This window comes from Egretta garzetta, unplaced genomic scaffold, assembly GCF_000687185.1.
Source record: "Egretta garzetta isolate BGI_Z169 unplaced genomic scaffold, ASM68718v1 scaffold197, whole genome shotgun sequence".
Taxonomy (NCBI): Eukaryota; Metazoa; Chordata; class Aves; order Pelecaniformes; family Ardeidae; genus Egretta; species Egretta garzetta.
In genome coordinates this window covers 3123132-3195220 of record NW_009260274.1, presented here as the reverse complement: position 1 = coordinate 3195220, position 72089 = coordinate 3123132, and positions in this window count along the sequence as shown.

Here is a 72089-nt window from a genome sequence, read left to right as displayed (position 1 = left end):
AGCCTTGAATTACAAACCAAGAGCAGCTACAGAGGTCTGACACCTAAAGAAAACCTTGAAAATCTATAATTCTAATGGAGATGCATCTGCTTGTCTCACTCCAGCAGTGCTGCAGTACAGCATGCTACGTTCACCTCCACTGCCATCATTATGCAGATATACTCTCTATGGTAAAAATTAAGAAGTGTTAACGATATTTAAAATCCATTTCCAAATCAGCCCTTTCTGCTTCGCTCTCCCCATCTGTATCTGTTTACTTGGCTGAAAAATCTGTCTGCAGTACTCTGATATTTTTCTGTAGGAAAGTCATGTAGACATTTATTCAAGGACCAGAAATCTTCAGTAGGTTTCCAAGCTACTTTTTTATTTGTCAATTCCAAAGTGTTTTCTTGCTTCCCATTATAAAAAAATAATCATAATAAAGCATACTTTGGAAAACAGGAGAATAAAAGTCAGGTAACAACTACTTACTGTCCCCATCCACCTGCCCAGGAGGCAGGCAGGAACTCTCACTAGTAGCTTTCCATAGACTCCAAGCTGTTCCTATAAGCACTTTGTGATGGCCTTTCTCTCCTCCAAAACCACATATCCTTCATCAAGGCCATGTTTTGATCCTCCTCAAATAGACCTTTCAAGTCCTTCCACCTGCTAAAGTACAAGCATGGGCATTCAATGGGATTGGCAATCTGTCCTTCACAGGTAATGTGGGAAGAAGCACATTGAAGCTACCGTATACAGAGGGAGCATATGAATAAATTTGAGATCATGTGTGAGAGATTAATTTATCAAAAACAGCTCCCCATTTGTCTTTAAGAATGTAATGAACTCATTCCTGCCACTGCCGCCTCCTGCACAATTTCATTGCATAGACCAGAAGAAGCATAGATTGGAGCAAACTCAATTAATTGCAATTTGTCTTACTTAAGGAAAAATCATTTCCTGGACTAGGTCTAGAGAAACTCCAGTTCTTTTCCACCTGTGTTACCCACTGACTGACCTGCTCATGTTATTTTGTCTCTGTACCTTTTTTCTTTACTTTAAGAGGAGAGCAATAACTTTCAACTTGAGCACTTCCAGGTCAATTTGCCTTAAAAACAGCTGTATATGCATGGTCATGCAAGAATTTCCAAAATGCTAAAGACAACCTGGTACCAATCTCTTATTGCCCATCAGCAAGTCTAACCACTGTACCGCTGGAAATCTTCCCTTCTCCCCTAAACTGGACTAAAAACTAACCCCTAAGAAATTCCTAGCACACAGTAATTGCGTTATTTTTAACACTTCCCTGTCATTTACAGATAGCTTCTGAAATTAACCCATTGCCCAAAGCATGTCCACTTACAGGTAGAAGATAATTTAAAACACACCAGACTGTGATGGTCCTCGTGCAGAGAGATTTTCATCAAATGGACCCAGGGAGCCCTTTGTTGTACAGCTGCCATAAGGATGGCTGAAGGCTGCTTCTGCCCTTTTAAAATATAGATTCTTTAGGTTCATCTGAGACATCTGGACAGGGGCTGCCCAGAAAGCCTTTGCTTGTTTTCTGCCATACACAAATCAACCCCTCAGCCCATGCTCACTGCCACTGAGGAGTGTCCGACCTACTGCTTTGCCCGCTTTAAAATTGATTTTTTACACCTTGACAAATTTAAAAGCCCCAACAGGACAGGATTTATTATACCTCTACACCACAGAGGCATTGGACACACTGCACAGGACTCACCACACATCTCAGCACAGAGAAGGAGACTCCACAATCTCCCTGAGCAGCCTCTTCCAGTGCTCTGTCACCCTCAGAGTAAAGAAGTTTTTCCTCATATTCAACTGAAACCTCTTATGTTTCAGTTTGTGCCCATTGCTCCTTGTCCTGTCACTGGACACCACTGCAAAGAGTCTGGCTCTGTCCTCATGACATCCACCCTTAAAATATTTGTATGTGTTGATGAGGTCCCCTCTCAGCCTTCTCTTCTTCAGGCTGAACAAGCCCAACTCTCTCAGCCTTTCCTCACAGGGGAGATGCTCCAGTCCCCCCATCATCCTAGTTGCTCTCCTCTGAACTCTCTCCAGGAGTTCCTCATCTTTCTTGAACTGGGGAGCCCAGAACTGGACACAGTACTCCAGGTGGGGTCTCACCAGGGCAGAGTAGAGGGGGAGAAGCCCTGCTGGCCACGCTCCTCTTAATGCACTCAAAGAAGTGCAACAGCTTCTCCTCGCTACAAACACATCCTGAGTACACTCCTCTCGGCAACACCGACCTGCCTGAATTTCTGCAGCCCCTACTATCCTGATGAGTCTGCCTTGTTCTTGCCACCAATGGATGCAGCAGCCGCAGTGCTGGATCATGGCAGTTTTGGATTTCATCCTAAATTAGCCCACTGTACTCAACTGCTAAAGGAAGAAGTGTTATCACAGGTGACTAGACACAGCAAGTTGAATACAGACAGGTGTTCTTTTCCACAGAAAAAAAAGTCTTACAAAAAAAAATGCCACGCCTAAGGTTTCGAGCTTTCTCATCAGAATTCAACACACCAACACCTCTAGGTAAAACAAACATCGCACAGGAAAGCAAACCTTGGTGAAGAAACAAGTGAGGCAAGGTGTTTTAAACACTGTGCTTCATTCACTCTCCCTTTTTGCTCAGATGTAGTCGCCTTTCACCACTGCCCCCCACTCACTCCCGAGGAGCCCCTGCCCTACGGCTCCTCCAGAGCAGGTTAAGCCATGCCTGCCTACAGCCGTGCAGGTCACAGCACAAAAGTCCCATGTTGTGTTTGCTGGCTCACAGCGTCACAATAAATAGCTTTTTTAGGGGACAGTGGAAGAGGGCGAATGGTGCCAAAGCCTCAGGGAATCATTAACAGTGATTGCAAAGGAGAAACGAAGAGTTTACCAAAACAAATCCTAGTAGTGACAGCAGACTGCAAACTAGCTTGCTTGCAACCCTGCTTGGGTTGATGAGCCAGAGAGGTCTGTACATAACATTAGGAGAGAGCGGGACTCTGCTTTCTAGCCAGCTCTCTCCTGCAATGGAGGAGTTCAACTTTGTGATTATTCCTGGTCATTTAAGGATGAACTTTGTTCTATAATATTAATCCATGGCAACGGGCTAAGCAGGTGATCCTTCTAATGGAAAATTGATTACACAGCAAAGTTTGGTGCAGAAGTGAAATAGCATGGATATTAAATGACTCTTAAGGAAAAATGATTAGTCATTGAAAGTTCTAACTAAGTTCTGATTTGAAATAAAAGGTCAATTTTTTTTTTTTTAAACATAATTTTAGCTTCATTGAGATTGTTTTGACAAATACCTTTGCAGGGCTGGGTTTTTTTTTTTTTTAGAGGTTTAAAAACAATGGGAAAATGAGAAGTCAAAAGCTTTTTCAAACACATTTTAATCAAAGCACTGAAAAATATAGCTTTCCTACCTTTTGTTAAAATTTACTTCGTGAGAATTATGAAACAACTATATTCAAACATGCAGGCTGTCAAGTCTGCACTTTGTCAAGGATTCCATGGAGGAACCTCCGTACTCCTGGTTTTAGTCACTTTATTGGCTTTTACAGTATTTGAAAGGCTTTTTTTTTTAAAAAAAAAAATAAAAATTGAGCCCTACTGACCCACAGCATTCAAGGCTGATGCTGAGGTATATGTGTCTGTACTCATACAGGTCACATCCCTGCCCTGTTATATCAGATAATTCCACTTCTCCAGGCTCACTTAGACACTCCTCTCTGTTATGCCTCAAGTAGTTACCTTAACTAAACCTGCTACTGCTGCCTGCCAGACTCCCCTGACAACAGCAATTAGCCTGGTTCAGTGAAACCCTGCACCGAGTATATGGAGTTTCCCTCCTGATCAGAGGGGCACAAGAAAACTTTGGGTTGTATCAGGTGTGAAACCCACTCCCCCTTAGTGGCTGAACAAAAGGAGCTCAGTTTTCATCCATCTTATGTCTCACCTCGCCACGTCCACCAGTGAAATGCAAAAAAAGCTGCCACCTAAGAGAAACAGGCTAGGTTCATAGGTACTACGGACTTGTTTTGACCACATCTAATCATCCAGCAGAGCCAGCTTTGCACACTCAATGTCACTTAATTCATAAGGCTCTTCAGTGAGGCTCAAAGGCAAAGTAGACTAACAGGGAAGGTGGGGAGAAAATGAAAGATGGGGAAGAAAGAGTAAGAATAATTTTTTCTGGATATGATCTGGAAAAAGGGCATGACTGAAAAAGGATTTCTCAGATACTCATTCAATAAACATAAATATAGGTACCCCAAAATGCAAACAACACATAAGGCTGTAGAAAATATTTATGTCTTAATATTATTTAAGAGAGTTTCATACTGTCCAATGCAGAGGGAACAGTCAAGCTCATGATGAACAGACTTCAATGCTTTTGCTCAAAGAGACCATAAAGTAAGAAAACAACATGTCCAAGCACATTCACTCTAGAAGACAGGAGAAGATGAACAACATGGTAAGGCAACTTCCTGACCTAAGAGCCAGAAGTTCAATGTCTTTCACTTTTACAGGTAGCAGAGACAAGCGATGTCATCCAAAATACAGCCTCACTTCTGATAGTGGTTTGCACACTAAAGGTATTTAATATTTATCATTAAATTCATTATCTTGGTGGGAGCCAGCTAGGCAATTGGTAATTGTTGAGAACGACTGCATGCCACAGAATAAGTGTATTTTTCATTAGGGAACACAAAAAAAAACCAGGGAACCAAAAAAATTCTACAACCTATCAGCAGCTAAAAAGAAAACAGCTTCCAAAACTCTCTTCATTTAGAAGGACAGAAGAAAAGCAGGAGTGTGATACACCCACTGGTCATCACAGGAAAGCGAGCAAAACAGGTTCACTTGTGTACAGGCACTGAAGAATGAGCGACAGCATCCTTCAAAGGAGATAAACAGAGCTCCCATTTTGTTTGAGAAGGTCTCATATGGCCACAGTTCTAACAGGTTAAATGGCTGGATCTAAGGATGCTTTCCACCAGAATAAATGTACTCTCAAAGAAGTATCATTGTGGTTTAGTCTCAGTCAGCAACCAAGTACCACACAGCTGCTTTTTCACCCTCCCCGCCAGGTGGGATGAGGGAGAGAATTGGAAGAAGTAAGAAAATTCATGGGTTGAGATAAGAACAGTTAAATAATTGAAATAATAATAATAAATTGTAATGAAAAGGAAAACAACAAGAGAGAGAAACAAAACCCAGGAAAACGAAGTGATGCAACCACTCACCACCCACTGACTGATGCCCATCCCATTCCCAAGCAGTGAGCACTGCCCCCTGGCAAACGCCCCCCCAGTTTCTATACAGAGCATGACACCATATGGTCTGGAATAGCCCTTGGGCCAGTTGGGCTCAGCTGTCCTGGCTGTGCCACCTCCCATCTCCTTGTGCCCCTGGCAGAGCAGGGAAAGCTGAAAAGTCCTTGACTGGTGCAAGCCCTGCTCAGCAACAAGGAAACCATCAGGGTGTTGTCAACATTCTTCTCATCCTAAATCCAAACACAGCACTATGCCAGCCACTAGGAAGAAAATTAACTCTATCCCAGCCCAAACCAGGACAAGTGTCAACATCTTGCAGAAGATCAACAAGTTCAAGTGGTACTAAAATGCATCTCAAATGAATTGAGTGTGAAGAACTTGGCTAATGGTTTGGCAAGCATCTGAAATTGTGCTCATTTGTTGTTATTGTTAAGCTTGGATGCAAGAAGAGCAATCAACCTGCTTTATCTGCAGGAATTTGGAGGCAAGTGGCACTAAGGCACTTAATGAATGCTGGTAAAACACCTTTCCCAAACATCTCTGAAAATCCACATGCATGCAAGAAGTCCATTTGAGGGTTTTTTGCTTTGAAAAGGGAGTCTAGGAGTTAAGGCATCATGAACTCTACTGTTTGTATTGAAAAAACCCTGAAGGAGAGTCTAGGTGAATGAGAACATGTCAACCGCAACACAGCTTCCAGACTTGATGCTTAGGGCTTCAGAGAAGCTGGGACCACACACCTATTTATAGACAAATAGGGCTGCCGAGATTACTTGTTTCTGCAGCTTGAGATACCCCTGCCTAATAGCTGTCAGTGTAGGTGAAAATGCCTCCTGGGGATGAGAAATCACTTCTGGGGGAGTGCTTTTCCTCCTATTGCTGCCACCCCCATGTAAGACATGCACCCCCCCAAATGCTGGCTTCAGGAAACACAACCTGAAGTGAACTTTCCACATTCACTGTTTCACCTGGGCTCACTAAATTGTGACTAATGACTCCAATGCAACACTGCAGATCTTAAGCCACAAGCAAAATGAGAAGACCCTCACTTCACTTGCCTAGCCAATATATTTGAGCTCCTGCATAACCAGTGCTACACCTGGCTGTCCACAGCCACCAGTTAAAATGGGAAGTTTCAATCTGAGAAATAACTGGTGTGGGTTTTATGGATCTTTTTTTAAAAAGCTTATTTACCTCCTACCATTAAACAGATAATATTCTTGTAAAAAATAGACTCAAATTATGGCAAATAGCGTTCTTAAGATTTCAGAAACCTTGCAAAAGTCAAGAAGAAACACTTAGTAAAAGGAAAAAAGGTAAGAAGTCACTTTTCCTTTCTCACTTACATATGGGCAGAAAATATTATATACCTTAATCACTGGCACACACGCCTATGTTCTTGGTTACATTTCTTACAGATCTCAAAGCCACATTGGAGGAGGGAGAATCATCCACTTTTTCTGAAAGACAGATTCTCCTATATAGCTTGGAAGGAGAAATTTTCATATTCTATTGTATGGTTAGTACCATACAGCAAACATTATCCACTAGTCCTTTATCAACATAATACCTGCCAGATTTTGTAATTAACCTTCCGCTGAAGCCTCAATACTAAGCTGTCAAAAAATTGAGGGGTTTTTTTTTGTACCACACAAGTTAAAGGGTCATCTCCCACCAAACAAAAAATTGCTTAAAGAAAGAAAACATGAATTTTGCACTCTAACATGAATATTTTACCTAGCAATAAATACAAATCTTAAAGTTAGCCTACTATTCCCTATGACTCCCTGAAAGTAATTTGAGACAGATGTATGCTGTAATTCAATCACATATGGAGCTTGGGCACCTCACATTAGAAGTTCTTCAACAGCATTTCTTCAGATCTTGCTTTTTGATGCACAACGTGAACACAGCTCTCGACATGAAAAAACTTTCAGCCTCTCATGCCATTTCACACATGTAGATTACCGTGGCATGTTACAGTTTGTGTATTCCCTCATTTGGAGGTTACAGGATGTGAATATTCCCTGTGGCTAAGCGCTTGTAATTAAATACAGTGCTGACGAATCTAATTAAAAAATGTTTTGATGATAGCTGCATAATACTTAATAACCTTCATAGCAGAACAGCTGCGCAGAAAATACTAGATTTGTTAACATTTTTAGGAGCATTACATTAATACCATGTTTACATGACCACAGGCACTAAGGACCAGGGGAGACAAGCATTAGCTTGGGTGGCTTTTGGGCTAATCACAGGGGTAGGTGTCACCTAACCTGCTCCCCAGACCTGGGCACAGGGCAACACCGCTCTGCACCACTGCCTTCTGTAAGTGCAGGTACAGCTGCTGAGACATCATTTTAGATGCACACAAACCCTTATGGGAAACTCAGACTTGGACATCTCGGGTGCAAGAGTTACAGAAAAGCAGATATCCAGGCAAAAGTCTGCTTACCATCTGCTGGTGAGGAGCTTCCCTTCCATGGACAGGAGTGTTTTGGGGCTACCCTTTTGCTCTACAGGCGACCTCAATGCAAAGTTTGGGATTTCTGGATTCCGCTCTGGGGCCAGGAACTAAGAGGTAGAGGATACAGCAAATATAGCGACCATTTTCTTACTCAAACTACCTCGCATACCCCAGATTTATCTACTCTCTTTTGTACCAAATCATTACCCCCCAACAGTTGCTGGGGCTCCGCAGCTCAAAGTCCCGAATGGTCTCATAATAAAAATCACTCTTTGGCACGCACCAGTGTGATAAGTTTTCACCAACCACAGAAGTAACAAACAGATCACTGTAAGGGACATTGCAAACAAATATTTCAACTTCATATGCACATGGAAAAAAGGGGACAAAGCAAAATCAATAGCAATATGCTTGCTAATATGTGTCTTAGCCACAGGCTGCAGCATGGGATGCAATATACATAAGGTAAACATTTTCAATGCAATACAGTTCAATAAAATGATAGATATTCTAAAAATAAAGTGTCCCCAAAGAAACAGAAAACATAATATCTGCCCTAGAAAAAGAAAACCCTTGTAAGTCTCAGCTATCAGTATACAATGATATATGCCTTCAAGGCTAACTTTGTAACAAAAAGGCCTTTTTGAAAACAAAGTTTCTCTGATATTGCAGTCCTGCAGATAGGCCAGGCACCCCAGAGCCACTCACTAGAAGGTGGCAATCAGAAATGCTTGCATGGAGGTGTACTTCTGGAGGGGGGCTGCGTTCAGGGCTGTCTTAGCCAGAAAGCTCAGTGACCTCCCGTGGCCATAAGCCACAGGCAGGAGAGGGTAGATCTGAACAGAGTCCTATGAGCTCCGGCATTGCGGCAATGAGCTTTCAAAGCAGAGTAACGTCTTCCTCATAGCACAATATCTTCGAAGAGTAAACAGTGGGAGTGCAAAGTCAAAATTAACACTTTAAAAAGTGGAATTTCCATTTCCAAGAACTTTAAAAGGTCCTTGTTTCTCCTCCACGTCTCACCCCTCCTCTCCTGTCGCCGTGGGACTAATTTCTTACAACATTGCAAAGGTTTCATCCGATTGCTGTATGGAAAGAAAACTCAAATCAATCCTCCCTGTCTGTTTGGCAATCATTTGTTTTTTAAAGCAATCCCCTAGTGCATGCGATTTGTAGCTGAGAATCTGAATTTGACATCCATGTCCCACAATATTGCACATACATTTAAAATATATCATGGACTTCTCAAACTCTTCAAAACACTTAGCTGGGCTTGTTACATCAGAACAGACCAACCCCTTATCAAGTTTCTTCCTATCCAAAAACTTATCTTCATCATTTTTCCAGCCAATTAGCAAGAGTCAGAAATTGAGAGGATGACAGAGAAGCACAGCCTTTTTGGTTTTTTAATTTTTATTATTTATACTGAGGAGCCTCAAAACATTGAATTGTAGTTCAGTTAAATGCAGATGCTAAAGATTTGGTCTAATTGGTCCTTTTTTCATCTTGCCAGATTATTTGCTTTAATCCTACCACCAGAGTGACTTCCACAACCCAATTATACCTTGCAGATCCAAGTAAAAAACTGAAACAGAACACGGCCAAGATTTCTTGAACACTATCTTAAGTCATTAATAAAAATGAAAAATCATTTAGGAAGGAAAACAGTAGTTCTCCAACACAAACAGAGAAAGCTCATTCTTCATACAACTGTTTTGCAAGAATAAGTACTTTTGGGGCTGCAAGATTTTTGTTGCAAAAGAATGCATTTTGGGATGGCAAAAGTTTCTTGGACCTTGAATGACTGAGTAGAATTTTTCATTATGTTAATTTAAGTGGTAGAAGGGTTTCCTGACTGACACTAACTGATGGTCCCTCCTGGGGCTTAATTAACATGAGTTTGTCTCTATAAACCTGCGCTGTTCATCAGCTCCTTACCCACTTTGAAAAATGTTTGCAGCTGAAGTGTCAATGGGGGTTACAGACCAAACCCATTGATTCCAAGTGGGGCTACTTTTGAGCACTCTAGTTGTGGTGTTTCATTAAATTGATATTTTCCTAATCTCACTCTAAAGTAGAAAGACAGTGTTTGGATTCATTTACTGCTGGAATTATTTTATTGTTGTTTTGTAAACATTTCATTTAGATGTTAAGTGTTGCCTTTTATTTACTGCAAATCAGTAGGCCTAGATAACTAGATGTTAAATGCTGTTTGAAAACATAGAATTAGCCAAGATATCAAGCCATCCTATTCCTCAAGGAGTCATCCTTTTGATTGCTACACCCACAGTATTCCGGTAGTGATACCGTATTTAGGAAATACAAGCAAAAAATTGTGTTATAGTGCTTGGACAAATATTTTTTCTTCCCATACAGAACCAGCACTGAGTATTTTCTGAATGTTCTCTCAGCTATTAAACTACACCAGTACTGAATTGCCCCAACAACTCCGCCCCTTGGTCTAAGGTCTTTGTCTTTTACAAGGACTTTCTAAATCAAAATACAATGCTGACTATCCAAATTGGGCTGCAGCTATAGTCTTTTCTCCTATATTTCTAACTTCTCATTTTTAGCACATCTTTTATTTGCATCAGCCTTCTGATTTCTTAAGAAATCCTGTGTATTCACAATATAAGCCATTACCTCTTAATAATAATGGTACGGTTATTACAAACACCCAAGATAGGTGATAAATCTGAAAATCTGAAATCACAAGATATTTCGGGGATGCAGCTCTTCTTGCCTTTAGTCACTGGCCAGGCTCCCAGCTTTTGGGCCTCAGGTACAGCACCACACTCCTGCAGCCCCAGCAAGAGCAATCCTGCTCTACTGATCCACATTCAAAATGCTGATTTAAAGAGCATTTTACTAACCCATCATGCTGACTACACTGCTCCTCTCTATGCATCCCTCTCTTCACTACCCTCCCTAAAAGCATCAAACAAGTTGTTTATCTACTTTCACAGCCCTTAGCAAAATAACGTCTGCTCTAACATCCCTCATGCCATATCAAGAGCTCAGTCTTTCCCCATTCACTCCACAACATTGGCTTTCATCCCTCAGGTTTTTTAAACAATCATCTTTGTGCTATCTTTTACTCTTGGGAGGGACACTTCAGAAGCACCTGTAAAGGTACTTAATTTTTCCACTTTACAGCTCTTCGTAATTTATCTGCCAGGAAGCACTCTGGAACAGTGACTGGATTTTGGTGGGGGTTTTGCCCTGTGTTTGTACAGCGCTTGCTATAAGGTCATAGAATCTATAGACAAGTTGATAATAAGGGTAATATTTAGTAGGTTCACAAAAATGTCGAACTACCTCCAATTTTATAATAGCTACCTGAGTGGGAAATACACAGCAGTAAACATGGCTAAATCCATTTTTATAGACACATATATAAATTATCGGGATAAACTCATCAAAAGCACAGCAGGTTAACTGTTATAGCAAGTGAAAAAAAATCTGATGATGTCCTAAAAACAGCCATACAAGTGTGGCCTTTAAATTGTTAAATTCTTTGGACAGGGAAAATTATGTACATAAAGATGAATAATTCAGCATGCATCCCATGCTTATTTCAGTTCAAGTTTTTGTTTCCTAAGAAGTCAAAGCTTTGTGGGTTGCTTTGATTTGACTAGTCATAATGGGCTGACCCAATTTAAATGAGCACACTACAAGTCTCTAGAACCATTTTTCACATCATCCATTTAACATCTTTTTCTTTTTGATGGCTGCTTTGTTTAGCTGGTCATATGTCAAAAGGTACTATATACTGTCAGGATGTTTTCTTAAAGTTACGCCAAGGAAAAGAAAGACCAAAAAGATTTTAAGATGGGTTCATGAAAACTTTCAATCCTACACTGTTCCACAATACATAAATCATACAATTGTTCAGATACCGGCACTCAGTGTATGATGGTGTATATCTGTGAGGCAAGGAGCTAGCAAAGCCTTTTCACACTTCTTCTCTTCTGCTATATCTGCCTGCTTGATACTGTTCAGTGCTGTTCCTCTCTCCTCTTGCATGAAATGCAATTTATAAAATACATCGATATTGTTCACAGTTACATCAACTCAATTTTGTTGATGCTGAACAAACCACTAAGAAATAATAATTATTAACTGCTCTTAAGTACAAGAACAGTGATTATAAAGCAAATTCCAGACTTACTCCACCAAGTTATAGTCATATAGTGAAAGCTGCCACTGTAAGGTTCAAGCCCAAGTTATCTATGCTTCTTTCTTACAATTTCCCCCCACATTTTACTGCTAACAAGAATTTTTTCCCCCCAAAGCATTCTCTGGCATACTCTGCTCCTACAGCTATCTCAGAGATGCTGAATACTGAGATAACACTAGCCAACACACACTGTATTTTACAGTAATTAAATACATCAATAAGCTCCAGCATAAGCATCTCTTGAGTAGCTCAGATGACTGGTCCAGCCTTGCAGAGTTGCACCGTGGCTGTGTTACCTGAGCTGAAACAGACACTTAAAAATCATTTCATCTGAAAATTTTGTAGCAAGCAGAAATGCCTGCAGCAACCGAGAATGTGTTATAGCTGAAAACAAAGCTCTACAGTCAACCCTGACAAATTCCTCAATAAAATGCTTTTTCTAAGTAGATTACATAAATTATTTATGGCTCTAGAAGAGTGGCTGTGTGGTACGTTTGCCAGCAATTAGCTCGGGAATAGAAGGCGGCTTTCTGAAGCCCATTGGGAAGCTCAGAGCTCAAGCATTTTTCCCTATGGATGCTGTTGAGTGTAAGTGTCTATACACCAGGCACTGGGAACTGCTTCTTCCCCTCCCATGTTTGCGATACCAGCTCCTGAAGCATCCTCGCATTGAGGAGGATCTCTTACAAGTCCTACAACCACACACTGGTCTCAGATATTTTGCTCCTTAGTATCAAAATACCTGGACACTCCAAAATTTGTTTCTACCTTAACAAGGCTTGTATAAATGAAGACACACGTCTTCACAAAGTCCAAACAAAAACAAAGGCTTGGAAGGATGCAAATGGGGAATATAGCGAGTCTCATTTAGTATACTTACTCCAAGGGTAAGCATAACAGACCTTTCCTGTTCTGAATCTAACAGCCAAGCTTTAGACTCCTATTTAATCTAAGTAGGCTGATGCCTAGTTTTAATCCACACCCATATCCCCAAGACTCTTTTCACAGACACAAGTTTTGGGTTGGGGAATATCACCCTCAGGTGAATTTGCTGTTTGCTTGGGGATTCACTCATACCTCATCCGTTCTACCCTTGGACTTCCTCAGAAAGCTATTTTTCATTCAACACTTCACCTATCTGTAAATATAAATTTCAGATCAGCAGTCCGTTATGTTTTATATTTAAGTGGCTGGAAAACTGGCAACCCATTGAGATACAAAAGGCTCTTCCTCACCTGTTAACACCATGCACAAACCTAAGTGCTGAACATTTCCAGTCAGCCAGGGACACAGAACATAGTTATATGCCAGCAGACAGTCATACTTTAGAAATCTGTAAACTTTAAACCTGTTTATATAAATAATTCATGATTAATCACTTTGGGAAAAATGGCTGATGCATAACCCTTGTCTTTAGATGTTACCAAACCAAACAATTTAATTGGTGTAAGAAACCTAGCATGGGTAATAAAATTCATGGTGGTCAGATATTAAAAGTTTTGACAGAATGGTAATGTTTGCTAATGTACATGCCATAAGCCACACTAGCAAGCTCTGGGTAGACCAAAACAGGATTCCAGATTAAAACACATATACAGGTCAATCTAACAACTGTCTGTAGTAAACACTTCAGGAATAAAATTACAAAGGAGAAGAGGAACAAGGAAACCTTAAACAAACTCTGGAGTGTTATTAGCGTATTTTATACAAAACAAAACCCCCTGACTTCATGCATTTGTGTATTGATAGGAAACAGTCTAGCATGTCCCTGGATTGTGTGGAAGATGACTTCTTGACACAACTGGTGAGTGAACCAACTAGGGGAGGCATCCCGCTGGACCTGTTGTTTGCGAACAGAGAAGGCCTTGTGGGTGATGTCATCAATCATGAAATGATAAAATTCTCCATTCTTGGAGAAGTAAGGAGAGAGGGTCAGCAGAACTGCCACCTTGGACTTCTGGAAGGCAGGCTTTCGGCTGTTCAGAAGGCTGGTTGACAAAGTGCCTTGGGACGCAGTCCTAAAGGGCAAAGGAGCCCAAGAAGGCTGGATGCTCTTCAAGAAGGAAATCCTGGAGGCACAAGAGCAGGCCATCCCCATGTGCCAAAAGATAAGCTGGCAGGGAAGAAAACTGGCCCAGCTGAACAGAGAGCTTTGGCTGGATCTCAGAAAAAAAAGAGGAAGGTCTATGAGCTTTGGGAGAAGGGGCAGGCATCTCAGGAGGACTACAAAGATGTTGCGAGGTCATGCAGAGAGAAAATCAGAAGGGCTAAAGCCCAACTAGAACTTAAATTGGCTAATTTTGTGGAAGATAAAAAATGTTTCTATAAATATAGTAACAACAAAAGGAAAGCCAAGGAGAATCTCCATCCTTTACTGGATACAGGGGGAACCATAGTGGCAAAGGATGAGGATAAGGCTGAGGTACTTAATGTCTTCTTTGCCTCAGTCCTTAATAGTAAGGCCAGGTGTTCTCCTGGTACCCAACCCCCCGAGACAGAAGACAGGGAGCAGAACAAAGTTCCCATGATCCAAGAGGAAATGGTTAGTGACCTGCTCAGCCCATTAGATGTATACAAGTCCATGGGGTTGGACAGCGTCCACCCAAGGATACTGAAGGAGCTGGCAGAGGGGCTCACCAAGCCCCTTTCCATTATCTATCAGCAGTCCTGGATGACTGGGGAAGTTCAACTTGACTGGAGGTTGGCAGATGTGATGCCCATTTACAAGAAGGGCCAGAGGGAGGATCCAGGGAACTACAGGCCTGTCAGTCTGGCCTTGGTGCCAGGGAAGATCATGGAGCAGATCATCCTGAGTGCCATCACACAGTACGTACAGGAAAAACAGGAGATCAGGCCCAGACAGCACAGGTTTATGAAAGGCAGGTCCTGCTTGACCAACCTGATCTCCTTCTATGACAAGGTGACCCACCTAGTGGACAAGGGAAAGGCTGTGGATGTTGTCTACCTGAAGTTTACAAAGTCTTTGACACCATTTCCCACAGTATTCTGCTTGAGAAATGGACTGCCCATGCATACTCTTTGCTGGGTTAAAAAAAACTGTCTGGATGGCCAAGCACAAAGAGTGGTGGTGAATGGAGTTAAATCCAGTTGGAGTCCAGTCACAGGCTGTGTTCCCCAGGGCTCAGTGTTGTGGCCAGTTCTAGTTAAAATCTTCATCAATGACCGGGACAAGGTGATTGAGTGTATCCTCAACGAGTTTGCAGATGACATTAAGCTGGGTGGAAGTGTTAATCTACTTGAGGGTAGGAAGGCTCTGAAGAGGGATCTGGACAGGCTGGATCCATAGGCCAAGGCCAACTGTATGAGATTCAATAAGGCCAAGTGCCTGGTCCTGCACTTGGATCACAACAACTCCATGCAACATTACAGGCTTGGGGAAGAGTGACTGGAAAGCTGCTTGGCAGAGAGGAATCTGGGGGTGTTGGTCAACAGGAAGCTGAATATAAGCCAGCAGTGTGCCCAGGTGGCCAAGATGGCCAACAGCATCCTGGCTTGTATAAGGAATAGTGTGGCCAGCAGGAGCAGGGAAGTGATTGTCCGCCCCTGTACTTGGCAAAGGATCTGGATCACAAGTCTTGTGAGGAATGGCTGAGAGAACTGGAGTTGTTCAGCCTAGAGAAGAGGAGGCTGAGAAGACACCTTATCACTCTCTACAACTGCCTGAAAGGGGGTTGTAGCAAGGTGGGTGTCAGTCTCTTTTCCCAATAAGCAATAAGACAAGAGGCAATGGCCTCAAGTTGTGCCAGGGCAGGTTAAGATTGGGCACTAGGAAAAATTTCTTCACTGAAAGGGTTGTCAAGCATTGGAATGGGCTGCCCAGGGAAGTGGTCAAGTCCCCATCCCTGGAGGTATTTAAAAGACAGGTAGACAAGGTGCTTAGGGACATGGTTTAATGGTGGAAAGGTACAGTTGGACCCAATGACCTTAAAGGTCTTTTCCAACCAAATGATGCTATACCACGGAGGTATCATGCAGTAGTACAGGCTTCAAGCATGTACACGAGCTATCCATTCTTGATACAGGATGGATTTACATAGGAAACTGAGCTCATTTCCAAAGACTCAAATTATAAAAAACAGGAAAATAGGTGACTCAGATTTTAAGCAAGCTATTTCACCATGTAGCTCTGACATGAAATGTATGTTTTAAGTCAAGGAAAGTGTGCACATTTCCATTGGCTAATAGTTAGAGATCTACACTGCTTTTCTGGATATACGAGTTTCTGCTAGAAGAGTTAGTTTATCAACCGGCTGGTCTAATTAATTTGTGCTTTCTGCTCAGGTACTGTAGTTGTCAACTCAGTAATTAGGCATATGCAAACAGATTTAGTATAAGTCAGCATTTTCTCAATCACAAAGAGTTGGTTTGACTATCAAAGCCTTCTCAAGACAAACACTTAACACTTATATCCAAGTTACTAGCCAAACAGCAGGCTTGGTTCACTGAGCATACTAGTGGCATGTAACTCTAGCCTTGTGGGGGCGTTTCAAGCCTGCCTTGACATAATCAATACTATTCTCCATGGAGAACAAGTAGAGTATTGGAAATAAACAACTGTGTCACCATGCCAGGTCCATGCTTTCTTTTCCATTTGCTGTGCTGCATACTTTTTTTTACAAGAATTTATTGCCTCTGAAGTTACACTAACAAGAGGCAAATAAACCCTTACCAGTCAACATGCTCAGAGAGACCTTTGTTCTTCTGAAAGAGTGAGGCTTTTGTTAGTCAGAAACTAATTAAAGAATTCAAGTTCTCTGTGCAGTTTCACAGGTACTCACTCAGGTTGTCCCTGTATCTCTTCTGCAAATTTCCCCTCACTGCGTTTTCTTAGAGTCAAACAAGATAATACCATTCCTGATAAACTGTTTGACCCTTCAGAGATAGCACCCATCTTCCTGTGGATCTTTCTAGGAAACTAATATTTTGGGGCATGCCAATGATGTTGACTAGGAACACTTATTTGTTTTGGGCCCCCCTTCTCCCTCCATGGTTTTATCTGCATTTACACACAGGTAGGGGAACAGGCAACACTTCAATAGATGTTGCATAGTTTCTGGTTGAAAAGAAATACCATAAATTTAAAAACTCACAGAGAAAAAGACTGCGAGCTAACATTAAGGGCTCTGCACTAAGCTCTCCATATACAATTACTGGGAAGTGTTGTGGGACAAAGGAGCATCCTTGCTAAACACTGCTTTCAAACTGTCTCACCACATTATATCATTATATTACAGCTTTTAAAATATAAGGAATAACTCTTAACCCCATATATTTTTGCCTTTTTCTTACACTTTTGAAAGTGACAACTGCAACCGATTGTCTTTTCTGATAACACTAGGCGCTGTCCATATAAAATACTGCCAAGGAAGACACTCATCCTTCATGGGTTTCTGTTTGTGGGTTTTTTTTTGGGGGGTGGGGTTGGGATTTGGTTTTTTTTTTTTTTAAGAAATAAGCCCTTCCTTAAGTCTAAGAAATAGAAGAACTACTCCAAATGCACTAATAAGACACAAAACAGGTCAAGGAGTTGAATTCTATCTGGGAAGCGAGCCTGTTTTCAGAAAGAGTAGCTTATGAATCTTTCCAGTTTAAACCAATGCAGATAGTTAAAGTAGTTAAGTCTAGGAAAAAAAAATACATGGAAAAGTATGCATTTGTGACCATGCCATTTTATGGCTTTGCACGCTAGTCCAACTCTTCCCACCAGATACATCCAGTGCTTTTCTTTTTCTGGGTTGCTACATAGTCAGAAAGACTGACAAGATAAATCAGGCAAAAAATCCCACAAAACCCAGGTGATATTTCTTTGTATCAGTGACCTAAGCTAGCCTAGAGCAGGTACAAGAGAAGAAAATGGAAAGGGGGGGGTGGAGGGGGCAGTGAATTCTTGACCCTTTTGGTGGAGCCACCAGCTGAGGTTAACCCCAGCTCCTGAAGAAGCCAGATCCTGGTAAAAACAGGTACCATCATTTTGGACATGAATAAAGAGGCATTTTGTTGTCAGCCAGTTGAAAACCAAGACGGGAAGAATCACCTCTTGCAACCTGCAAGTTCACGTGATATTTTGAACCTGGCACTGAATAATACATATTTGGACGCTCGTCAAAATGTAGCTTACATCAGCAATCATTCCTGCCATTACAAACAAACTGAAAGAAACAGAGAAAGCACTTCACAAAACACACCAGGCTCATGGGAGCCATGGGAGACAACCTTGGATGCTCTGTTTAAGCCTAGAGTTGATTACTTCTCGCACAATAGGTGTTCACACTGGGGAAAACTACTTTGCTTTAATATCAAGTTGCTGTTGGGCATCTCTTACAATACTCTGTGTCTACAGTGCCTCCAATAAATATAATAAAAAGTAGTAATGCACTGCCATGCTACCCCCTATGACATCAGGAATGTAACAAGTGGGCGCAAAAGCACCAGCATCTTAGAAATGGGGAAAGCAATGCAAGAAGGGGGTGAGGAGGGCAGAAAAAGGCAACTCTAAGCAAAAAAGCAACTCTACGCATGTCAAGGCAATGAAAGGAAATTACAGAGAGAAAAAAAATCAATGTGGATTTAAAAAATGCAAGGAGTTACTGTTAGGGACATCTAGGCTGGATGAAGAAAGGAGGAGTTTAGCTGGTTGGTTTTAGCTCCCCTAAGGTGCTCTATATCTGGAAAGATATTGAAGAGTCAGAGGAGTTGAGATTAATCAGTTGACTGAATCACAAGCAGCCATTGCAACAACGCTATGAGAGAGACGTACAACCTGTCCCTCAAAGCTGGAGAAGTTACTCCTCATGCTGGGGAAGATTGTACGTACACTTCCCAAGTCTACCCAGCCTGTTTTCCTGCTTATTTAGCTTACACTGTATTTGCAGACTGAGATTTTCATGGCGCTAAGCCACAAACATTAGACGGAAGAGTATCTGTCTGTTCATAAACAGCATGCCATAACTAAATAGGTGTCAAGGTTGCAATTCAACTGAGTGTCAATAGCTGACACTGAATTGTGATAATAGAGGCAGAATTGCATAAAGGAAGTTCTCCTCACTCTTAAATTAGATTATTTCACTTTTGTCTTATTCAAGGTTTTCTTCCTTATAAAAAGGAAAAGAAAGTCTTGGAGTTCTGACTCATCTGACAAGTGATGAGGAAAATACGAACATGTTGGACTGAGGAAAAGACGGCTTGTAGCTATGGCTCTGTCTCAAAAATCTGTACGATCTGGAGCAGCCTCTGTTTCCCCTTGTGCTTTTAGGGAGCTGACTCCCCTTGCACATGTCCCAGACCAAGCAGCCATTCTGTGCCTATAAATAAAGCCTCCAACAAAACTTCAAACTCCAAGTCTGTAAGCGCACTGTTTGGCAATGAAAGTTATCCCACATCATTATATTTAAAATGAAAAAGTAACATCACAGGGAGAGTATGAAAAATAGTGGCACCAACCCTAAAAAGGAACCAAACCTCTCAGAATACCATCCTTGCATGTATTTTTAACTTCACAGCATAAAACTTCTGTACTTTTAACAGATTTTTTTTTTTTTAAAGTCATCATATATTGGTTCTGCCAGTAACAGCCACAGTAAAATACAACTTTCTGAAAAACAGGGAAAGATCATAATATTTTTTTTTAGAATGCCCTTGGAAAACTTCACTCAAAATATGAAACAGCACAAGCGTAATTACTATGTTGCTCAGCCTCCTTCCTCTGAGCCAGGTGTCTACATGAAGGGAACAGATCTTCAAAAGCAGTTAGTACCTCGTAGCTTCACTTGATGAAGGTACTAGCATCTCTGAAAATCTGGCCTACTAATCCGGTTTAACTATTATTGCATTTAAAAAGGAACTAATACAAATAACATATGCAAACACAAGCTACTAATACCTGCAGACGACCTGCCACTGTGACCAGGAGCATCCTGGAGATTCTCCATGAAGTGAAACTCCCCATTTCTTCTTCACCCCCGCCCCAGCTGGAGTATCACGGCTTACAAGAACCAGGCAGAGGATTTGGAAGAAATCCTGTGCCAAATACTTTAAGATGCAGCAGGTCTAAGTGAGGGACCTCTAACTAAATGGACCAGCAAGAAAGAAAACTAGAAATGTTCACATTTCAATTGGCAAGTTCTTTCCCATAGACCAAGATATAAATTTAGAACTATTTAAAGGATAAAAACTGCCGTTTTTTTTAGGGATTAATCAGGAATTTCAAAGGGCTCTTAAAGGGTTTAAGCATTCTTCCAGCATGACAGGGAAACCAATAATTAGCTTTTCTCAGCCAATATGAACTTTTCAGCACTGGAAAGTGATGAAGTATGTTCCCTATGCTATACCTCCACAGAGGAGGCAAAGTTTATCCTTATCACTGTGAACCAAGTCCAAGTTCAGCTAGTCAAGAGGCAAGTGGCTGCAGACTTCTGCTAACCTTAAGAAAGGCATAGGCATTCATTTTGGGGGAAATTTACTGTAAGATATACAAATCAACTGAGTAGTTCTTAAACTTATATACTTTGTGGAAAAATGAATCCATTCAAACTGCCCTCATTACAGTTATCTAGCTAAACCAAATTTTAGAACAAACAAGCAGTCATAAACTGTTTATCTGCTAAATAAAAGCAGAACAGAATATGTAGGTGTACATTTTGAAAGCTTTTTTTTTTTTAAAGTATCTTTAAAGGTAACCTCAGGACCAGTGGGAGGCTACACAAAGCACCAGTGTAGCAGTATCTGCAGAGGTTTGCTTGGGCAAATTCATCACTGCTTGGCAAACTAAGCACTTCCCTCAGGAAAATTTTTGTCCTTTGGAGTATTTGATTTAAAGATAGTTAGTTGATGCAGCTTCTTCATAAGTCTCTCTTTCTTAAAAGCACCTCTGGCAAAAAGTAGAGGGTAAAAGCAGAGCAGAGCCAAGTAACCAAGGATCTACGTGCTGCCGGTGCCTGTACGCAACAGCCCACTGAGCCCCGGCTGCATCCCCAAGAGCCAAGGACAGGACAGAGGTGAACACAACCTTGACTGTAATGTCCCTGAGCAGCCACAAATTGGAGGAGGCCCTGCCCGATAGCAAGGTCAAAAACCACCAAGAGAATTGTATTGACAGTTTTCCAAAGTTAAAATAAAATCTGTGCAGCTTTTCCGTGGAAGTCCCGCTATCCCCAGCCCAGCCACACGCACGTACCTGCCTCACCACCAGCCCCAGGCTTGCTCTCACCCTTCCTCCCAGAAATCTCCCCCAGGTGTGCTCCCTTGCTCTTAAATGCTCTTCCTTGCAATTAGACATGTGATTCCTCCCACCTGTTCTACAGGGCAGCCTGGCTCACCCTCACCCTCTAAAGGCCCATAACATTTAACAGTTGGACCTGATGATCTTAAAGGTCTAAACGATTCTATGATTAATATATGCTATGCTGTGAAATGATGGCATCTATCTCAGGCTGGCGCTGTTCGCACGCTGAGTACAGGCTGGAAAAAAATGAGACAGACCAAGTGAAAGCCCTAAATATTTTCAATCACAAATATCAAATAATGAATACAGTCTTGGATTGCTTCTAAGAATAAAACTCACGGGAAAAGAAACCAAATACTGGACATTTCTTAACTGTGTTACATAAGTTGTGTAAATCCACCTAGGTGAAGAAGATGAGCTTTCTAACATGGACATTTACAGAGACAGGGTACAGATGCCAGCACCTCATTAGTAGAGGAGACCTGGTTACCGGGTAGCAGTAACTGGATTTACCCCAGCGGCCACGTTGTGGTGTCCATCCAATGCACCAAGAATTCACCCAGACCACATAGTCCCTGGCTGTTTGCCATGCAACATCTGAGTCTGCGTAGGTTTGAAAACAGTGCCCGCATAGTAGGGGAAACCATGGTGCTGCAAGTGGCACATCAGAGGAACTCGGGATACTAGTGGTGAAGGTCCTCAGGGCCATCCCAGCTGCTATCTGTCATGGCAAAAACTCACGGGGATCTGGAAGAGCAACCTGTCACCTCCAAGCTCATCAGGGGCAATTTTGAAGTCAGCTGCAAGTCACCAGTACTATCTATGTTGTGAAATCCTAGGCAAGAGTCCTGAGCGACCTTGGGATGTCCAGTGTGCTCTTGGAGATGAAACAGGAGTTTGCTTTCTGCCAATGAGAGCATCTTGCAGGTCATAGTCACAGGAATTCCCATCTCCTGGCCACTGCCTCTAGTGACAGAGAGCCTCTGCAGAGGGGCTGGGCACCCCACCGACCAACTCAAGCCCATTGGGTCCATTCCTGGACACCTGGCTCTGCAGAGCAGAACTACATAGATTAGGTTGGGCGAAGAGCAGAGGCAAGAGCAGAGAGAGAAAGAGTTTATGTGGCCTAGCTGAGTGTGAATACTGGAGAGGTTGAACCTAAATATCAATATAACCTATTTCCTTCCAAGAATGTATTTCTTGGCCAGTGACTGATCAGTTAATCCTCTTTTTTATTCTCCTCCCTTCAGTAAAACTCCCAAGTTATTACAGGTGATATCCAGGGACACAATATTCATGGTTCCACTCTACTACGTTTTACTGCTCCCAATAAAATTTGCACAAAGGTTACAGACCGAACTTGAATTGTGTCCTTACTGGAAGCAGCTGGGACCCCTTGGTTCTGCATTTTCATCCCATAAGATGAAGACTATCCTCAGAACCATCTGAATAACAAATTAAGCCCTTGCATCGTTTCTCTTCCTTCTCCTTTTCATAATTTCTCTTATTTTAATTTCTCTGTGTCCTGAGCCTTGCTTTTTATATATATTTCATACTTCAGCATATGCATATATCTCAGTATGGGCCTATCTTGACTTGCTAATATCATATGCTATACATGCTTTCCGTCTTGCTGGAGTAAATGCGGTAAAAGAACAGAATGAATTTTTCTGAGATGTCATGTAACATAAGATATGCAAATTGTCTCTGATTGGGAAGAAGAGATTATTTTTCCTGTCAAATGCATATGCTTTATGTACACTGCTTGTTAGAACAATGTTCAACAAACATTCGATTTCTAAAGGCTAGAATATTCCGAAAATTAGTCTTGCATGTGAAATCTCCATCTATAAGAACTAAAATGAACGTACTACACAGTGTATTATGAGGTAATACTGTTAACAGGTAATGAGAAGGGTCTGAGGGAAAGCGAGGAATGGAGACTGCCAAGTTTCTCTATACAATGTTGGTTTTGTCCTTTTTTTTTCTTGACCTGTGCGGTGGGGTAGGTGAGGAGGGAAAATGTACAGCAGTGGTGCCAGCCCTGGTGCCAGTGCTAAGAGGAGGGAGGGACGGTTGTTGGGACGTGGTGGCTCTGTGCGAGCTCTGTGATATCCATAGGATTTAGCCAATCTGTTCCTGCAGATGTCAGTTTTATGCATGATTTACCTGGCTTGACGCGGCTCCGGCTCCTGCACCAGCGCTGCCAACTCGCAGGTTGGAAAGCCGCGGTGCCCCACAGCCACCCCGCTGCCAGGGCTGTGCAGAGCATCTCTTCAGCCCTCTGCTGCCCCAGAAAAGAGAGGATAAGGCCTTTGTGATTTTGGTCTGCTTTGTTTTAGGGTTTTTCTTGAGCTTTTCTGTATAGCTCTGATTATTTGCAACAGAATTTTTGCTTTTTTTTTTTCTTCTTTCTTTTCCCCAGATGGGCTTCTACTAAAGATTACAAGTAAACAAAGGAAAACAGACACAAAAAAATGTTTTTTGAGCCAGACACTGGGACAGCACATACACTTGTCATCCCTCCATGAAGTATTGGCTATTAAAGATGTAATATTTCCACTATATCTCAATTGCAGTATAACAAGACTGACTCTGAGTGAGTGTATGCAGCTGACCTTCTGTGAGCGTTTTCAATACACTTCAAAATACCATATTATTTACCAGTTGTGGGAAAGTGTTCTTTAGTAAGTAATACAAAGCAATCACAGTAGCTTTGGAGATTTTAAAGATTTCCTAAGGAGCCACTAGTGTCTGTAAGATGCCCTTGGGGCTTCTGTTTTGCACTCTGATTGTGCAGTGTTTTATTTCTGTCATAAAATGCATACAAAGAGAAAAGAAAAGAAGTAATCTTCTATAGCTGGAAACCAAATTACAGGACTCTCTTATAATAAGGAGAGATTTTCCCCAAAGTGACACAGTGGGACATTAAGGCTTTGAATTTGATCCTACCTAAATGAACAGGAAAAAATTCCATTGACTTTAGTGGTAGAGGATCAAACTCCAAAGGAGCTATTTAAAATGTTCTATGGGTGATTTATGAGTGTGGTTTTATATATGTTCATTAAGAGTCTTTTTATTGTGTGTGTGTCCCCCCCAAAATACTGTAGAAATATTATCAAATTCTATGATTACTGCTGTGTGGTGATATGGCAATGGTATCTCTATGAACAGCATTTCTGTTGAGGTACATAGATGGGCTTTATAATAACATGGATTCAAAATAAGGATTTGTTATCTCTACTGTTGGCAATTGCCAGTACACACTAAAGCATTTATAATGTTTGTGTAATCAGCAAATAAAATGCTACACCTCAGTGCCGACAGTGTGTTGGTACATTCAGGATCCAAGCATTATCAGTAATTTGAGTTCCAAACAGTTTCCTATCTAATGTACCTTTTAGCAGTACTTCCAAAAAAGAAAGAACAAAAATAGTGAGAAAGCAGAGTTTCTGAGAAGGACTCTCTGGCATCTTAAATTCTTGAATGTATGCACCTGTAAATTTAATGCTACTTGCACTCTCCTGTATCGGTGTGACTCACATTTAGGAAATTCTGCTTCTGTGGCCAATTTTGCAGAAGTCAGTATTTCTTCTGTTGCTGCTGCATAGATACTATGCAGAACACCTAGAACTGAGCTCAACTTGAGAGGAAATAGGAATTTTACAATGATTATTTTAAGTATGAAAATGAGTATATTTTAATAAAATGCAATGACGAAGTGGTTGTAATCCACCTAGCTACACCTTTTTTATTTGCACTAAACTGTGAAGTTGCTTGCAAGCCACCAGCCTCTGAGTTATACTTAGAAGTATATCGGAGGGAAGGAATTACGGCTTATGAGGTCCAGTATTTCAGTTTCATTCCAGGCAACCTGATGTCTGGAAAGGACTTGGATTTGGCTTGATGTTTCTTTGGTCATAGGACAGTTAATGCATTGCCAAACTAGAGTTCAGCTCCTTCGATTATTTTGGGAAGACACAACTGTTTCCTTGTAAGGCCTGATCCAGCCACTGTTTGTGTCCGTCTTCCCATTCACTACAACAGACTTTAGAAAATATTTACTAGAGAGTCAGAAAGTGATATGAGAGCAATCGTATATTTGGTTGCTAACTGTTAAAGGAAGAAATGGGCTAAAACCAAGCTAATGTCTTGCCTTGAGAGATTCTCATAGAATAAGGTCATCCTTAAATAAAAACTGTCAATAAGAGGTCTTTTAATTTTGTGACAGTCGCTCAAGTCAGCTGAGTAGCTTTGCTTTTCCCACAAAAAGAACTTTAGCTTACCAATGTAGGGCATAAAATTGCAATATGGGATAAACCAGGCAGCCTCAGGACAACAACCAATGAAGCTAACCTACCTTTGAAAGAAAAGGGGAAGAAAAAAAGCCTTTTAAAAGTAGTCTCTTGAACATCCAAAGAGGATAATGATTTCATAATTCACTTTCTTAACAAAATCCTTGCTAATACTTACATTCCTATAAGCTCAGAAGTGCTTCTTTCATACAAACAAGCAAGTCCAGACTGCCCAAACTTGAGCTGAGCCCTCCCAAACCCTAAGCATTTCAGTAAACCCCAGTAAGATCCCTCACAAAAGTAGCTGCAGCTGTGGTTTGCTTGACTCCTGGCGACTGCTTTATCGCTCGCCTTGGCTTTTGGTCGTTGCCCTTACGCTGCTGCGTGCGCATCGCTGCCAGGCTGGTGCTGGCCTCCAGGGTTTTTCTCTCTCCTATTTACCGGTATTTTAGCTCAGTGCTTTGACTCGCTGTTTATGAGATCCTGTGTTATTTTAAAAAGAAACCAAGGGCTGTGTCTGCACACAAGCTAATGCACTGCAATGCTTTGATGCTCCCAAGTGGGAGGTCTTGTCTCCTCTGCCTTTTCTGCCCCAGCAGTCCCTCATCTCTCCTGCCAGCTCCGTCTTTGCTGGGCTTGTCTGTGAGCCCAGTCATCTGTATCACCTAGCAGGAACATGTCTCTTTGCTGGGTGCATTTTCCACCAGCTTATGTCGTTGAATTAGCTCACAGAGGGATCTGATGGGCAGCAAAGCTGGTGCAAAATACACAGCTGGAGCAGGTAATAGGGAGCACGGGATGGGAAGAGTAGGGTCTCCCCTTCCCAGTGGCAATAAGCTCTTATGTCAGCTCACCGCCTTGTGGAAATGCACCCGCAGGCATCTAATTGGTGCTGTAATCTCTTTCAGTCTACTCCTCTTTAAAGCAGTGTTTTGTTAGGGTCGAAAACAGCCAGCACAAAAGAGCAAGCTAAAATTGATACGCTTAGACTAGAGCTGCCAAGAGGGAGAAGCAGCACAGCCCGAGCGCAGTCACTCAGGGCTGCGTTCAGCAAAAGCCCACTGTTTGGTATCATTAATGTCACACACTCTCCTGCAGGTACCTCAGCTGGATTCCTTGGGGATCACAGCAAAAGCTCACATTATTATTTTTGTTAAAACCACACAGACTGAGGCTAGAATGACACATCTTCCTAAAGAGAGCTGTGGCTACAGCACTTCCCCAAAATGCTGAAGACACATCCCGGTCCTGATGCCGTTCAATCATTTTAATCACCTGCACAGCAGCATATAGCCTGGCCTCCACTGGGTTGTTACAGCTCCGTGTCCTAGTTTAGTCCTGAACGTGAATCTCTGCTTCAGGGGAATGATTATGCAGTTTACACGAAACTCCACTGCATAAATATCTGGTCTTTGAGGCAAGGACCACACTCCAAGGTCCATTGCTCCTTAGCATCCAAACCACAAGTCTACAAAAGCTGCTTTCATGTTTTTTTATCCTTCTCCCAGTATCTTTTGAAGTACTTTCTACACAGTGAGGCAGCTTGAGGAAGAAATGATAGATGCCTTCAGCCTGCATAGTCTGTAGACTGGTGGCTGGTATGCGCTGCCCAAAGATGCAGGTTCAGGTCTTGTCAGGCAAAGTTGGGAATTCAGCATGTTGCCTTCACTTCAGGCAAGTGCTCTCCATGATAAGCAATGAATAAGAAGGGATATATAACCACCTACTCTGAAAGAAAACAGAGGCTGTGGTCATATTCTATGTGAAGCTCAGTTTTCCACGGAGCATTGCTGGAGATGCAAGGGCATGATGGGCACGAGGGAAGTTATAGCTCAGCTAAGACTAAAGAACGTTCTGCAGCCAGCCCTGGTGTAAAAGGAGAAAGGGAAAAGTCTGGAAAGGTTGTGCATTGCCACGTGGTATTCTGGGGTAAATATCTTGCTGAAATGGCTGCAACAATTTCTGGAAAGCTATTGCGTTCAGGTGCTTTATTAGCAACTCCAGCTTTGATTGCTTGATATGTTTTCTGTTCAGTAATTTGGAGCTATAAATCACTGCTTAAGCCCCTAAAAATGAAGTGATCGTTAAGTAATTAAGAGTATAGTACTCTCAGTGATATCTGATCCTCTGATTTACACCACATAAAATGTCTTTTTAATTATCTCTGTGGAAATTGTGGGGAAGGAGTTGACCTTTTTTTAAGCAGACCCTAGATTCAGAATTCCAGCAATGCAAACTGGGAATACTATGTTTGCAAGAAGCGTGATGGCCTAAAATCCAAATCGGTTTTACCTATTATTTTTTTTTAAGAACACAAGCAGTGTCAGTGGAAGGTTGCTGAACTGGACCACTGATTTTACCCAGAAATATTCAAAAAGCAGTCTTTTGAATACATGTGGCATAGAAGTAGGAAGAGTAATCGATCAGTCTATAAGATTGACCTGGACTAAGCAATAGGTTAACCCTTCTGAAAAAGCATTATTTCAGCTTGAGATCCGGCTTCTCATCAGAGCAGAGCAGGGTCTGTTCCCAAACAAGCCTTCTGATCTAAGTGAGATACTGTAAGACTTAATAAAAAAAAAAATTTAGCCTGAGAACAGAATTTAAAACTCAAAACAGAATCAAAACTATGAGTTTAGGTACCTGAAGCACCTAAGAGTAATCTAGAAAACGTTTGCATTTTGTGCGGCATTACTAGGAGCTAGCAATTAGGAAATGCTAAACACAGAACTGTACTGGAAGTCTCAGTCCTCTCTGGAGATTAAATGCCAAGCTGAATCAGGTTGGAAAAAAGGCACTCCCAATCCCTCCAGGCTCCACAGTCTGCAGTATATTCCTGAGGGTTTAAATCAAAAGTTTAAAAAGTTTAACTTTGCAAAAGTCTCGACTTCAGTGCTAAAGCCTAGCATAAGTACCATGACTCAATTCCCTGCTCTGGGTAAGCAGGTAAAACATGCATTTTTCACCTAGGAGAACATTACAGATAGGCAGTGCTTGCGCAGCTGTGGGGTCACTGTACAGCAAAGGCTGCAGAATTTCAGAAGTCAGAAAGAATTAGAAAGATGGGATACAAAAGTCAAGCTATAACCTGTCAAGGAACAGGAAACCTGGGTTCAAGTCCATGCTCAGACAGTAGTTTGTGCATTGTTCTTCATTATGATAACTGGATGCAGAAAGGTACTAATGTTGGGGGCTGGAGCACAGGAGTCATTGTCTCTTCTGAGCCTTTCAGCCACTGAACGTCCCTTTTGCATCACCTTGCTAACTATGGAAACCTGGATCTGGAGCAAGAAGGTGTTTTGACTCAGTTCAGCTTACAGGTTCATTTCTGGGTTGGAGTTTCAGACATAATGCGTGTCTGAGACACAAACTATGTCTTATGGAATGTCATCTACAGCTAAGGATGAGGTCATCCCCATCCCCTGGCCAGCAGTTCCCACACTGGGGCCAGAAGACAACTGGTGCTCAGCAGGTCACAGCAGGCCAACTCAAAGGGGTCTTGGTGGGTGGCTCACCTGGGGTCACAGGGTAGTACTACAGCCCCTGTCCTGATAAGCCAAATTTATTCCCTGGCCCATGCAAACCTCTTATATTGCATTTCAATGTACAAGGAAAAAAAAAAAAATGGGGGATGAGGGATATTGATCTGGGAATGACTTAAAAGTATGGTGGGGTTTTTTTCCTTTTTTTTTTTTTATTTTAGGGTGTCTTATTTAAATATATGGTGCTTGCTATCTTTTTTGAAAGGGAAGAATTTCAGAACTCAGCTGTGCAGCTTTGAAGATTTATCAGAAAACTGAAGATTTAGCTGGAAGCTTGTTTTCGGCTGCCCTTCAAAATTTTTAGTAAGGTTCAATTTCATGTATTCATAACAATTTTATTTGTTTCCTATTGAGTGACAGGCTAGAAGTAAAAACATCTTTGAAGAACTGGGGTTTTTACTGAATACGAATGTAGGTCATTTTTTTCTTTGGGTTCCTTAGGTAGACCCTAAAATTCAGACCATTTTAAGGCAAATCTCTAATGCTAGCATGGCAAGATTGCAAGAGAACAACCACTCTTGGGGTAATTTCCATTATCAGTGACACAGATTTTTCCAGCAGAAAATGTACCTCTAGTGTGTGCTGCGATTCTTGTGACAGATCGTGGAACAGCACAAGTCAAAGGTACTGTTTTGAATACACTGAACATGGATGGTACAGTACCAGACCCTTGTTAGGAAAGAATATTTTTGATAAGGTGAAGTACTTCATCAGGAACAATCCTCTCGGCTTTTTGGAATAGGCATAGAAGTTTTTTATGCGATGTGTTGCTTGATTTAATTTCTGGCATGATAATCTCTCTCTCTTGGTGGATTTTCAGCTGTTTGAGAAGAAGAAAGATGACAGATTTGATCTATCCGAGAAAATCTTCCTCAATGAAGCAAACGGGTAATTTCATCTAATTCCAGCTAGAATGAATGACCACAGAGTTGATAAGTAAAAACAAACCCCCAAAAATTTCAAGAGCATTTAAGTTTTGCTTTGACTTTCACTGGGAAATAAAATATTTGGATCACCAAACAGCTTAGTGCGCAGACTAGGGAAGAGATATTTAGAAAACTTTCAATTAGACTGAACCTTTAAGCTTATCCCTGCATATAATTGGACTCTGGACATACAGATGTTTAAGTCCTCCTCATTTATGGCTGAAAAAATTAAATATTTTTTCTTAGATCATGGCTCCACTAACAACATAGAGGAACTTTAAAATCTACCTGGGAGCCTGGTTTATATTCATTTTAGTTTCTCCTTGAACCTCCTGCTCCTTCTTCTTTCTGCTACAGATTTTATCCCTGGTTTTCTCTGCACCCCAAGTCTGCAGGTCAGAGGTAGAAATTCGTATTTCTCACAAGCTTTAGTGGATCTGAAGCCATTAATATGCGTATAAATATTTTGTAACTTACAAGATACTTTGCTTTTCATCTTTGTCATTGGCACAGAAGCTCTTTCAATAAATGGAGAAGCCCAAAAAATACCCAGTTATCCAACTAAATATTAAATCAAGCTTTGGGCAAGCTTTGGCTGAAGTGGCTTAACTGGCTGAAATGATTGCCTCTTGTCCATATGGTCATTGAATATTCTGTACAAAAATTAAAAATATGTAAAATAGGGAGGCAGTACAAGTGTTGGTTTTGTCCATTAGGATGTACAACACAGAACAGCAAGTTTTTCTTTTTATCCGCTTTCATTTAGCAGCAAGATTGCTGCAGCTTATTATGCCTCATTATGTGTTTAGCAAAATCAGCAAACAGGTTCAGCAACTGAATAACTAAAGAGGATCACACACATGTGAAACTGTGCAGGAGGAGTCAGAAGTACAGAATTACAAGCTAAAAATCTTTGTAGGAAGAAGCAGCTCTCAGTAAAGTTCGCCTGTGATCCTTGATCACGCAGCCACAGCAACCATCTGAGTGAGGGAACGGCTTTTCAGTAGGGTAATTGTTTGAGTAATTATGGTAAGAGTTGCCTACATCTTCTGCATGTTCTGCTAAATAAATTTGTGTCTCGACAGATGTTCCTCTCGTGAAGCTGAGAGGGCTGCTTCAGCAGAGGGCTGGGAGAGTGCACCTCGCTAGCCTCAGTGGTTCCCTTCTGCTTCAATTAGCTTCTTGGAGATGCTAAAAAATCTACTGAAAACAAGGAATGAGTGGATAAGAAGAGGACTTCTAAGAGCAGCCATCTCTCCTCCCTTCACAGTGGAAATGATTTGAGATCTCTCTTCTGTCTTCCACCGGTGATGCAAGTGCTGCCCATCCACCCGTACTCACCCCCCATGCGTGCCTGTAGGGGTTTTTTTCTTTTCATCCAAGCCAGCCCTTATACAAAGAACAATTTCTCCCTTTTTACATTTTCAGCTGTTTCATAGGTAATTTTAAACATCAGTGTTTCACTCTCTCAAAGACAATATTTAGACATGTTGTCTGTGGAAAATACTTTCCAGGCAAATACCGACAAGGACAGGCAAGAAATAATAAAGATCAGTAGGTTGAATTTTGCTCTGAACTGATCTTTGTTCTATGCCAAATAAAACTTTAGCCAAAATCAAATGCCAAATTCATTTCTTCCTTCCTCAGCTCCATTATCTGTACAACTGGAATATTAGTCTGCAACTGATGGCTACAGCCCCGTTTCTAGTCTCTTAGGAAATCTTCCAATGTAAATATTAAAAATGTTTGAATAGTACCAATCTATATAAGTTGACAGAAAGTCTTACCGGCTAAGCTGATGCTGCTCCTTAATGGCACCCCCAAGTGCTATCCATCATTCAGTAGGATAGGCTGCAATATCAAACACCCCCACACGTCAGACGTTGAGGTCACTTCTGGAGTGTCCTGTCTCCCTCTGTGCTGCATTGAGATAGTGTGCGATGCTTTGGGTATCATGGAACAGTTTGGTACATGCTCCTTTAGACCCTTCTAGCCTTTCTGCTGTACAGGACCTTTCTGAACCGTGAAGAGCTTGCAACCTACATCTCTCCTTTTCCTCAGAAGACATGGCATTAGTGTTCTCCCTGTTATGAGTCTCAACATTAAATGAAATCTCAGTGCCCAGACCCAATGTATCTCTACAGCTTTGGAGCCAAGGGGTCATGTGGCTTTTCCACGAGGTAAGAAAATACACCTGATCGGGGCACTACTGGGGCAGCCATACTGCTGCAGACACTGGGCAGGATTGTCCCTGACCTACTGCACCTTGGTTTGTCCATTTTGTCAGGTATTTTTCATTCACATGTACAGCATGATTGCTGAGGAGTCCTGCCAGTGAATACATGCCCCATCCCATCACCAGCAGAAGCACAAACCATGTGCAGAGCAGTTGCTGCTCGAGGAGCCCATGCTGCACCAGCACAGGTGGTGCTAATATATGCACTTAGCATGATGGCCAGCATCTTCTCTGCCAGGGCAACCCATCCTAGATCACATCTGCACCAGGCTTTGGTGAAGGAGAACCCCTGACGAGCAATGCGCCCCAGCAGCTGGTGAGCAGGTGGGTTCTCATGCAGCATCTGGCATGGAAATAACCACCCAACACATCCCTTGCTTTGTCAGCTGCAGAGGTCACACTCCTTCCCAAACTCCAGTCTGCTCTGGCCTGCTGGAGATATCCTAGGCCAATGTGTCTGGTGTGGCAGTAGCAGGCCACGAGCAGTGTTACTCAGGCAGTAACACAAAAAAGGGAGCAGGCCATCGGCATTCAACTGCTCAATCTGGCAGCAGTGTTTGGGCACCGTGCTGGGGCCTTTTCATAAGATTTCTTGGAGCTTGTGTAGCTGGCAAAAATATGTCTGGTAAGCCATAGGTTTCCCATGGTAGTTTCTGGCAGGCTTGAGACACTTCACAGTTTAGGAGAACTCAATGTGTACATCTACTGGCATGCTCTTGTGTCAGTTCCAGAGGTGCTTTTCTCGGCTGAAAAGTGTGAATAATCTATGCCAACACCATGGATGCCCTCACAAGTCAGATAGGTTCTTCATCTTACTGGTGTCAAAAATCTGTGGTTGTGTAGAAACTGCAGAGGATATTCACTTACCTTAGAAAAATCAATGCATTAATGCCCTTTTGAATTGTAAAGCAGTCTCCACTAAGAAGCCACAATGAATCTGATAAAATTGATTATTGCATTATTGTCAGATTATTGCATTGAAAAAGTGCAGCTATTCCCCTCCAATTTCTATGTGGCAAGAGCTCCTCAATTTTTCAGAAAGTAGGCAGAAATTTCCCTTACTCTGTCTTCGTTTTCAATGTATCGTGATCCTACAACGTTATGTTGAGTGTAAGGTGGAAACGCTTTTTCTTTTATCTGTAATACTTTCTGAATTCTCTAGGACTGCTGTGTCTCATCTTGCATAACACAGCAGATGGGAGAGAGAACAGAGTGGGGCAGAATCCAGTAACATCCTTTGGATGGTTGGACTGGCAGATTGCAGGAAACTGTGTTGATGGTACCTGCCAAGTCACCAATCAGTCTGAATCAATTAATTGTCAAACTGGCACACAACTCCTAGCAGGAAGCTCCATGTCTCATTCCGGTTGGTCGTCTTTGTTTTTCTATTTTTATCAATCCAATGTCACTTTTATTAAAAAAAAAAAAACCAAAAACTTCATTCTTTTGTATGAAGGTTCATCTTTTTGTTTACTGACATCTTGAATATCCATACTTCTTGTAACTCTGTAGATAATGCATCAAAGTCAGTATGGACTGATTTTGCTTGTGTTTAATGTTTTCTGGATAACAAATTGTTTTCAGAAAGCGAAAATATTATTCAAGGGAAGATATGTTTAAGATATCAGAAGTTAAAGCATCAGTGACAATACTGGAAAAGAAAATATGTTTTATTTCTTCATTAGCAACATCCTCTAGCTACTACACTTAAAAGTTTTATTTTCTATTTTTGCATGTGTCTTTCTCCAGCAGTAATATTGTTGGCTTCACATAAATGACCTTGTTTATGTCTTCATATTTATTCATAGCACCAAGCTATGATATAGTATACAAATGTAATATACACATGACTAACAGCATTTAAATTAAATATGGTTTGTAGCAGAGGCAACTCTTTCCTTGGGGATAAAGTCCATCCCCACCAGCCTTACTTCTGTTGGTAAAATCTTTCTGAGCCTTATTTCTTCCAGGGCAGAGGACGTGCCAGCCCCACACTGGCACTGGCGCAGTAGGCACACACAGAGCAGGAGATGCCCTGTGCAGTCCTCATGGGCATCCCCACCACCTAGGAAGCATTGCAGCTTCCCTTAACCTATATATTATTTTATTATGTCTTGATTTCACACCAGATCTAGCTCTGCCTCTTCCCCATGCCTTCCCAAATGCCTGTAAAGATATGAGGCTCCAACCCAGGAAGGAGCAACGTTTCACAGCACAGTGGGAGCACCCCATGTCCTCATACCCACTGTCACAAAATCTGGGATAACATTGATTAAAGCTCCCGTGGTATGGACAGAAGCCACCTGCCCAGCTGCACCAGCATTCACACATCCACCAAATCCACCATGTCCCCACTAGCTTTTGGGTAAAATGTAGCGCTCTTCATAAGTGGGTTGGGAGCTGCAATGTGATCTCTATGCAAAGAACTGCTCTTCAATGGACTCACTTGGCAAAAAAAATTATTTTTCACAAGTGTAACTTTCTTTAAGATGTTTTTTTGTCAGTGTGTGGAAGCAGACACGATATGCTTGTAGAAGTGGGGGCCTGGCCTGTAGGAAGCAGGTTTTCCCTTCCAGTCCTGCGTTGCCATCAACGGTCTCAAGACATATGTCATTGTGCACTGAAAGGTAGTTTGAGCTGGAGCAAAAATGCATATGTAAGTAGATAAGTTTGTATTGAATGAAAAAGCATTGCAAATGTTTCAGAAAAGAAATGAACCTTAAATGCTGCAGCCTGTGCAACTTCTAGGAGAATCTCATAACCTAAGATGGTCCCACAGGTTTGACACTGGGTGGCAAGGGCCAACACATCCCTCAAGTGATGAAGAACTCTGGGTCCCACCAGGCTTAGACCTTCACTGTTAATACCAGATCTTTACACCAGATTTGACCTGGTGTCTCCATTTCTCTCAAAGCAACCAGTGCTTGGAACATGGATTTTGTGTCAGTGTTATGACACTGAAAGAAGACAAATAAATATTTGATGTCCGAGCACCCAGTGATAAGGATGAGCATAGTGTCTCCTCGTACAAAGATAACCCATCAAAAAATTCCTGAACACATTCGAATCAGCCGAGTCGGTTCAGACCAGGCGGGTGCTCTGTACCATGTGGCCACAGTGGCTCTAACCCGGTAGCAGAAGCCCTGCCAGGTGATGACTGAGCGGGGATCTTGGGTAGCCTGTGGTCTGTCATATCCATGGTCTCACCTTCCTCCTAGACTGCAAAGATGACTCCCATTCGTGTCAGAACGTGTCACTGGGGCACTATTCACCCTGGATCTAGCAAGCACAACCACTAGGGAGATGAAATGGCCAAAAAGCTGACACGATTTTCAGAAATACAGGTCCTCTGAAGACCAGAAGATAAATGCACAAGTGCATGTCGGGCATAGAGGTGAAATCACTGTCTGCACGCACAACAGAGAATTTGAGTGCACAACTTTTCTCAGAGCCAAACCCTCATATGCCCAAATATAGAATTGCATATGAAATCTTAGTAATTTTTAACGTGTTTTAATCCAGCCCTGAGGGTTTATTTGGATACTCGCCACTCTCTTCCCACATCAGTGCATTATTCAATAATAAGTTAAACCTATTAAAAAGTTGCTTTGTGTTGGCTGAAGGATGGATTTTGAATTGCTATACAAAGGATTTTTCCACTGATGAACCTAGCATATGGTGACACTCTCTCCACACTTGTCCAATTAATTTTGTTTCTAAACTTGAAAAAAAAACCCTTGTATTAGGACAGTTCCTGTTATATTTCAATGTGATTTTGATTACATTATACTACAGAAGTAGCACTGGCCTTCCTTCAAGTCTAGGTGAGAAGCTAATTGGTTTCAAACTGGTTTAAATATGCTGAAGTTATAGTTGTCAATTATTTTTCTGGAGCAATAATAATTTCTCAGAATGAACTCTGCTTTGTTAAAGAGCTTTAAAAGCTGAAATAATTAAATGACATTCTTTTCCTTGTTTTCTTCTGCTTTCACATTTAGAATCCTTTGGTTTCTGACCTCTAGATCCTGTTAATTTTCATCAGCTTTCATTCTGAATTTAAAGAGTGTGCTGTGTTCTCTCCTTTTAAGTTAGTATTGTGTTAATATATTTTACAGTGCTTAAAGTTACTTCAGGAACTGGTGCTGAAGGAGACGTGGCAATATCATTTAATAAGCTTGCTGTTCATGCTGACTTTTAATGTCTTTTTACTGAGCTAATCAATAATTTTAAAGCAGCATTGCCCCATCTTTGTAGCCATCTCTCATTTAACCGATTACAAATTCTTTTTAATAGACATTCAGGGCTAATGTGCTGCTGTTAAATTTAACTATAGAGATGCAAAAGTGCTGAATGCACACAGAACTGCCTTCAAAATTTTAGTTGAGAGCTACACAAAATTATTATCCAGTTTCCAAAAAGAGAATTGCTTCTACAAGCACTGCATTAGATGTGTGCTTGTCACAACGCCGCGTTCAAAACACATGCTGGTTACTCACAGATACAGCAGTCTTTTGGTGCTCTCCGGGTAATATATTGTTGTCACAGAACATTTATCACTCTTGATACATAATTATCTGTAAAACAGGGATTAGGATTTTGTTGGGTAAGGCCCAGCCGTATGTGAAATCAGAAGAAGGGTCATTACCTTTAATGCCTTTTTATCTCTTTGGATGCTGGAACAATTACTGTTTGGAAAGAAGGAGGACCAGGAGTGAGAATGGGCATATTCCAAGGTGTTCGAGACATCTGTTTGCCTGGATCAGCGTGCAAGAGAAAAAGGAAAATCAAGCGATTCAACCAAAAATTAACAGCTAATCTTCCTCAAAGGCAGACAGCAAAACCCATTGCAGGGAACGGAGCACGTGCTGGAGACGGATGGGATGCTGATGGAGCAGAGTGACTGGGTTTCCTGATGGAAGGAGGAGAGTTTCCTTGGCTGCTTATGGCCAGAGCCATTTTTCCAGTTTTAGCACTCTGTTTTCAGAAGTGATTTAGGGTTTAACCAATGGAAATGAATAGATTTGATATTGAAGCCCAGAGGCTTCGATATCAAGCTTTGGGTTTGGAGGGTTTTTACATGAAAAGCCAATATACATTTTATGAGTATTAGGACTATAGGATTCACCTTGCCAGATCACATTAATCTAGCACAAGATCCATCTATCAACAGTGGCCAATACTGATGTTTGATACCGCTCAAATAGTTCTTGGATATGTCTATAACAACTGCTGCCCCTGACCCTGAGCAGCCAGACAACTTCTCTCCTGGTGTGCAGGGATTTATGACCCTCATATATTTCTATTCTCTCAGTGTAACTGCAGATGTTTTATTGGGGTATTTTTGGTTTATTTCAAATATTTTTCCTAATCTTCTTTGAATCTTACTAGGCTTCCCTATTATTAGCTGTAAGGCTGAGCTGGTGTCACGGCAGCTCCGTATTTTTACCTAAAATGATGCGTTAAAAAAGATGCTTATAAAGCCAGACATACAGCTCTGAAAACCTGGAGCACAGACATCTGATCCTGCTCCCATTGACATTAGGGGAACTGCTGCTGGTGACGTACGTGGGAAGAAGAGGAGATCCTGCAGGTGTGGATTTTTATGGCTTTATACTAGGTGCCATCAAGTCGTGATCAAAGCCGCGTAGTCTGAGGCGTGCGCGACGCTTGTGAGCAAGATCTGAGCGCCTGCTGGCGCCTCTCTGAGACAGTGGGCTGACACACAGTGGGCACAGATGAGGAGAGGGTTTGCAGTAGCTCCAAATATCCTTTAAAGAACTGCTTGCTTCTCCTACCTGCTTGCATTCGGTGCGGCATGCTCGTCTTCCCACTTACCTGCGAGTTAAAGTGGACTGAAGCAGCAAGGGGACCCCCTGCTCTGCCCGCAGAAGAAGGTGTGCTGGAGCACACGGAAGGAAAAGGGAACTCCATTTTCTTGTCCTCTGGTGGCTTTATCCATGTAGAGAGACTCCTGCAGAGTGTCATGAAGGCAGGATAAATGTTATGAAAATAGGCTAGATGATCACTGTGACTTCCAGCTGAAAAGAAAATATTCTATTCTATTCTATTCTATTCTATTCTGTTCTGTTCTATTCTAATTGCCAAACACCCCCAAAAGATTTGACAGAAGATACCTGCTAACATAAGGTGTGCTGCACTTGGGGGCTGGGGAGAAGATTGGTTTGGAATAGCTTTTTTTCTGTTCAGTTGAAAATGCACTTAGTGACTTCAGAAATCAGGCTGCAAGACCCTGAAAACTATGTTTCCCCCAGATGGAGAGTACAAGCCACAGTAGCAGGCTCTGCTTGTTCATTCTGCCAACGTGTCCCTGGCCCGATGAGGAGAGGCCACATATTGAGATGTGCAAGTAATTTGCTTTCCACACCAGTTCATTTTTTGGCTCCTTCGCTAAGATTAATTCTTCTCCTTTGTATTTAATAACACCTTTAACTAGCACAGCAAAACCAGCTTCATGAATACCAGTAAACAAATCTCCAGCCAGGTTGCCAGCTACTGCGTTGGTTTGCAGGACAAACTTCTGTCCGATGGCAACTTGACCAAGACCACCAGCAGAGCAGCAGTCAGTCCCACATGCTGACTTTGAGCTGGTAACCTCCAAGGAAGGAATGAAAAGTTGAGATTTTCTCAGTTCTATTACCAGTGCTCTGAATTTTCCAACCTGCTTCTAAAAAATGCTCTTTATTTTGCACTTGGCATAGGAAACGCCCCAGAACGCAGCACAAAGTTTTAAAAGTGAAATAGCCTGCTCTTCTTTCCATGGAGTCTATGCACAGTCTTTCCTCCAAGGCCTTATTTTGGTTATCCAAAAGACACTCTGACAGGTTTCAGCCCCTGTCGTAGTCACAGCCTGAATAGAATTTAAATTTAAATTTATCCGAATAAAATAAAATCCCAGCTAAGTATATCCTGAAACTGGAACCTAGTGTTGAAATGTAAATCCCTTGGATCCGAACACAAGCCTATTTCTAAGTCCAAAACCGCAATGGACCTATTCCTCAGTTAAGGCATGGTTGCATTCACATGAGAAAAACTATTTTTGTAAAACTTCGGCTTTTGATGGCAGGAATCTTAGATCTAATTTCTACAATTCGAGGTTGAGCAGCGATGAAGCATCTGTTGTGAGATGCAGAACAAAGTATCTGACCCTCCACTCCAGCACCTCTCCGCCTCCTGCTCCCTAGCATCCTTCTCTGAGCCCTCGGGTCCCAGTTTGGGCACAAAGTGGCAGCTTTTCCCTCTTTTCCATGCCAGCCCCAATCTCATGTCTGTTCTAAATATGGTTTTGGCAATGGTTTAAGCGTTTGGTTGAAGCGTGTGTGTGTTTTAGCCGGTACGCTTTTTCTGCACAATTCCTTTACAGGGACATGCCAGACTGATTTGAAAGTGCCTGATACCGGAATGGCTTATTTGCCTTTCCACCCAAGAACTGGAATGCTCTTAAAAAGCACAGTTCCATTGGAATAAGTGGATCTGCACCGATACAGGTAAAGCTGTGCAACCTCCCAGCGCTCGCAATGCTTTTCTGCAGTTTGCAGCATCACTCCTTGCCATGACGACTCAATCTCTGCTTCTGTCTGTTTAGCATCTCCCAGTCCCCATATGAGGGTTTCAGGGCAGGATGGACAGACCCCACCAATCCTCTGTTCTAATCTCCAGGTCTTTTTAAAAGAAATGTAATCAATAGTCCAACTTTGAACTTCCAGCATGCCCTGAAGCTGGCTGAGCATATTCTTCCATCTTCAGTTTCTAATATGCCTGTGTTTGTCCTTGTTGTACAAGGAGTTCTTGGCTAGACATAACTGTCAACTTTGCTGGAGACACAGTGTAAATATTTTGCACTTGTACAGCAGTGTACTTACTGAAGGAAATTGTGATGCATACCAGTCTGTGCCGGGTTAACAGAAAAAGCAAGTTTTCTCATCTCTTTGGAGCAGCTCAATCTGTAGTGTGGTGCATGATTTAGCAGCATTTGTGATGTTTCCCTGATTAATTCTTAAACAGGTCTCCTAGCAACAGACGAAGGGAGACCACAAGTACTTTGCCATAGGAGAAACATCTTTGTATTTTCACATGGTGTCAAGTATTAGGATTCTCACTTTCCCATTTATGAATGTGCACAGAGGTCTCTGGCATACAGTCACTTCTCCACATATATATTCCTGAGATAAGGCACTGGGTTAGGGAAGCTTCTGCAGCCATGATAGAAATAAGAAAAGTAAGTAATTTCTTAAAATTCTAGCAACTGGATCTGAAATTCACAGTAATTACTTGGTGAAAATATTTCTTAATTCTTATTTCTTCTGAATTCTTGTTTCTTCTGAATTCTTGTTTCTTCTTAACTCTTATTGCTTCTGCAAGGTTCAATTTTAGAGATTTTTAGGGTACATTCTGTACCCTTCTAGGTAATTTCCAGATGAAAACAATGAGAAAAGTAAGGCACAACTCTTTTTTTTTTTTTTTGATATTTCTGCACACAGAATGACTGCATTTGCAATTAATTTCCACTGTTACAGAAACTACCTGCAAATATGTGTTTGAGCTCCTGTCCGATATGACCAAAATATTTGATATTAATTAGAATGTGACCCTTAAACATTTCTTATATGTGAAACTGAAATAAGACCGCAATAGAATAAATGAACCATTTCCATTATCTCTTTCTACCTTCCAGCCTATAAAAGCCTATTCCTTTAAAAATTAGGCACAGTGCCTACAAAAGAAAGTGTCATTAGCAAAAAAGCAGCATGTTTCCACTGAAACACAAAGTATCAGTAAAAGTCATCTGTGATTTGAATTAAAATTGTACCAAAAGACTGCAGCGCTTGTGAATCCTTCTGGAAAAATAAAGGTGGAGTCTCGATTTGTCTTTGCACTCAGGGAACCCTCCCATTAGGTGTGCTGGCTGGGAAAAGCTGGTATTTTCCTCAGGGCAGTAAGACAACTGGCTAACCCAGGGAAAAGACAGTTGGATAACTGTAAGCTGTTAAATCCTTAATTAAAGGACAGTACAAAGGAATCTCAGCAGACACACACGCAAGGTATTTGTCCTCTCCCCAGTACTAATAAAATTGTTGTTTCGATGGATTTATTAACTGACTTCAGGATTAGATGCTTTCCTTAGTTGTGTCTACATGATCTGGAAGTAAAATTAACACCAGAATGCGGATTCCAAAGTGAAAAAGGAGTTGAAGTGCGAAAGAATTGAGGAACATGAGTAAGTGCTTAGTTGAGGGGCTAGACCCCTTTAGGAAGCAACATCTAACAAACCAGATTTGTTTCCCTGTATCTGGGGAAGCAGGACTTTATGTGAAATTAACCCCAACTTTAGAGTGAAGATTCTGTGTGTATGGATTATTGCTAGTGGGAAGATTTGCAAGATTGAGCTCCCAGCATACACGCCTGGGTCATTGCCTTTAAATCAAGTCTTGAAAGCTAAATATTGAGTTGCTGTGATTTCTGAAGACCCCGCAGTGAGCGCTTGCGTCAGGAGGGAGGTGGGCCGGGCAGATGGGCCGAGAGGCAGGTTTGGGTTCCCCTGTGCCGGGGAGGGGATGGCAAGGGCTGCAGGCCACCAGCACCCGTGCCGGGCTGCCGCTCCATCCTGCACCCAGCGCTCAGCACTGCTTCCAGCCCAGCATGTCCTCTCCTCAGCCCCCCTTCTCAGCTCTCGGCTCTCGGCACCGCAAGCAGGCAGTCCTCTGTGCTGAGAAACAGCTTGACGATTTAAAGAAGCGTATAAGGCTATCCATCATTAATATGAAGCCTTGAAAGTATGTTTAATTTTGTTGTCTTCAGGAAACCGGCAGACTAAAATTCCAGCTGCTCAAAATGTGTTAGCGCTAACTGCAACTGCGGGGCTTTCAGAGTAAATTGTCGAAGCCAGGCTGATTTATACATCTGCCTGCTTCTGCGGTGTAAAGTTCAGATTCTGTCTTTTATCATTGGTTTGTTATTGGTGCATCCCACCACACCTGCGTGATTTTTATTCTCAAATTTTGTGTAGTTCAAAATGCAGGGCCGGTGCCTGAAAAAGCTGTCATCTCCAGAGAGGTCAAACTCCATCAGCTCAATCCAGTTACGATTTTGTCTTGTGCCAGTAGGATACCCCTCCGAAGAAACGCTGGGTGTAGCTTTTACAGCCAAGCCTGCCTTACAACATTAACCCCCCACTTCTCTCACAGAAAGGTATTGCACAAGATAAAGGGTAGCATAGTCTCCATAGCTTTTCGGCATATGGCATCAATTAATCCATCTTCTAACTCACAATGTTAATATTTTTATATGAATGGGAGAACATTCTCTTATTTTATTCCCCTTTCCACAGGCATACACTTAAAAAATGTTTCCTAACTTATCTTAATTCATATCTCCTATTTCATAATTACCATTTTACTATACTTTCTGCCCCTGTCATAGCTTGGTTGTGTTTTTTGAAATTTAATCAAATAATAATTAAATTCTGAGGGTAACACCTCTGGTTATCTCTTCATAATTAAACTTTACTTTTTTATTCAGAAACATTTGAAAGGAAAAGGCAATTGCTTGTAAGAATCCATGCATATCATTTGTGTGTGATTTTGACAACTGAAGTGACTTTGGCAGGGAATTCGGAGGAGGTATACTTAATGCATTCAGATACTGGCTTTTTGGAATTTTTCTTTTTTTCATCTGGGATAAGTTAACTAGTTTCAAGAAGACCCAAATACATGCCAAACACAAAACCCCAGAGGTTTGTCAGCCTTCTATCTTAAACATTGCTTTTGCTGAGCAAGGTAGGCAATACAAATGGTTCCTTTTTTTTTACCTTCCCTCACAGGCAAGACTAAATTACATTACTGTTTAACATAACTTGAACTTCTTTCCTAGATCTGTTCAAGGGGGATCTATCAATATTTGCATAACGGGGCATTGGATTTTCCCTGAAAACCTAGGGCAAAATCCAAATCTCACTTTGCTGAAGAGCAGTGAGATAGAGTTCGAGTGCTATCAATGCGGTGAGAGCGGTGCCCAGGCTACCATTCTGCTTAGGCAAAAATCTTTCTTCACTCAAGGCAAGGGTTACTTGGCATCTGAGATTCACAAAGGAAAAAAAAAAACCCACACCATAACCATCTCAATATTTCAGAGTTTACATTGACAAAATTGTTCTTAATATTTTATTGGACTATCTCCTCACTAGATGGCTTGAGGCTATTTTCCTCAAAATAAATAATGGTCAAGAAGATCTAAAATAATAGCTTTTTATTCTACTGTTATTTACAGTCCCATGATTAAGTCATGAAACTGCAGAATACGCAAAGAGGTGATTATAACATTGTCAGTGTCAAGCAAGGTGTCTGGCGAGAGGTAGCTGGGCAAGTACATCCCCAGCTGTGACAGATGCGGCAGCGAGCCGAAAGAATGCAGTTTTAGTCTACCAGCAATGGAAAGCAGGATTTGCAAAGTGCTGTTAGAGATCACGAGGGAAAATGATTATGGTGATAGAAAAAGTGATGCAAATTTCCCCAAAGCAGAACTTAGAGCAGGGCAAAGAGAGGGAACAGTAAATAATAATCAGTGCATATGTTACAGGCAGAATGATGTGTTTGTTCTTGGTTACGTGGAATAATTCGGCGAGTAAAATGGGCTGTTAAGCATTGCACATCAATGTTTCCTACCTTATTAGATTACAAAGTTTTACTGCACTCTCTCAAAACCCGATAACAGTTCAGAGTCCCTCTCCTTACACAAACCTTGACAATACAACATTTTAAATTTAATTACTTTAGCTGAAACTGTTCCTTGTACAAAGGTTGTTTTCAAATTAATTAATCTGCTTCCTCCATATGTCACAATTCTCTTTTGTATCCTTCATGATCTTTCAGACATGAACAAAACTCATCCAAGATCCATATGTCTATATATTTGCTGTTGTTCCACATTTGTACCTGATTTTTTTTATTTAAACTTTCATTGAAAAGCCACTTTTAAAAATAATAAAAAGCTTTTCAGAATGTCATCTAATCATAATATACTTTTTTTTTTTTATTATGTGAGACCTGTTATCCCCAATATGAACACTAATCTCATTCATATAACAACTACCTAAGGAAGCTACTGGGCATCTTTTCGTAATGCAACTAAACAATATATTCTTTTTTTTTTTTATTATGTGAGACCTGTTATCCCCAATATGAACACTAATCTCATTCATATAACAACTACAGGAATTCTGCAGATCACTGTCTAGCTGTCCACAGACCACATAGCTAACTGCTAATATTCTAGAGCAGTTAGCACCTAATCTAATTAGTTTCCTTGGGAAAAAAAATAAAATAGAGAGAGCACTATCTCCCTGGGTTTATAATGTCTAGTTTTTAATCCTATAATTAGCATTGCAGTGGCTTATCCTGGTAGCATGAGATATTCAAAGTTATCAGCTTTGCTACCCAATTTAGAACTTTTAGCCTTTCCCAGTTCAAACTATCTCAAAATAATTAAAATTACATTACTGTTTAACATAACTTGAACTTCTTTCCTAGATCTGTTCAAGGGGGATCTATCAATATTTGCATAACGGGGCATTGGATTTTCCCTGAAAACCTAGGGCAAAATCCAAATCTCACTTTGCTGAAGAGCAGTGAGATAGAGTTCGAGTGCTATCAATGCGGTGAGAGCGGTGCCCAGGCTACCATTCTGCTTAGGCAAAAATCTTTCTTCACTCAAGGCAAGGGTTACTTGGCATCTGAGATTCACAAAGGAAAAAAAAAAACCCACACCATAACCATCTCAATATTTCAGAGTTTACATTGACAAAATTGTTCTTAATATTTTATTGGACTATCTCCTCACTAGATGGCTTGAGGCTATTTTCCTCAAAATAAATAATGGTCAAGAAGATCTAAAATAATAGCTTTTTATTCTACTGTTATTTACAGTCCCATGATTAAGTCATGAAACTGCAGAATACGCAAAGAGGTGATTATAACATTGTCAGTGTCAAGCAAGGTGTCTGGCGAGAGGTAGCTGGGCAAGTACATCCCCAGCTGTGACAGATGCGGCAGCGAGCCGAAAGAATGCAGTTTTAGTCTACCAGCAATGGAAAGCAGGATTTGCAAAGTGCTGTTAGAGATCACGAGGGAAAATGATTATGGTGATAGAAAAAGTGATGCAAATTTCCCCAAAGCAGAACTTAGAGCAGGGCAAAGAGAGGGAACAGTAAATAATAATCAGTGCATATGTTACAGGCAGAATGATGTGTTTGTTCTTGGTTACGTGGAATAATTCGGCGAGTAAAATGGGCTGTTAAGCATTGCACATCAATGTTTCCTACCTTATTAGATTACAAAGTTTTACTGCACTCTCTCAGAACCCGATAACAGTTCAGAGTCCCTCTCCTTACACAAACCTTGACAATACAACATTTTAAATTTAATTACTTTAGCTGAAACTGTTCCTTGTACAAAGGTTGTTTTCAAATTAATTAATCTGCTTCCTCCATATGTCACAATTCTCTTTTGTATCCTTCATGATCTTTCAGACATGAACAAAACTCATCCAAGATCCATATGTCTATATATTTGCTGTTGTTCCACATTTGTACCTGATTTTTTTTATTTAAACTTTCATTGAAAAGCCACTTTTAAAAATAATAAAAAGCTTTTCAGAATGTCATCTAATCATAATATACTTTTTTTTTTATTATGTGAGACCTGTTATCCCCTCTAGCTGTCCACAGACCACATAGCTAACTGCTAATATTCTAGAGCAGTTAGCACCTAATCTAATTAGTTTCCTTGGGAAAAAAAATAAAATAGAGAGAGCACTATCTCCCTGGGTTTATAATGTCTAGTTTTTAATCCTATAATTAGCATTGCAGTGGCTTATCCTGGTAGCATGAGATATTCAAAGTTATCAGCTTTGCTACCCAATTTAGAACTTTTAGCCTTTCCCAGTTCAAACTATCTCAAAATAATTATAATAATAATAATTTTTATAAAAAAGGAGAGGAATCTCACAGCTGTCTTGTGTCCTCATACAGTACGTTTGCTGACAAAAATGAGCACCTCATTATTTTGCAGTAGTTCTCAGAGGCTGGCCTGGAAGAGGACAACCCTCTGGCATCTTTGTATTTTTCAGTACAAAATAACAGTAAAAGTGCTCTGGGTCTCAGATACCTCTGGGCCTCTAGGTTGAGGAAGGGCTGGTGGGACCCAGGGAATGGGGAGTGCTTGAGCCACTGGTGTTCCCAGCTGCAACAGCCTCATCCATTCCCATTCTGGAAATGCCTGGAGGTCACTGGACCAGCAAAATCTTCACTAACAACAGTGACAAGCATTAGAAAACTATGAACAGTTTCTGCCCAACTCTTTATAATCATGAGTTTTGTTATCAGAAAGCTGAAAGAAAATGAATTCTTTTTCTCTTAATTTTCTCAATATCAATCTCTGATCTAGAGCCTTACAGAAATTTTTCATAGTTTAAATTTTGGGGGGGAGCTGGTAACATCAACAGTTAACTGTGATGACTCTCGTCATTGGTCTGCCACAAGCAAGCCAAGAAATCTTAAACGTTCTGCTGACCTCGTGCCTTCTGTGCCATCAATTTATTTTTAGATCAACTGTTCTTGACTGCAAAGCTGCATTTTGCTTCACCTAGATTTGTTAATAGAATGGTGAAAGTCTGGGAGTCAGCTGAAGTCTGAAAGACTTCTTTTGAAGGCGTCTTTTGAAGTTGGTGAGGTAGACAGAAGGGAGCTCTTGCTATGACAACTTTGTTGGGGGTCAGTACATGAAGTCTGGATTTTTCTGGATCCTGCTTAATCTTTTTCAGATTTTGCCAAAACAGTGGAGCTCCATCTTCAGGGGATGCACTAGAGTATGGAACGAGCAGAGTATACATTAACAGTAACATACCAGGTCTTGAGTTAGTTACATTGTTAGGAATTCACTGGTTAAAGAATTATTAATTTGGTAGATTATGACAACATAGTTAGTGCTATATAAAAAAGAAAAAAATATAGGCAACTTTTACTCAAAGGTCTTTTTTCTTTCCTTCTTTTTTCTTTCCTTCTTTTTTCTTTCCTTCTTTTTTTTTTTTCCTTCTTTTTTTTTTCCATATTAGAGACAGATAGAGAGAAGTACATGGTTTTCACTTCAGATTTTACCGTGTAATTCTGAGTACACCTTAAACCATGAAGGATGAGGCGTGGAATACCAAGAATTATCCATGCTGCAGAAAAAAAAGAAGTTACTAGCACAGTTTTGTCCACAGCTCTTCTTTACAAACAACAGCAAACAGGGAAGAGGGTGGGGAAAAGAGAAGATGATGGTTTATTACTGGCGAAAGCTCCAAATCTAGGGAGCCTGGCACAAGACTCAAAATGTGACAATTTAAATATATGAAATTTCAGAGGCTTAGAAACACTATTCTGAACGTCTCATTGAAACACTCTACACAATCATCTGCCACAAAAGTGGAGCCGTTTAATTTTAAGGCAATTTTAAAATCAAAGTGAACACATCTCTCACTCAAAGTGAGTGAGACTTGGCAGGTCCTTTGCAGACGAGAACATTTAAGCCCTGGTGCAGACTGCAAAGTTCTGGTTCATAGAGGCAGAAACTACAGAAGGGAAAAAAAAAAAATCCTTAACAACATCTATGTTGTTAGTGTGCTCCTGAAAATCAGAAGAGAAATCAGAAGAGTCATTGGTGTGGGAATTTTTATCTCCAGATCAAAGGGTTTAGAGTAATACAGGCTGTTTATGTAAGAAAAACATCTTTAGAGCAATGAGAAAGAAAAAAAGATAACAAGCACATGGGAGTATTTGCTCTAAGAAGTCAATGAAAAATAAGTATTCATTACTAGAGAAGAAACATTTGCACAGTTCAGCAAACAGCCGACGAGCAGCAGAGGAAAAGGCAGAAAGCACAACAAATTTTGAGTGTGATCCCAAGAAATGAGTTTAATAATCTTAAACTCATGTATGATTGAATGGGTTTGTAACTCAGTTTGCACCATCAATGTGAATGAGACAAGTAACTTGATACACAGGAAAAAACCAGGCTAAACTCTGCAAAAGTGCCCAGTGATCAAATCTGTTAAGTTATTCAAGTAACTAAACATGTACAGAAGTATCAAGGTGCACTTTTCAAAAGCACCTACATATTTCCATGTACCTTTGGCCCCATTTCAAGTTCTCAAAATGACCTAGGGTCAGATTTGTGGAGTTATTCAACAGTCTAAAATATATACATAAGTACTAATGGGACCTACATGATTGCTTAACTAATTCAATTGCCTGACTTCTGTTAAAAATTTCAATTAATATATTCCACTGGGCTTTGAAAAGAAATTGTAAATGCTGAGAATTTATTCATTAAGCATTCATCTTCATAATCTGGTGTGTAAAAATAACAACGTTAAATGCTCTTTGCTGGCATCAGATGTATCTTTTGACCACCTAAATCCAAGCACTCTGAAGGTATCTTCTGTAGTCTAGACTGTTCTCTGTGACTTTATCAAACATGGCAAGGCAATTGCACTATTATTTCTCCCAGCATAAAATTTGAGGTTTATCTTCAGATGTATCAATATGATTTTGGCTCCATCTGCACTTGCTAAGTAAAATTAATTGCAATCACGTTTACCGCGATCAAATTAAAATTAAATAAGATTATTAAACTTGAGGCTTTTTTTTTCTGTTTTAGGTAGAGCTAAACCAGAGGTTTTTCCTGTTCTCTCCCGGCTGTGGAATTTTTTCTATTAACTCTTAAACCCAAAGAAATAGAAGGAATTCAGCATAATGCTCTGCTATTTCTTTTCTATATTACCAGTTAAAAACACTATCCATGCGGTCCTTTTCATTTTAAAACCCCAATAGGAGAATTATAGACTTCTATTTCTTAAAAAGGGTACCATTTTGAAAATATACAGGGAAAAATGATTAATAAAAAATGGAGCACTGGCACTGATTGAACATTAGTGTATATGCTCAAGCACTAAGCCTGTCTGTGTAAGATGTGCTTTATACTCAGAACATTGTGTGCATTCAGAATGAGAAAATTAGTTTAAAACTATCCGAGAACTTCTGAACTGCAGATTAAGTTCCATCATCCTCTACAGAAAGAGAGAGCAATTGTCATCCACTTGCTGCCAATACAGTCCAGGAAAGGAATGCTTTGCCTTCTTTTCTTTATGTGCATAGAAATGGCATGCAATTTTAATTTGTTTCTTCGTGAAGATCCTGAGGCGGTTTTCCTGCTGTTTATTTTGTGTCCACTGACAAGACAGAAAGAGGAATAAAAATTGAGTAAGAAAAACTTAAAAATATGCTGGCGTTTAATCAGCAGATCATCTCTGCCTGTGGTGCTCTTACCTAACACTTGAGATCTGACATTAAATTACACTTCTGATGGTTCTCTCTAACCTTGAGTTAAACGTCCATCTCCACCCCTCCTCCTTTTAAGCTAATTTTTCAGGCTGAACACTTAAGAGAGAAGATAACAATATTATTTTCCACTTTGATTTTTAGAAGACATTCGATTTCTGAAACACTTTCAATTAGTAGAACATGGCAAAGGGTGTCTAAGACATCTTTCATTTCTGAAAAGAACACAAGCTTTCATCACTAGCTTGTCAATGCAATTAGCCATATTCTTGATCTGATATAGTTCTCCAAAGCACTACCTTTCTGTTTATTGTCAAGGACCACATATCTATGACAAACCTTTCAAAATGAGTGAAAAGGTTAAAAACATCTCCTCTGAGTTTGTGTTCAGACATTCTGCACATTCTCAAACATCCCCCTCTCCAACTGATTTTCTGAGGTCATGTTTTTCATTCTTATTCTGGTGCTGTGGTTGCTATGCCTTTAGACATTGTGATACCATATGAGAAAGCCCTAAATAACAGTGTATTGTGAGTGCTGACTTAGTAACTAACAAAACGAGAGCTTTACTGAACCACACAAAAGATCCATGTTTCCTTACATTTAACAAACTGCTGAAAGACCTGTAATTTAGATAGCAGGAACTAAGAAGTTCTGTGCTCTAAGTAGGGAAGAGATAAAGGGCTATAAGGCAGAGGAAGGGAAAAGATAAAGAGCATCACTGCAAGATCCATTTTTGATACTATCAATCCCTTTTAGCCATCCCTTTTAGCTAAAAGGTTTGTTTACGCCGTCCTGGGCTTTTATTCCAAATGTCAAAGTGACAGGAATGATATGAAAAACATAGATTAGAAAGCAATTGCCCAAGCGCAATGTCCTCTGAGGTAGGGAAGAGAGTTGCTTTATAAAGCCTTGGACAGCGAGAACATGGTAGCCCTTTCATACTCCAGATTGCAAGCCAGCTGACTACAACAATACTGCTAAAACCCAGGACCTCCCTAAGTCCCGACTTGCATTAATCGGCAATTGCTGCCTATACTATGCCAACCACGCTAGTTCATGGAGATCCCTTCAGTGGAAGAAAGGGAAAATTGCTTCTGTCTGTCTTGGAAGACCGTGTCAAGGTGAGAGCCTTGACCTTCAGGCCAACAGAGGTGGGTAACCTCATTCCCATAATGTGCAGAACTGTTGCTCCTTGAGGCACGCTGGCCATCTCTAAACTGTAGAGCGCTGGGTTTGCATTCTCATATGCTGCATATGTCTCCTGTGGCTATGCAGGGCTCATGAGAAGAAACTAGGATGGACAACATGGACTGTCCAGAGAGCAGGGCTTTGGAGTGAAGTGGGAAACAAGCCAGTGTAGACCTGGATCCTTTTTGGAGGAGGGCAAATATGTATTTGCATAAGCCTTGACTATTGCCCAAACCACCTTCACATCCTGGGCCAGTGTAAAACTGGGTTTGGTATGTGGGCTCATTATTTATGCAAGGAAATGGGTGCGCAGTTCTTGATGTGCAATACTTTATGCTACTTCAAAATAAAAAAAAAACCACTTTTAAAAACTGGTGGAAGTTTTTGGAGAAAGCATTAAAAATGATACTTTGCCTCATTATATGACATATTTTAAATGCAAGCAAACACCAGCTAGTTCTTTAAAGCATTGTCTCCGTACTAGATTTTGCAGCAACCTTATCCGCAGAGTCCTGCTCATTTGGGAACACCAAACAGTACGGATTGCTTCTCTTTTAGAGGTGCTGCTTGGCAACCTTTTGTTACAAATAGCTTTCACTGAGCTTCAAAAAGAGTTCATATGTTATTGGAGGACTTCGTGTCTATGATCTTTGGTCACTGCGGGGAATGATTAAAGTACCCAAAGTGTTTGCATTCATATGGCCAATTTAGCCAAGCCATGTCCACACAAGGGCAGATACCAGGTTTTATTGTGTCCAGGTCAGTACCTGAGCCCACCGTGTGCATGTCCGCACGGTTCAAGAAATAGCCTAAGCTCCAGAAGAGATCATAAGAGCAAAGCAGCATGCATGCCAGGTGGGCAATCAAGAGCCTGGGGCTTCACAGTGAACTAGGAAGCAAACAACTTCTAAGGGATGGTTTGAATGAAAATAAAGACTTTGGACTATCAGGAGTTGGGTAATTCAGCTGCTCTCTATGCTCTTGCACGGAGGGGCTAACGGCAGCTCTGAGAGCTGTCTCAGTTTGGGCTGTGCCCTGAACTCCTAACGTTCCTAGCTGCAATGCAATGACAGACTGTGTGAGATCAGTCCAGCTCAGTGCAAAGGTGAGCAGAGCAGCTTAAACCACTCTTCAGCAGTCATTTAAACTAAACTGGATTGAATTAGGAACAGCCCTTTACAGTCATACCACCTACAGCTGAGGAGAGCTTTAAAAAGCTGTCCTTGACACCTCTTAGCTTTTAGTTATTCTTATCTCCTTGTTTCTTTATGACTCTGTCATTCAATCCACCGTCCAAGCTGCATCTTGCTCAGAAACAGCTCAGGCCAATTCCCTGTTTTTAAAGGAAAGAAAAAAAAAAAAGATATCTAAAGCATGGAGAGTGTCTGAGGGCAGGACCAGGAGCCTTGGCAGCAAGGGAGGAGGAGCAGGACCTCAAAAGAGCGGTAGTACAGCTGGAGGCAACCACCGCTGCTCTTCCTCCTGTCCCTCTCTATGGGCAGATGAGGTCTGAGCCTGATTCAGGGTTCAAAAACGCCACCTCTTTGGTCAAAGACAGACAGGGTAGCTCCTGGAGAGGGACAGAAGCTGCAAAGAGTCTGGTGTTAGGGTGAAAATTATTAACAGGTCTCTTGGTAACAATTATAAGAATTAGATTGACACTTTTCCTTCTATCTTTTGGCTGCTCACTCATTTTTGTATAAATTAAGTATCACACCATCATCTTTTCTTTAAGAAACAGCTACAACATTGTGGGTCTATCCAAAATAGACTGAATAATATTTTGCATATATTCTGCCCCAAATTTAGATTCAGAGTTCTGTATTAAATCTGTCTGTAACCCCATATACCCTTAATTGGGTTTTCATGAATCATAAATTCTTTCAAAATATTCCACTGCAAATCACATGCAATCCCTTGTTATCGCTGTGGCAGATTATAGAAAGGCTTAATCCACTGGTCCCCATAACTGCTGCTGTCTCTGGGTTGGGCTGGGCACGGTTTATTTTGCTGGTCGCACCCCTTGCATGTGCACACTTCACCACTTGGATGACCTACTCAGATCCATTCTGCAGTAATAATATGTAATTAAAAAAACTTATCATTTTGCCCACACACAATATCATGAATGTATCAAGTTTGATCTGGTCTTCTCTCATCTTGGGCTGGCTTGGGTTGAAGAGCTCCGTGTCTGGCATGGGTGTAACATGGGAGTGGGGCTGGTGCAGAGCCCATATTCGTGCTGTCCTTGCTCAAGCAACAGCAAAGGGCCGGTGCAGCACAGCTCAGAGCAAGATTTGATGCTCCCAGTGCACCCTCGCACCAAAATGTTCAAGAAACCAGAGTGGGATCAGGGAAAGCAATGCTCAGATATCCTTTTTATCAGGTGTTCCTCTCCAGCTTCCAAAGCCTGAATGGGGGGATGTGTAGAAGCAGCACAAGAGACGCAGCCCAATGTGTGCATATAATTAAAAACCAGCAGCATAATTAAAATGATAACAGAAGCAGAAATGCAACCAGTCTTCAAAGGTGATTTGAGAAAGCACCAAGGTGAAATGGGTTTTTTGCCATTTACTTAACCAGGGCTGGGCATTCCCTACAAATTTAACACCTTCCTAGGTGTCCGCCTTAATTTTTATACTTATTAGGAGCTACACAGGTGAAAATCAAGTAGATCATATTCATTGTGTCGTACTTTCAAAAAATCGGAATAGAAAGTTGCCCCCTAGAAAAATAATGTTTTAATTTTAGAGCATAATATTTATTTGATAGCTCAGTGCACTATTTCAGCATTTCCTTTTACATGAAATAATATGTATGCAGCACGGTGATACAGAATGGTATTATAAGAAACATTTCACAAAGTTCAATTGCACATAATGGTTTATATTGCCTATGCATATGTGCATGCACAGTAAAAGTTTTATTTCAGGGGGAAAAAAAAAAGTGGAATTTTGCAGTATTTCTTACACTTATCGGACTAGAACACCTTTAAAAGGTTTCTTTTGAAAGATGTTTCTGTGTGACCAAAAGCAGTTAATAGTAGTTGCTTGTTGAAGACCTCAAGCTATCTTGCTATAAAAGACTGTGAAGTCCTGTACATCTTTTTCTGCTACAGCCTATGAAAATCCAGTTGCACCACTGCAAAAGTTGTACTTGTGCAGTCGGCTTTGTTTAGAAGGGTTATGCTATGCATCTTGCCTTGTGCTTTCACAACAATCCACTACTGCTTAATAACAATCCATAATGTTCTAAAAATAATAAGCTTAGGTGGTCTAGAAAAATAGAAAATGGAAATCCTATCACATTTTATCCAGAGGGAATTGATAGATTTTGTTTTGCTCTATTCCCTAAAGGGTACAGCAGATGTACAGGTGCTAGGCTAGAAATTGTTATAATTACAAAACCTGTACTCAGTTCCTCAGAGAGCTTTGAAATTTTCAACATACAGTAGAAACTCGAGCTTTGAAGAGGAAAAAAATCCATATGCCTGAAGAACAATAGAGTACAGGATGATTTCCTGAATTATTCACCACAGCAAGTCGATCATTAAGAAATACAGCACAACAAACAAAACTCAGAAGCAGCACTGTAAATCTAAACAGTATCAAACCCAAAATTGCTGGCCCACAAAGGGGTTATATATATATTTTTATATACACACACACACAACTTTTGTTTTACACTTTCTATGCAGTGGTTATGTAAGAATTTGTACCGACTGGCATCACTCTTCTCCGCACCCTCTCTCTGTTGCCTGTGAATGGCAGCTATTTGTTTTCTGTGAGGGGAAAAGTCTGTATTATTGGTAATACAGGAAAATGAGTTGAATTCCATATGTTCCCATGCAGCTGCAAAAAAAAAAAAAAAAAAAAAAAAAAAGAAGATGCTTGCTCTATTTGCCAAAGGTCTATCATATCATTGGTGATGGCAAGGAAAGAGAAAGGATGTTCAGGTCCTTGCTTACGGTTGTGCTGTGCTGCTGGGTACTGCATCATTCTCTTGAGTCCAAGAAGCCACGGGTGAACCCTCTGGTTTCTCATGCAGCTCCAAAACTTATTGACATCAGTATGAGGCTCATAGCCCTTCACCAGTACTGCTGGGACACTCACATGTTCCTTCCAAATCAAGATATATAATTTATGGATATCATATAATTTATGGATATCTTCTGGAGTCTAGAACATTTTATGTAGATCTGTCCCAATTATTTGACAATCTGCATTGTTCAAATTTCATCCCTTCCTCATATCATTTGAAATTCATATGGAAATTGAAATGCACTGTGAGATGGTTTCAAATTTCTCCTGGGAGTTTGGCAAAAGTGGAGTTTTCTTGTGTTTAGCATTTTAACCCCCTGTTGTATTTACCTGCAGCCACTTTGCTACCAGGGATGAACGAGGAAAAGCTTCGTGAATTTGGCGCCTGGAGCAATTGGTGACAGGCATAGCACCAAATTATTAATACTGTGATAACAGCTTTAAATCAGGTCCTGTGATGTACATCCTTTTCCTTTTAACCATGGGGTGTTTTTTCTGTTAGTCACTGTCACTGTCTCTTATTTAACCTCTTATATTTAGGAGATTGTGCTTAGGTAGAAAGAGTGAGATGGGGGAAGAGAAGGGGTGAGCGATGTCAGAGGAGGAGGACAAGGGCAGAAGGCTCAAGGCAATGGCTCAGACCAATTAACTGAGCCCAGGGCAGCCATCACGATGGCCTGTGAGAAGACGTGGACTCCTGCACTGGTACCCCAAAGAGAAGGAAGCAGGAGCCACGATTTTTCTACCTTTTCATTTTGATTTCTAGTCTGTCTGCAGATCATGCCTGATGTGCTACTCCTTACTTAGCACGATTTACAAATAACAGCCTAATCCCAATTATTACTAAAATTATTTGATATATAATCTGTTATACTAGCAAAACTTCAGTCTCACTGAAAACATGAAAGCTGTTATACAACAGAGTTTTGACAGTCTCACTGGAGCTCATTCTGCTAAAATCTATAGGGAAATCACTCCCCACACTGCTGTTCTCATTACGCAGCTTTTTAGACAATAGGCCCGCTAGTGCTAAATAGAAAAGCTTTGCTGCTCTTTCTCCGAACAAGAGTAACTTTATTCTTTGCTGGGTTTCACACACACACAAAAAACCCCAACCACCAACAAATAACGAAGCTATCATTTAGCTATTGCTGTCACTTCTGAGGGACCTTACGGAGTAGGAACTTTCAGTCTCTGCAACTGAGAAGGGAAAAGTGTTTGCTTTTCTGCTCACCCTGAAGACGGCATCGTGTTCAAATGGACTTCACAAGCTCAGCTCCATCAGCAGACACAGAAGGAATGCAATGTCACAGTTATTTTTTTGTGTGTGTTTTGAGTTAGTACAGCTATTTCTGTTATGGAAATGTACCTTTCAAGTCTTCAAGATCTGTATTCTCCAACAGAGAATAACATGAATTTAATAACATTGTCTGCTTTCTGAGGTGACGCGACTCGAGAAACAAAACAGGAACCTCTCTTTTAGACTTTTACGTACAAACCATGTGAAATGGGAAACTGAAAATCTCTGTAAGTAGCATCATTCTGTGAGCTTTATAGGTTTCTTAAGTATGTAGTAAATTGTGGTAGCATGGCTGTTAAACAGAAGCATTTAAAAGAAGGGTATTTCAGGTTTTTTGAAAAAAAAAATAAAACCCAAACGCCTGAAAAATAACCCTCAGAGAATACACTGGCACTTACATTTCTCACAGTTAAGCTCCAAGCAAGAGATCTTTCTTTAATTTGAAGGAAACTTCTGTAGTAACCTTTCCAAATTTTGCAAAAAAGTAAAAGGTATACTAGAGCTGCATCACACTGTGTTTCATCTGGCATAGCTCTTCAATCTCTTCAGTAATTTCTGGTGCCACAAAATGTCTTCATGTAACATAGCAACAGTTTCAGCAACGGTGTGGATTTCGAATCATCAAAAACATTGTAGTTTCGTCTAAATCATAGGGATCCCTTCCCTATTCTACACATTGTGTAATGTGTAGGTATCGTATTTACAAAATAGCTGTCTCCCCTCCTACAACAAAAGAGAATAATAAAACAATACGAATGGAAACTACGTCTGATGCTTGAAATCCCTACAAGGCATCTGAGGCATCTTGGAAAGGAAAAAGCTCCTGACTTAAGGCGAAGATACCTCGTTTCTTTCTGAATACTTAATAGCAACACATTAACGATCAAAATAACCAGATAGGAGTAAATAAAATGGAAATGTTAGGATGAAGAAAGATCTAGCGCTTACAGAATGCAATTCACTGAGTTTCAAAATAGCTTTCAAACACACTCGGCGTACAATGTTATCTTACCTACAGGGTATGGACAAGCCGATGGAGTTCAGAGAACATCGTGAAAGGTGCCAGAGCCTGGGATGTGCTGATTCATGAGCAGTAGCTCACATACAGACTGCAGTTCAATCACATTAACTAAACACTATAATAAGGCTTTAAGTAGACTTGTAAGGTTACATATTTAAATAAGGAAATGTGTAGGATTAACTTGCTAAAGGGTTGGTGAGTTGTTTGGGTTTTTTCCCCTTAAGCTATAATACAGTCTAGTATATTTTCCAAAAAGGAACACTGCACGTTGTTTAAGTTTGGTTTTGGTTTGGTTTGGGGTTTTTTTAACCTCCATTGAATAAAAACCTAGAAACTTACAGTTTCCCAGAAAACCTAGAAAACACTTCTTCCACAGAATGGCCTCCATGGTCCGGTAGGTCTTTGCCAGTGTATACATATATTCTTATTATACTGTAGATTGTTAAAGGATGCTATCATGAGCTAGCTGTCTTTAATCTGTGGAGCAGCTGATGGTCCATGAGGGGTGCTAAGTGCTGTAGTTACATTTATGTGTATATAAACACTTTGTGTGTGTGTGTATGTATGTGTATAGAATACCTGTGGATGAATATAGCTTGAACATGGAACCTCTACTCTGAAAAGAAACTTCTTTCTCCCCATCTCTCTCTGTTGTGCTCCAAAATTAGGACCGCAGGGACTTTTTCTTCCTAGCAGAAACTCCATTGCCAGAGCAGGGGAAGGCAGCAGCTCCATAGTGGGAATGGGCCCCTCAGTGGGATGATGCATTAAATGTCTCTTGATCACACTGAGATAAAATCAAGACTTCTAGAACACAAAGTGAAGACCACGCTGGTCTGAAAACACTGAAGAGAGTTATTAAAACACAAAACACCCTCCTGCAGTTGAGTTCATTGACCTGAAATTTAGAATGAGCATCCTTGCATTCAGGTGCATTCAAAATACAAATAGCCATGCAGGTCTAGGTAAGACAGAGATGTCACTGGGCTCTGCTCCCACCCCAGAGAGATGAGTGCTGTCTTTGCTGAGCCAAGACCTCATAACCTTGCGCTACGCGTTGAGCTGATGTACACCGCGCCAGCGGGGAGCAAAAGCAGAGGGAGCCGGAGCACTGCACAAACCAGCCTCTGACAGCAACCATGGAGCACTACGCTGCTGTTTTTACACGGCCTCCCCCTCTGACTGGAGCAGAGCTGCAGGTAATATGGAAGGTACAGGTTTCACATGTTAGTAGCCATTGAGATGATCAGGACATGAGCTGCTGGTAGCCAGGTGAGCAATTAAGTCGATCTGAATATGCAGTTTCTGGAAAGATCTCACACAATACATCCTAGCAAATAATGGTGAACTTAAAGAGAGATATGAACATTACAAGCGTTACATACTAAAAATTCACTTAGTGGTGCCTGACTTCATCTTTAGCAAACGGCACATTGTAAAAGTAGAAGAAAGCGTAATCTAAATAATCTCATTTAAAAACAAATATATGATATTAAGGGAAATCTTTTCCTTAATGAAGTCCGTTAAGTCTTGAATTAATTTCGTTATAACCAGGATTTCATGCAAATAGTTGCTAGCAATATTAATGGTGATAGTAACACTTGCCACAGCTGGAGGTGATGAGAACTTAAGGACATTTTCCAGCCCTCTTCCCTGAGCACCACTTTCCCAAGGAATAATTATGTAGAGTGAAAGCTGATGGATTGTTCTGATATCAGTGAAGCCTTCATGTCTTTTCACCAGATGTATAGTGTAATCAGAATTTTACAGAAGTACTTCTGAATGTCATTTTTACAGTTTTCTTGGCAGCTTTTTAGAATCCATTTCCTGTCATACATGGAGGTACCAAGAGGCAGAATTGTAAAAATGCTGCATTTCTTTTCCTCCTTTTTCTTAAGCAGGGGAAAGCTAATGACAAGAAATAGAGGATCGAATCGATATCAGATGTGTAACACTGTGGGAACTTCAGTAGCCCTGTAAGCTGGCTCTGGTTTTTTCCATAGTCTGATAGCGCCAGGTTGCCTATTATCTCAACTTTTGTTTTGTAATTAAAACATCTTTAGTCAGAAGTATCACTGTATCGCACTGCTTACCGACTGAAAATTTCAGATCATCAGCATCCCTTGCCAAACGCCTCGTGCACGCTGCGCCTAGCACCTGGAATGTGCGGTTTACAGCAGTTTCCTATACTGCAAAGAGGAAATATTTGGATTGCAATTCGGGCCTCGCAATGGCAAAGCAGAGCTGATACCGGAGTGTGGCGATGTGCTGCTGTGCCAATGGCAACAGCAGATTGGAGCCGGGGAAGAGCTCAGCAGAAGATTGCCCAATTATTTTTATAGACAATCTACCCACCTGGCCAAACCATGGAGAAGCCTGTGGCCAGTCACCAATGTACTATCATTACTGGACCTTTAATTAAAGTCTATCACTTCTGATTGCTGATATCGCACAGTTAATGTAGTTTTGGTAGATCAACTGTACAGACTGTTGTCATGGGCATTTGCGAGTCTGCAGCGCCAGGTCATAAAAAGATTGGCAGCACGCAGCAATATTAAGAATCTTACACCTGTAAAGCTGTTGAACTGTTGATAATGTACATATTCATTGTCTTAAAAAACAGATAAAGAGAAAGCTTTATCAACAGGAAAGAGTTGTGCCTGCTTGACTGCTCCAGATTGAAGGGAAAGATCCATATTGGCAAGATCTTTATCAGTGTAAGGCTGTTTTCTGGAATCAGCAGGGGTATTTTTGCTTCTCAGACTTCTTTCTGACTGCTATTCTGGGAGATTCAGCTTAGTCTTTGCTCCTCTTCTCTGTCTTGCTGCTTGATGAGCATTTGTACATTGGGAAATAGGCTTTTTCCCTTTAGACTGGACACGTGTGATGGTTGTTTTGGGAGATCTGAACGCATAGTGAGGTGACAAAACTTGAAAGCTCTTACTGTTCTTGGTGTTGTACAATAAGTTGTACTGTAGCCCATGTTTCTGAAAGATCAAGTGTTGCCCAGAAAACAAAAGTGCAGGCAGATGATGCAATATATCATGACCAGCTAGCGAAGGTACCTCTGGAAAACATTTTGATTAAATAAGGCCAAGAAAGTCTTATTTGTTTTTTACTTTGATGACATGACATCATGTCCTGGTTTCGGCTGGGATAGAGTTAATTTTCTTCCTAGTAGCTGGCATAGTGTTTTGGATTTAGGATGAGAATAATGTTGACAACACCCTCATGGTTTAGTTGTTGCTGAGCAGGGCTTACACCAGTCAAGGACTTTTCAGCTTCCCCTGCTCTGCCAGGGGCACAAGAAGCTGGGAGGGGGCACGGCCAGGACAGCTGACCCCAACTGGCCCAAGGGCTATTCCATACTCAGTATATAAACTAGGGAGGAGTTGTCCAGGAAGCAGCAATTGCTGCTTGGGGATGGGATGGGCATTGGTCAGCAGGTAGCGAGCAACTGCATTGTGCATCACTTGGTCTGTATATTCTATTATTATTATTATTTTTATCTTTATTTTTATTAATGTTATATTATCCTCTGATTTTTTTTTAACCTATATTTATCTCAACTCATGGGTTTTACTTTTTTTTTCCAATTCTCTCCCTCATCCCACTGAAGTGGGGCTGGGGCAGGGGGGGTGGGAAGAGTGAACAAGCAGCTGCATGGTGCTTAGTTGCCAGGTGGGGTTAAACCAGAACACTTCATTAGCAAGGATGTATTTGAAGCTACATTTGGTTTTGATCTCGTTAGGAGTTAAATCAATGGGATGGTGACTGATTGCAGGAGCTGTTCTCCCATGAGGTCTTCTGCACAAAGAACAAAAAAATTGTCATATTATGCATCACATGAGTAAAACCAGGAACAATGCAACTCAACATATTGACATATTTGTTGGGTAGGAACAGTCCAAACAGTTTGCCTGTGGTGTGGTTAATTAGCCCAGTAAGGGCTTGCAAAGTTAGAGACTAAATGGTGCTCTACAGTTTTTGCTCAGTCATCTGCATGATGTGGTTGCGCTGGGATATTGTGCTTGAGCTTGGAAACACACGCAGTCCGAAACAGCGCCTGTCTGTTCATCCTATACATAATGCAAGCTCCATCAGCTCTTTTTCATGACTACTGACTTCTATCTGGGTCTGCTAAATTGCCCTTCCTGTTCCTTCTCACATTGTTATGGTCCTATTTTAAGACAGATTTGCCATTCCCTGAACCTTCTTATTTACCCTGCTTGGCTTTTCTTTCCGAGGCTTGGCAGCTTTCCACAGATAAGGTTGCCGTTGAAGATACAGTATTTCAATGCCAACTTAATCAGAAAGAAATTTAACTAATTATTATCCAAATATAAGTATGTAAGCCAACAGCGATAATGTTACTTTTAGGGCAAATTAAGATGCGTTTTCTAAATCTGCTTTCAGATTTTCTTCAGGGTGGTGAGATATATTTTCCAATACACTGGACCTTTGTACCAGACTGCTGCACTGGTGGTATGTGACTGACAGGTAAACAGAGAATGTGAGTATGAACAAGAAAGTTTAATAATTGAGCATAAATTACCTCAAGTTATATTTAACCTGGGAGATGTTATAATCCCTGAGGCAAAGGACATGAGATATAGGGGTCTAGTACCAGCTGACAATCAAGGCATGCAATGCTATTACCATCACTATAAGAAGGTTTATTTCTATTCCTGTAATTTCAAGTAGGTCTTAAGTAGAATGTAAGTATCTCTTATGTTTGCTGTCTCCACAGCTGTGAATTTCATTGAGCTCCGTCCGGTAGGTCTTTGCCAGTGTATACATATATTCTTATTATACTGTAGCTTGTTAAAGGATGCTATCATGAGCTAGCTGTCTTTAATCTGTGGAGCAGCTGATGGTCCATGAGGGGTGCTAAGTGCTGTAGTTACATTTATGTGTATATAAACACTTTGTGTGTGTGTGTATGTATGTGTATAGAATACCTGTGGATGAATATAGCTTGAACATGGAACCTCTACTCTGAAAAGAAACTTCTTTCTCCCCATCTCTCTCTGTTGTGCTCCAAAATTAGGACCGCAGGGACTTTTTCTTCCTAGCAGAAACTCCATTGCCAGAGCAGGGGAAGGCAGCAGCTCCATAGTGGGAATGGGCCCCTCAGTGGGATGATGCATTAAATGTCTCTTGATCACACTGAGATAAAATCAAGACTTCTAGAACACAAAGTGAAGACCACGCTGGTCTGAAAACACTGAAGAGAGTTATTAAAACACAAAACACCCTCCTGCAGTTGAGTTCATTGACCTGAAATTTAGAATGAGCATCCTTGCATTCAGGTGCATTCAAAATACAAATAGCCATGCAGGTCTAGGTAAGACAGAGATGTCACTGGGCTCTGCTCCCACCCCAGAGAGATGAGTGCTGTCTTTGCTGAGCCAAGACCTCATAACCTTGCGCTACGCGTTGAGCTGATGTACACCGCGCCAGCGGGGAGCAAAAGCAGAGGGAGCCGGAGCACTGCACAAACCAGCCTCTGACAGCAACCATGGAGCACTACGCTGCTGTTTTTACACGGCCTCCCCCTCTGACTGGAGCAGAGCTGCAGGTAATATGGAAGGTAGAGGTTTCACATGTTAGTAGCCATTGAGATGATCAGGACATGAGCTGCTGGTAGCCAGGTGAGCAATTAAGTCGATCTGAATATGCAGTTTCTGGAAAGATCTCACACAATACATCCTAGCAAATAATGGTGAACTTAAAGAGAGATATGAACATTACAAGCGTTACATACTAAAAATTCACTTAGTGGTGCCTGACTTCATCTTTAGCAAACGGCACATTGTAAAAGTAGAAGAAAGCGTAATCTAAATAATCTCATTTAAAAACAAATATATGATATTAAGGGAAATCTTTTCCTTAATGAAGTCCGTTAAGTCTTGAATTAATTTCGTTATAACCAGGATTTCATGCAAATAGTTGCTAGCAATATTAATGGTGATAGTAACACTTGCCACAGCTGGAGGTGATGAGAACTTAAGGACATTTTCCAGCCCTCTTCCCTGAGCACCACTTTCCCAAGGAATAATTATGTAGAGTGAAAGCTGATGGATTGTTCTGATATCAGTGAAGCCTTCATGTCTTTTCACCAGATGTATAGTGTAATCAGAATTTTACAGAAGTACTTCTGAATGTCATTTTTACAGTTTTCTTGGCAGCTTTTTAGAATCCATTTCCTGTCATACATGGAGGTACCAAGAGGCAGAATTGTAAAAATGCTGCATTTCTTTTCCTCCTTTTTCTTAAGCAGGGGAAAGCTAATGACAAGAAATAGAGGATCGAATCGATATCAGATGTGTAACACTGTGGGAACTTCAGTAGCCCTGTAAGCTGGCTCTGGTTTTTTCCATAGTCTGATAGCGCCAGGTTGCCTATTATCTCAACTTTTGTTTTGTAATTAAAACATCTTTAGTCAGAAGTATCACTGTATCGCACTGCTTACCGACTGAAAATTTCAGATCATCAGCATCCCTTGCCAAACGCCTCGTGCACGCTGCGCCTAGCACCTGGAATGTGCGGTTTACAGCAGTTTCCTATACTGCAAAGAGGAAATATTTGGATTGCAATTCGGGCCTCGCAATGGCAAAGCAGAGCTGATACCGGAGTGTGGTGATGTGCTGCTGTGCCAATGGCAACAGCAGATTGGAGCCGGGGAAGAGCTCAGCAGAAGATTGCCCAATTATTTTTATAGACAATCTACCCACCTGGCCAAACCATGGAGAAGCCTGTGGCCAGTCACCAATGTACTATCATTACTGGACCTTTAATTAAAGTCTATCACTTCTGATTGCTGATATCGCACAGTTAATGTAGTTTTGGTAGATCAACTGTACAGACTGTTGTCATGGGCATTTGCGAGTCTGCAGCGCCAGGTCATAAAAAGATTGGCAGCACGCAGCAATATTAAGAATCTTACACCTGTAAAGCTGTTGAACTGTTGATAATGTACATATTCATTGTCTTAAAAAACAGATAAAGAGAAAGCTTTATCAACAGGAAAGAGTTGTGCCTGCTTGACTGCTCCAGATTGAAGGGAAAGATCCATATTGGCAAGATCTTTATCAGTGTAAGGCTGTTTTCTGGAATCAGCAGGGGTATTTTTGCTTCTCAGACTTCTTTCTGACTGCTATTCTGGGAGATTCAGCTTAGTCTTTGCTCCTCTTCTCTGTCTTGCTGCTTGATGAGCATTTGTACATTGGGAAATAGGCTTTTTCCCTTTAGACTGGACACGTGTGATGGTTGTTTTGGGAGATCTGAACGCATAGTGAGGTGACAAAACTTGAAAGCTCTTACTGTTCTTGGTGTTGTACAATAAGTTGTACTGTAGCCCATGTTTCTGAAAGATCAAGTGTTGCCCAGAAAACAAAAGTGCAGGCAGATGATGCAATATATCATGACCAGCTAGCGAAGGTACCTCTGGAAAACTTTTTGATTAAATAAGGCCAAGAAAGTCTTATTTGTTTTTTACTTTGATGACATGACATCATGTCCTGGTTTCGGCTGGGATAGAGTTAATTTTCTTCCTAGTAGCTGGCATAGTGTTTTGGATTTAGGATGAGAATAATGTTGACAACACCCTCATGGTTTAGTTGTTGCTGAGCAGGGCTTACACCAGTCAAGGACTTTTCAGCTTCCCCTGCTCTGCCAGGGGCACAAGAAGCTGGGAGGGGGCACGGCCAGGACAGCTGACCCCAACTGGCCCAAGGGCTATTCCATACTCAGTATATAAACTAGGGAGGAGTTGTCCAGGAAGCAGCAATTGCTGCTTGGGGATGGGATGGGCATTGGTCAGCAGGTAGCGAGCAACTGCATTGTGCATCACTTGGTCTGTATATTCTATTATTATTATTATTTTTATCTTTATTTTTATTAATGTTATATTATCCTCTGATTTTTTTTTAACCTATATTTATCTCAACTCATGGGTTTTACTTTTTTTTTCCAATTCTCTCCCTCATCCCACTGAAGTGGGGCTGGGGCAGGGGGGGTGGGAAGAGTGAACAAGCAGCTGCATGGTGCTTAGTTGCCAGGTGGGGTTAAACCAGAACACTTCATTAGCAAGGATGTATTTGAAGCTACATTTGGTTTTGATCTCGTTAGGAGTTAAATCAATGGGATGGTGACTGATTGCAGGAGCTGTTCTCCCATGAGGTCTTCTGCACAAAGAACAAAAAAATTGTCATATTATGCATCACATGAGTAAAACCAGGAACAATGCAACTCAACATATTGACATATTTGTTGGGTAGGAACAGTCCAAACAGTTTGCCTGTGGTGTGGTTAATTAGCCCAGTAAGGGCTTGCAAAGTTAGAGACTAAATGGTGCTCTACAGTTTTTGCTCAGTCATCTGCATGATGTGGTTGCGCTGGGATATTGTGCTTGAGCTTGGAAACACACGCAGTCCGAAACAGCGCCTGTCTGTTCATCCTATACATAATGCAAGCTCCATCAGCTCTTTTTCATGACTACTGACTTCTATCTGGGTCTGCTAAATTGCCCTTCCTGTTCCTTCTCACATTGTTATGGTCCTATTTTAAGACAGATTTGCCATTCCCTGAACCTTCTTATTTACCCTGCTTGGCTTTTCTTTCCGAGGCTTGGCAGCTTTCCACAGATAAGGTTGCCGTTGAAGATACAGTATTTCAATGCCAACTTAATCAGAAAGAAATTTAACTAATTATTATCCAAATATAAGTATGCAAGCCAACAGCGATAATGTTACTTTTAGGGCAAATTAAGATGCGTTTTCTAAATCTGCTTTCAGATTTTCTTCAGGGTGGTGAGATATATTTTCCAATACACTGGACCTTTGTACCAGACTGCTGCACTGGTGGTATGTGACTGACAGGTAAACAGAGAATGTGAGTATGAACAAGAAAGTTTAATAATTGAGCATAAATTACCTCAAGTTATATTTAACCTGGGAGATGTTATAATCCCTGAGGCAAAGGACATGAGATATAGGGGTCTAGTACCAGCTGACAATCAAGGCATGCAATGCTATTACCATCACTATAAGAAGGTTTATTTCTATTCCTGTAATTTCAAGTAGGTCTTAAGTAGAATGTAAGTATCTCTTATGTTTGCTGTCTCCACAGCTGTGAATTTCATTGAGCTCCGACGTAGTTCTTATGCATTTAAGGAAAGAGCTTCTAAAACAGCAGAGCTGGGCTCTCTCCAGAAATACAGCAAAACCAAATTCTCCAGGCATTATGTGTCTCTGACTCTGCTTCTTATGGCTTTGTGTGTCGCAGAGCATCATAACTTTCTCCCACACACCCAAAAGGAAGGATGTTTTCTTTTAAAGGAACCTTTTAACTTTTCTTTGCCATCCCCAAGGTGCCTAAATAACATAGAAAAGTCATCCAACCTTGAAGCCAACTTACCCAGCCTTGATTTTTCCAGACCCACACACCAATATGAAACAAAATACTGTCTCAAAGTTGATAGGTTTATGTATGCATTCAGGAAGATTTAACCCCATGTCAAACACACACAAGTATTTGCTTTCAGGTTTAGCTGAGTACAATCAAAACACTTGTCAGATATGTGTCTTTAATTAGATTTCTTTTTTTTCCATGCTATTTCTCCAGGACCATTTATATAACCTGTGAGAGCTGGTAATATCATTCTCCTTGCGGCATATTTACACTCCAACAGGCTCCTGTGTCCATAAATGTGCCCAGGGACAGAGCACATCAGTTGCCACCATTCCACTGTCAAGAGCCAAAACAGTAGAAAAAAGGCAAAGCTGTTAGTATATTTTTTCAGCAAACTAAAGAAAAAGAGTCAGTCATGAGAGCAAAATGATTGCCACTCTATGAGAGATAAGAAGATTGCAGCTGCAGAATGCAAAAGAATTTCATTGACCTGTTGTTGGTTTGAAAAGATAAAAGGCTTTCTCTAGAAGTGCTTTAAAAATGCATATATACACACAGACACGCATACACACGCACACACACAAGGTTGGCAGAGAGCTCAAAAAGTTCAGCTGCAAGCAGTGGTTAGAAGTTATACCGGCGGGGCCATTACAGCTTCATGCGACCGTGGATGCATTGCAGTTGTCTCATTGCTTGTCAAGGAGTTTCTGAATGTCTGGAAAAAGAAGAGAAATCCCTGTTAATTAAAGCTGAGGACGGGAGAAATGAATCAGTAAGAAATAAAGGGGGGGAGGTAATCAATGAGGAAGGAGGATCCTGCTGGTAGGATGCAATTAGACTTCAAGGAAAAGAACACAGTGCGATTGATCATATGATAGCTCCCTGACTATCATGAAATATTTTTCTGCACTCGCTGTGAGGACACAAAAGTGGTAATTGTGTCAATCTTGCAGCCAAAGTTTTAAAAGAACAGCAAGTTGACACAGATAATTGTATTGAATGACAAAAGAAACCCCAAACAAACCACCAAGTTTTGAGAATCACAGCATCTTTCTAATAGGTATTGGGAAAGAGAGAAAAATGGAATAATAAACCTATTGCACTGATGGCAATTTGGTCTCAATAATTAACTCTGATACACAGAAATAAAAGCTGAATTGTCTAGGAAAGATCTTACACCACAAAGCCCAGCAGAACTGTGAGCAAAACTTTCTCCTTTGCAAGCTTGGTAGTAGCAGGAAATGTTTTTGATTAAAAGTAAAAGAATGAGTAAATATGTAAAATAAAGAAAATCTGCTAAGGAGTAGAAAAGCACGTGAGATGTCCTTTTTTGTAGGAACCACAAGACTGTAGCGGAGGTGGACATCTCCCTCTGCGGCTGCTGGCAGTGGGGATCCTTTGAAATGGGTGTGCCATGGAGTGAGGCATGGACCACCATGAAAGTCCAGGTGAAGTGTTTTCATCCCAAATCTCATCCTCTTGTGCGAGTTCACATTTTTGTATTGAATTTTATTCTGGCTCTGGCAGGGGGTCAGGACATCACTGTGGTAATGCCTGTCAGATTCATATTAGATGGGGTGGTCTCAAGAGCTCATAACTAATTGTCAGATTAGTTGTTTACTAACAATTAATCAAAGCCCTATTTTTTTTTAATAGAAAACTGGATTAATCTGGTTCTCAGCTTCCATCAGCGCAGTATACCTTCTGGATTATTCTTCACATAAGCTCTGGATTTTTTTTTTTATTCTTTTTTTTCAAATCCTTCAACACTGTATGACAAATGCCCCCAAAAGACAAACCATCAGGGGCACAGGCTGGACTGGGGCAGGATATTACAGGACATAAATAGAAAGAAGAAGCTGTAAATTCCTAATATGCTGACTACCTTCCTTACCTTCACCACTGGGGCTCTCAGGATATATTGCTGCCATTGAGGAAGTCACCTCTGAAACCGAAATGGAGAAATGGCAAGTGCTGCGTTCTTCCTGCGAGATGTTTTCTCAGAGGCATTTATTTGTTTTCCTTTCTAGCAGGGAAGCCACAGCAGTTCATTCTGCTTTTCTTCTTCTTGAAATTAATGTTGTGAGCAAATGAAAGAAGTCACACCTAAAGTAATTCCCCATCTGTAAAAATGGGGATAATAACGCCGCCTTCACGGGGGTGCTGTACATCCCAATTAAGGGTTTGGCACTCTCTGAGCCATCTTCTCTCTCTCTGCATGGCTTGCTCAGCCCTTGGCTCCCTCCCTGTGTGTTTGCACAGGAGCTAAACCTCAGCAACATCTTAGATGCCTTGATTGTCTTTAAAAATAGCAGCCTAAAGCTTGTATTTAGGTTAGAGACACTCCAAATTTCTGGTCTCTAACCTGTAGATCGTAGAATCATAGAATCATAGAATCACAGAATCACAGAATGCTTTGGGTTGGAAGGGACCTTTAGAGGGCACCTACTCCAACCCCCTGTAGTGAGCAGGGACATCTTCAACCAGATCAGGTTGCTCACAGCCCCGTCCAACTTGGCCTTGAATGTTTCCAGGGATGGGGCATCTACCCCCTCTCTGGGCAACTCATTCCAGTGTTTCACCACCCTCATCGTAAAGAATTTCTCCCTTATAGCTAGTCTAAATCTTGAGTTTTACTCTGATAAAGACTTCAGAAGAATGCAGTAAAATACAGAAAATGTTGAATGTTACATGTTAGGTAATATCCCAGGACTGGACAAGTGGGAGGAGATGCAGCTTGCACTCCTGGAGCTGAAGGTCCCACACCCAGCTGATGCCCTACACGCTGTGCCACCTGCACAATTGCATTCATAACAGAGCCACCCGTCATGCAACTTTATGGAAATTATTTGAAACAATTTTTTTTTCCCTTTTACTTCCTCTAAGATTCAAGCTGATGTGAATTTGCACATAGGTTTTTTTTTCAGGTTGGGCTCTTCCTTTCCTGCATGAAATGTGGCATCTGTTGACAGCTGGGTGATAATTCTTTGACAGGAAGTTGCGGGTTTTTTGGGAGGGGGTGGTGGGAATCAAATCTGACAACCACGAAGCATCTAACAAATTTGCTTTGGTCTTTCTGAGGAGCTGAACAAATTTTATATAAAGCGGTTACATTTGTGTTGTACTTTGCAACATAAACACACTATAACATCTTAGTGAACACTACTATTGTGCAATGGAAGTGTATATGGCCAAAAGCTATTTAATGAAAAGAAGTTTTAAAGACACTAAATCTAGGTTTAACAAAACTTTGTTTCTTACAGCACTCATCTTCTCAAAGAGTGCTTTCCTAAGGAAACTTTCATGTTAAAATGTTCTCCAACATCAAGGGCAAGAGTGAGCTGCAGTTCAGGCTGAAGACAATTGGTTTTCATTAAAAATTAGTGGGAGAGGGGGTTATTTCTCCCTACTCCACAAGCACATCTCAGCCTTTCCAGGGCCCCCATGCTTCCCTGTCTGTGCTTTCTGCCCACCGCTGGAAATGGCACCCGGTGCAAGAAGGTGGAGATGCAGGTTTCCTATCTTATGAACATCCTTCTCACTGAGGGATACCAGGTCTGCCAGCCTTCACTGGTGTAAATCACAACTCAATATGCAGAGATGCTTTAGTGTAAAACCAGGCTAAGGAAGGGAAGGAAGAATTAGACCCCTGTCTCTGAGGAGTTCCCGGTAACATGCTTTTGCCTGTGGCAATGGTTTACTTTTGAGGTCACCTTTCTACAAAATGTTCTTTCAACAACTTTATGCTGTTTTCCAAGTATTTGGAATATATTGGCAGCAGTTCGGGGGAGTCAGGACTCTGAAAAAGCAAGTGAGACACCCACACTGTTTTTAAACATCAGTTTGAATATTTTTATTTTTTTTTTTGCCCGATTTCATATGTACATGCACTTTAAACAGCATACATTTATCACTGAACTTATCCATATTTCAGCATGAAACATTAGACCCAGTTTCATAATGCAGAGTCCGAAAGCGAGCAATATGAGTGGCAGTGGCATAAGAACACTTGACGCCAGCCCCCCTTCCCCTTCCAGAGGGTCCCGGTGCTGTGCTGAGCCCCAGCTGCAGCCCCCCTGTGCGGCGGGCGCCCGACACCGCTCCTGCCACCGTTTCCTAATCGCTGCCGCCAGCGCCTCTGTGCTGCGGGGTTTCTCCTCCTAACAAATGTGAGCGCCTCGGTGAATGTCAGACCAACCCTGTCGGGATGAAAATCCTCAACAAAAAGATGATGATTACAGACTCATTAGGCAAACCTATAGTGAAAGTGCTGTGACCAAATGTTCAGTACTTACAGTGCCATAAATTTTCCTAAATGGTAAAGCAGTGTTTTAAGCAGGCTCAATCTTATTCTGGGTCAGGGTCATTAGAGAAGGACTCTCTCCTGCTTTAACTCATGTGGCAGAAACAGAGGTTGTATATTTTGGGATCGCTTCATTTTTACTTTTAAGAGATGGTCTCAAGCCAAAAGCTTGGATCTGAACTCAAGTTTTCAATCCAGGTTTGCGCTATCAAAGCATCCCTCTAACAGGCAAGAGCAGTGGAGCAAGGGGAATGTTTCTTTCGGATTTTAACGTCAAACTTCCAGCTGAAAGACCTGGATCCTTGATTTTTTGGTCCACTAACAACATACAGTATCTGTACACAGAACAAGAATTTTGTTTTGCACCTCTTTTCTGTTTGGGGAGCATGGATCGTTTTATCAAGAGAAGCCTAGTATATTCACAGCAGCAATTAATATTAAACACACTGTATATATAATTGATGGTGATGATGACTGAGTAAATTAACTCTGGTTTTATTTTTCTTGGAAGGGTTTGTGTGTTTCATCCAAAATTGATTAGTTGCTTTGCCTTGACTCCATCGCGCCGTATTGAACTCACTGGCACCGAACGCGCTGCACCTGTGTCTTTCTGGGAATGACTAATGCAACCTCCACCAAGTGTCATGTGAAGGAAAGAGCAATCTGGACAGAGAAACAGAGTTATTGATGTCCGTCTTGTAGTAAGCTAAAACGATGCTCGCTGCACCCTCCGCTGGGTCCTTCGGTACTGAAGTGCGTTGGAGATCACTCAGATATTTTCTTGAAGGAACACCCAAACGGAAATCTTGGCGTCCTGCAAGAAAGTGTAGGTAATAAAAAAAGGGTTAGTCCTCGGGTACAATTCGACCGTCATTAATAGTAGAAATAAGGAAAATATTTTTTATAATAGTCCATGGGGGTGCTAAGGCTCTCACAAGTGTACCTGAATGTTAAATTTGGTCAGTTTTTTCCTGTGTACTGCAGGTTTTTGTCAGCTGTATCAGGAGTCACTGTTTAGCTCTGGTCACCAGAAGTATAGGCAAAACAAGGGGAGTAATAATAGAGACGTTTGTGCAATTTCAACCACTTTTGCGTTTGCTTTTTGAGTGACAAGTGGCAGGAAGCCAGCTTTTAAGGTAGTGTTTTGAAAGAAGGAACGAGTTCATTGTACTCCTGTTCAAAGCATGCCCATGGGTAACTGGATGGAACAATTTACCACTGCTGAAAGGCTGAGAGGGGACATGATCTCCTTTCTGAATACAGCA